We start from the raw sequence: 72,089 nt of genomic DNA, 5'->3' as shown, positions 1-72,089 counted from the left end.
GATTTATCTTGATTTTGCGGTCTCCCTAATGATTCACTTGCTCTTACAAACAACGATAGTACCCAATCGTCTGTTGGTACTGTTACATCTGTTCGTGCCAAGTTTTTTGTTCTTAATGAGAAGAGAACCATAAGAAAGGTCATTGATAGTACTCTGGTATATAAACTAAACTCTCCATTTTAGTTGACTACAATCCAGTTTTCACACTATTTCGATGATGATATGTAAATTTAATATTATTTTCTATTCAATAAAATTTAGAAATTTATAAATCTATGAAATTATTTTATTTCGTACAACTGCTTACAAAATTTAATAACTTTTTGCAGGTTTCTAATGGATTTTGCTTTCTTTATCGAAAATGCTACTTCTTAATTTATATTACTTATGGATTATATTCTGAATTTTATTATATTTTCTTTAAATATGTCATTATTTTTAAATACAATGGAAGATATATAGAGTTGGCAATCCAATCTCTTTGACAAAAATTAATATACAGAATATGTATGCACATGAAGCTCTATTTATAATAACATAGATCCATGAGAAATAGTATATAGCATCTTGAAAATATATGCTAGCTAAAATTTATAAAATTATATATCTATGAAATTATTTTATTTCGTACAACTGCTTACAAAATTTAATAATTTTTTGCAGGTTTGTTTTCTTTATTAAGAATTGTACTTCTTAATTTATATTAATTATAGATTATATTTCGACTTTTATTATATTTTCTTTAAATATGTCACTATTTTAAAACGAAAAATATAAACATAAATATATTAGTCACCTAAAATATACAGTTATAACATATATACAATACAATTCTACTTAGTGATAATATAAAATCTGTAACTTCAACAACTGTATACTATTTATTCCACATTTTAAATATTTTTATGCTCGCACATGGTGCGAACCAGTCACCTAGTAGATCTTAAACCAAAGAAATCAAAGAGGAATCGTGTACTAATGAATTTATTTCTTGCGATGAAACATAAATTGATGTAGATATGCTCTATAATTTTTCTCGGAATAAGAAGGAAAAAAGGAGTTAATTTCTATTTTCTCACGGTCCTTTAAAAGTCATGATTCCCATGCTGTTAGAAGACAAACGAAAACATAGAAATAAAAACAGTTACGGGATGTGAAGACTTTAAATCACAAAATTTTAGGAAAATCCTATTGTAGAAAAATTAATTTTGAAAGCTGTTTGAGCACTTCTAATGGAGGGAGGGGGGTCTAGTGTTGGAGTCCTAAAAATACGTATATATTATATATGTGTATATAATTACGGAATTCTATACTTTACGGAAAATCCAACCTCAAATATCCGAACTCAAATGTTCTGGGTTGGATTTTCCGTAAAATTTAGAATTTCAAAATTACATACACACATATATATATACACTTTTAGGACTTCCCCCCCCCCCCCCCCCCCCCCCAATTGGGGGAGCTCTTAAATCCTCTAAAGTTTTAAAAATATTTATTTACACTGGCATTATTACTTGATATTTTTCCTGTGATTTGGCATTAATTAGACAATAAAAAATTTCATTTTCTAATATATCATCCATTTTCCAACTACTCAAAATTAAACAATTGCAAAGTTCTCTCTAAATAGATAACCAAGATAAATACACTTTAATAATCTAAAAAATCAAATCAATATTTTTTTAAAAAATTTTCTTAGATGCAATACCATGTACCATAAATCGAGCTGTTGCTTTAACTAAATTCCAGAACAAACATTGAACAAAGTTAGTTTATGTGGCAATCTAATGGTAATGATTCGGAATAGAAGTTTAGCCGCAAGGCTTTAAGAACAGTTATCTTAAATCAATCTGGATCTTGTTAACAGTTTATCACTTTTGATCCCAATACACTTTATTCTTTTTGTTAATCAGCATTTAGTCATATATACTAAACTTTCTTTTATTTATTCATCAAATTACTCTTTATATATTATCCCCTATATATTAATCGAGAATCATTTAAAAAATTGTAACCTTAAGTTTGTACTAATTAAAAAGAGACTTTTCTTAGGTGTCACTTAATTGAATGGTAAAATTTAGCTTATGTGACGGTTTAAGAATCAATTGAAAAAATGTTAGTCAAAATCCAATTACTAGGGGACATTATATTAACCCAAAATATAAGAAGCGTATATTCTTTCTTTAAATAAAAGCTACGGAATTATCTAATATGATTAACATATATATGACAATTAATGATTATGAATAATAAAGATTTGATATCAATTTTTGCATCCTTCTTCATTTTCGTTTAATTTTATATGATTAAAAAAAATTAAACAATCACATTAACCATATAATAAAAAATTAGATTTTTTCCAATATGTTATTTTTGAATTTTTTTAAATGACTTGAAATTAGAAAAATGAGGAAACCTTATTTTAGTTATTTTAAAACGACTTTAAATTACAAAAATGAGGAAACCTTATATGTTGTATTTTTCTTATATGTTAGATTTTTTCTTATATGTTATATTTTGAATTTTTTTTGTGGCAAATTCAAAATGTAACATATAAGAAAAAATCAGACAGCGAGTCATCCCTCGTACGCTCGATTTCCTTGCAGACGAACAGTACTCAACCTGTTCCTGATAGTTTTTTCCAGAAATTTCACTAGCCTGATTGTTGGTGAAGGATCTGTTCCATTTCTTTCCCTCCATTTCGTGTGTACTGTTGTTTGGAAAGCGTACCTGAGAATAAAGAGTTGTAACCGACTGTATGGGGAGTTTTTGATAAGGGAAGTGAGCATAGTCCAACTCGTGGTGACATCTCCAAGGTGCTCTCTCATTAGAGAATTCCAAATCTGAGCCGAGTACTAGCATGTGAAGAATAAGTATGTGACAACCCGTCTCGTGGACTCCATGCTGACCTTGCAGAGCATCGATTCCAACCCTTCACTGACTCCATAATTAGGTTGTTAGTGCGCTTAGCGTTCCTCGAACCCAAGATCTCATCTTTTAACAACCCTCCCACATGACAAGTTATCACCAATTGACATGCATATCAACTGGTGACAATTGGTTAATCTGATTGTTTAATTTTTTTAATAATATAAAATTAAAAAATTAGGAAATATGCAAAATTGTTATCAAATCTTTATTATTCATAATCATTAATTATCATATATATGTTAATCATATTAGATAATTCCATAGCTTTTATTTAAGGAAACAATACACGCTTTTTATATTTTCGGATGTTCTCTGGTAATTGAATTTTGGACTAACATTTTTTTCCAATTGATTCTTAAGCTGCCACATAAGATAATTGAAATCTTAATTAAGTGACGATTCAGCAAAACTCTTTTGTAATTATTACAAACTACTTGTTATAAATTTTTAATGTTTTTCTATTGATATATAGGATATACATGAAATAAAAAAACAAATAGTTACTCTTTCGTTGAGATAGATATATCTCTTTTTTAGTTCCTCCGGTCGGCGCCGTCCGGCGAACGTCCTTTGCCTTATTAGATGAAAGTTTTGCCCCACACTTTCCACCGCTTCAATCAAGTTAACATAGACATTTTCTTCTCTGTAAAAACAGTCGGTAAAAATTGAATTTTTTTATTGATTGGGAAAGATGACGATGGTAAAATACAATTAAGATGTTGTACCGATTTATATATATATGCAACAATTGTACCAATTTTTTTGACCTTCCGTATATTAATTTTCTTTTCTACCTTTCCGTTAATTGACCTTCTTCTTTTTTTCTTCCGGCTAAAAATAGAAAATTGTATGCTTATCAAAAAGTATTATATTCCTAACTTACATAGGAAATTGTATTGTTATCACCTACTGATCTCTGTTAAATGACTAAAAAGTAATATAATTTTCCTTTCTAACTAAACAACGTAGGAAATTGTATAGTTAAATAACTAACTAACATAATTTTCCTTCTTGAAGTAGGAATTTAATTCCAGAAAATATCAAAATGGTAAACAAGGAAACTGTTAATTCTTATAAACCTTACAAACTAGTATAGTTTCTTTTTAATGAAGAAAACGAAAAATAAAAATACTAATACAGGCAATTATAACAAAAATAAACTCAGTTCATTGAAAATATCAGTGTAATAAACCATCATGAGAGGTAGCATTAGCGTGTCACATAAAAAAATGACTTCACAAATAGTGTTGTAGAGATATGTACATTGCTTGTTCAAATATTTATCTCCAGTTCAAGTGTGGAATTTCAAGCTAAATCTATTAACATATGTATTGAACTTAATAAATGGTGATTAAGAGAGATCTAAGGGTGAACAACTTTTAAGATGTGAGTTTGTTATTATTCATGAATGTCATGCTCTCCTCCTTTTGTTTATTTCCTTGGCTTTTTTTACAAAATTTCCATCTTTTTCCAACCTGGATATCACAATAGTTAATTTTATAAATATGCCAACCAATTTGGAATCAATAACTGAACATGAACCAAAAACCAAAAATTTTGGTTCGGTTCAAAACCTCATACCTCCACTTGCAAGCATACATCAAAATGAGTTCATGAAAGGATCGAGCATAGCCATTAATCCATTTGTATAACAAGAGGTACCATAGATAGATCCATGGTTTTCCCATATGGCTTAACACTAAACTAAACACTTAATGTGCCTACGTAAAAATAATAAAAGGCTTGTGAGACCCATTAATATACTGCTTAAACCTAATTAAAGTGAGTCCATAAATATTCTATCATCGCCATAATATACTTTTTTCTTTTTAGAACTCCATTGTCTAATTCGAGCTCGAAATAAATTAGTGTTGACCTGTGCATGTGAACTTAGTTTATCGTCTGTGGAAGGTAATCGATTTCTTGATTGATATGCATGAACCATAAATAGCAGAGTCGAATCTTGTAAATTTTATTAAAAATTCTAATTTATTGTAAATTTTAGGAATAAAAATAACTAAATTTTGGCTGAATTTTAATTTTTATAAAAAATATTTTGAATGATAAATAAATAAACTGGTATTAAGTTTCAGAAACTAAATTAAATTTTATATTGAATATAAACCTAAAAATTAGAAAGTATAAGGTTATCCATAATCTTGTTTCTTTTATTCCTAGAACTCAAAACAACATTAGAAATTTTTAAGATTTGTTTTTAAATTTAAAAGATCTTTTAAATTTTGTTTGAAATTTATCAAGATTTTTGATGAAAATAAACATAGTTTTAATATTAAAATAAGCAAGATTTAAAAGTTAGTGCGTTAAAATGGGAAAATAACTGGTTCAAGTATTAAGCTGTGAAATAATAAAATTTATGTATTAAAATGTTTAGCGAAATTTAATTGAAATGTTATTATGGATTTTTTCTTTCAAAGGGGAAAGAAGCAAGGAAAATATATTCATGGGCTTTTAACTATACAGATTTACAATGCACGAAATACCGATTAGGACATTGGGCCTATTAAAAACGAAAGGTGGGTTTATGAGCCCCATTAAGTTTCTGTTTAACCCTAGTTTCGAGAGTGTGAGGCATATATATCGTCCCTCGTAGCCGCAGTGATCTTCCTCTCTTTCTTTGATCTGCAAGAATCTGGAAAATGGCAGAGTCGAAGGTTGCAGTTCCAGAGTCAGTGCTGAAGAAGAGGAAGAGAGAGGAGGAGTGGGCTCTAGCGAAGAAGCAGAGCGCTGAAGCTGCCAAGAAGACGAACGCCGCCAACAGGAAGCTTATCTACAAAAGAGCTGAGCAGTACGCCAAGGAGTACGCCGAGAAGGTAAACTTTTTTGCTTCTCTGATATATATCGTGCTAGCTTTAGTCTGGTTCTGTGTAAATAAACGAACATTGTTATTCTTTTATAGGAGAAGGAGTTGATCTCGTTGAAACGTGAGGCCAAGCTTAAAGGTGGTTTCTATGTTGACCCTGAAGCTAAGCTCTTGTTCATCATCCGTATTCGTGGGTATGTTTTGTGTTAGATTTTTAGCATTTCGTTAGAGATATTAAATGTTTTGTTTCTTATCTTTTGTTACCTTGAATTTTTTGCAGTATTAATGCTATTGACCCAAAGACAAAGAAGATTCTTCAGCTCTTGCGTCTCAGACAGGTTTGTCTGCGTTTTAATCATCTTCTGTCTTTGTCGCTAATTGCTGTTTTATGTAGTAACCATACCGTGTCATCGTTGTTTGGTCCTAGATTAGTGTTCTTTTGACAATTGTGATGTTAACTTCCATGAAAAAGACCTGAGCTTTTCTTATTTGTGTTACCATTATGCTGAAATAATTGCTTTGGTTTTGAATATGTAAATGCAGATCTTCAATGGTGTATTTCTGAAAGTCAACAAGGCAACAATGAACATGCTTCGTCGTGTTGAGCCTTATGTGACCTACGGGTATATACATCGTATCCTTTCTTGCCATGTTAAGAATTTTTGGTGAACAGAGTTAGTGACCTGACCCTTTCTCTCCTTTAATTCAGATTCCCTAACTTGAAGAGTGTTAAGGAATTGATCTACAAGAGGGGATATGGAAAGCTTAACCACCAGAGGGTGGCTTTGACTGATAACTCCATCGTTGAGCAGGTTCTTTATCTCTCTCTCTTTGGTCCTCCCTAGCTTCTTTGAATATTGTTATTCTGGATTGAAGTAAAGTGATTGATTTTTTTAAAAATTGGTGAAACTATCAACAGGCTCTGGGCAAACATGGGATCATCTGCACTGAGGATTTGATTCACGAGATTCTAACAGTAGGACCTCATTTCAAGGAGGCCAACAACTTCCTGTGGCCATTCCAGCTCAAGGCACCACTCGGTGGTCTTAAGAAAAAGAGGAATCACTACGTTGAAGGTGGTGATGCTGGCAACCGTGAAAACTTCATTAATGAGCTTATCAGGAGGATGAATTAGAGATGTCTTCTTTTTCAATCTCAGTCTTATTATCTATGATCTTTGTGTTTCCTTCTGGATTTTTGATATTTTCTGTCAAGTAAAAGACACTCTGAGCTTTCTCTGCTATCGTCTTTTGGTTATAGCTTGATGAGTTTTTCGACGCTTCTTTTATCGGTTCCTTAGGAAATTGTACACTTGAATCCAACAAAGTGATCACGCTATGGAAGCCAACTCGACTCGTTGTGATTCACTAAAAGGCAAATCAAAACTGTGATTCAACAAAAGACTTTGCATTTCTTCGGCACTCCTAGAGATTTACAACACATGGATCACAATCCAAATCACACAACATATAACGAAACTGAGATCGATCGCTGCGGATAAGAGTTTGCGTTTATGCTGACCGATCGATCGATCACTGTGGAAGTCCACACTTGTGTTGACCGATCGATCGCTTCCTGTGCTTTTGTGTGTTATGCGGAATGCGATCAACCGACTCGCTGCAGGGTTCAGAGAACCATCACCCTGATCTCTTTTGATGACGGGTCGATCGATTGAGAAACTTCTGGCCTTCCACATCTTGCTGAACCTTTGGAGCAAGTTCGATCTAGCGAGCGACCGAGGGGGGGGGGGAGATCGATTGATGGGTTGAATTGCTCGGCCTTTTACATCGGCATGCTGATCGATTGGGCACCTTTTTATATGATGACCGATAAATGACTTATTATAAAGAAGTCCACATTTGTGCTGGCCGATCGATCGCCAACATATGTTATCGAGAGCTTGACCGTGTTCCAGTCGATCGATCTAACGGCTGCAACTTCGATTGCCGAAAGCGGTGAAAACCCGAGTGCCTCCAGTTGTGACGTGTGAGATTGCTGAAGAAAGGAGCCCGTAATATATTGGTCGATCGATTGACGACGGATGTCAAATTCACTTCTGCATTTGACGATACTTCGATCGATCGATCGGTCAACTGGGCCCGATATCAAACGTCGAGGGCGGAGAAGAGCTGTGTGTCGCCAACCGATCGATCGTTGCTCGGAATAAAATAAGCAATCGCTCTCTCTTCTTTACACGGAAAACGAGGCTAGCTTCTAGACTCTATAGGTGTCATAATTGCTTCTACCTCGAGTTCTGTGTTTCTTTCCTATAAATAGAGAGTTCCTCTCTCATTTCCTCATTCTTTTTGGAACCCAAAAAAGTATTCTCTCTATATCTCTTCTTTTTCTCTCTTTCTCCCTTTTTTTATTCCGGTCTGCCGCCTATTTCGGGGTTTCTCCGGTCGTTTCACACCGGAGATTGTCGATCGATCGATGTTGCCTTCCGGGAAAGAGTGTTCATCGTTTGAAAAGGGGAAAGGAGTTCGGACCGCCCCAAGTCCTCCGAAGGAGCCGTCGCTCGGCCCTAAGCTGATGGAATCCGCGATTAGGGCTCACTTTGATGATCCCGATGGTGTGATTAAATCGAGCCTTAGACATTGCGATGACGATTGTGGAAGCAAGACGGGCAGGACCAAGAGCGATCCTACGATTGCTAACAGTATCGATGGTGGATCCGTCGAGCGGCACGCACATGAGGGAGATTCGAGTAGTCTCAGGATTGACGAGGAGTGTTCGAATGAACCTGGAACCGCAAAACGATTGTCTCAAGAGCTCATGGCCGCCACGAGGGGAAATATTCGATTGATTCCGTATCGCTATCATCGCAACGGGACGATCGAGCAGCTTCCTGATCTTGCTCCAGAGCTCGTTCGCTCGTACGCGTCCAAAGATCAAGATTGGGGCGACGTTTCCCCCACTCGTTCGACTTTGGGAAGCGTTTCCTCGCTGATGAAGGAATGTCGAGCATACGATGTTACTTTCATGATTCCGAGGCCTGATCAACGGCCGTGGGATCCGCCGGTTGGTTATCATTGTGTTTATGAGTCCTTTTTCGGAAAGGATTCTAAGTTGTTGTTTGAACCGAAAACGGTGTGTTTGTCGGATTCATACAATGAAGAATTTAAGAAAAATATATCTTAAATTCTTGAGGCTTAAGAGAAATCAACGTAGAAATCAAATGGAAAATGAACATCAAAAAAAGTTTATTGATCAAAGATTGTATTATATGTATGATTACAAGTGTAAATTTAATCTAGGAATCCATAAAATCTTTGTAAGAAGTGTTCCAAGTCTAGATGGAAAGGAGAGAGATCCCTTGATAAAGAGAGATATCTCTTTATTTATATAAGGAAGAACCTAGGGCTTCATAGTAAAATGTGCCTAATTTATTGTCTAATGGGCCTTGATGGAGGCTGTAAATCCACCCCCAACAGTTGTGGTTTCCGATCCCTCGCTTTCTTACCTATTATTGTTCACGCTGAGGTGTCGCTGTGGCGTTGATGGTTATGGCGGCGGAGATTGACGTCTCGATGTCGGTTCGCGTCTTCGAGGAACTGACGCAGACAATGGTCTTTTCGCGGTACAGATGCAATTGGAGCTTCAGATTTTGACTGGCCATCCTTCGAATACCAAGAATTGGCAACGTTTCTACTTCTATGTTAGGGCCGACGAAGCAGCTTTCGAAGAACCGCCGGGCGACGATTTTCGTGCCCTATGGAGTCCTCGCCTTGGTAGACAATCTATATCTAGTGGTTTCACATTATCATGGTTTTGACTTGTCTCTTTTTGTTGTTTTCTAATTTTGCAGTTGTTCACCCAAACACCATCGGGTACCGGGAGACCTTTTGGTTCGACATACCGAAGATCACTACACTTAGCCAACAGAAGTGGGGAGAGTTCTATAGTAAAAGGATTCACCGTCAGCGGGAGCGAATTGCCAAAGGTTTAGCCATTTTATTTTTGTCTTAGTTTTGTGGACAACCAATCGCTCGGTCTTTTGGCTTCCCTTCCGTATGTTTAGCCATTTTATTTTTGTCTCAGTTGATTGGTCGTCGTGCATTTCTTGTGAGGAAACTAAGGTAAGAGATCTGCGCTTCCATTCATGGGGAGAATTCCGAAGGCATATCCAAGTTACAGCGACATTCTCGGTGCTCAGCTTGGCGGAGAAAGCTTCGGTTCCATGGCCGCATCCGAAATGAAGAAGGTTGAGGGCCAAGTTTTGACAAACGAGGCGATCGATACTCCGATGGATAACGTTTCAGCAGATGGGCCGATCGATCAGGATCCCGACATTTGCTCGTCAAAAAAGAAACAAAAAAGGAGCAAATCTTCCAAGAAAGCGCGAGTCGATTCCGACGTCATGGGAGGAACTGAGACCGAGAATGATTAAGCGGTAGACGATCCTTTGGCTGATAAAGTCGGGCAGACTCACGAGAGCGTTCAGACTGATAGTTACAAAGACTTGACTGAGAAGGATAAGGTTGAATCTCCGAGAGCGAAGAGACAGAAGCCGACCGACGGGGGCTCCTACGGGTCAGACGAGATGAAGCAGAGAGTTGCTATCGATCGCTCGTTGACTTCTCCTCGCGAGATGGCTCCGCCTATCCTCCGTACTCTACCTTGGGGTGGTACAGGTCCTCCTTCCAAAAGGCTTTTGTTGGCTTCATCGAAACATGTGGAATTTTGTTATGACAAAGATGTGCCACTTGTCAACGATTTTGCTGCCTGCGCGGAGCTATCGCGCCTGCTTAGGAGAGGATCGCGAATTATGCCGGAGGTATCTGAACTCGCGTTCCCGGATAAGTTTGCGTACTCGGCTCGCGCGGACGCTGTGGTAAGTGTTTGACTGATGAGACGTGTAGACTTTTGTCGGCTTTACGTGTGCGATTGATCACTTTTTCTTTCCATTTTTGTTGCAGGCGGGGGCTCGTAAGAATCTTCTCATCTTGGAGTACGAAATGGCCTTTTGAAACGATCAAAGCTAGAGATGCTGAGTTCGGGAAAGCCAAGAAAGATGTCCTTGATAAGGCTAAGGAGTTAGTTGCTGAGCGAAACCGTTACCGCCGTGAACGCAAGCAGGCGATTCAGACGGCTGAGGGCCTCGAGGAGGATTTGGAGACTGCTCAAACTAAAATTGTGCGATTGGAGCAGGAGAAGGTTGACGAAGCTGAGAAGATGGAGCAGGAGATGGATCGCCTTCGTCAATCGCACCTTCATGAAGTTATGTGTGTGAGAGATCGCGCTACGGCTGCGGCAGCAAAGTGCTTCAAGAAGTTTCGAAAGTACATGGCTGATCGAGATAAGCTGGAAGCAAAGCTGTTCCTGCACAGCCAAGCTTTCGGGACTCTCGAATCGATGGATATACTTGAAAGTTGGGGTTTGCAGGTTCCAAAGAAACTAAGAGATCTCCTGGCCGCTAATGAGGCGCAGTTTAAGGAAGAGGTTGACGAAATCGATGTCGAGGATATCACGGAGCAAGATCTCACTCTGTCTCTCCCTCGTTCCGAGTTGCTTTGGAATCTAGATCAGTTTGGGTCGAAGTTAGGGACTGTCGACTCAGCGACTGCATCTGCCCTTCGATCTCCTATTCTTGACGGTGAGAAACCTATCGTCACTTGTGAAGATCATGAAGGATCCCAGATAAAGTGTTGGAACCGGTTATCGAAGCTCCGACTGAAGGTGGCGAGGCTCCGATCTCGGATCCGAAGGAGGCAGGGGCCGAAGGGTTCGGGGACGCTGTGCTCTAGGATCCACCTGCCGAAGATCGGTCTTGAGGGACTGTCTGGGTCTTATGTTGTTGTTGTTCCTATTATATAAGTTTTTTTCTCTTTTCTCTTTTATCTTGGCGCCCACCGTGGGGCTTTACAGAGTAACATTCACGAATTCAGTATGAGTCCCGACGATACACCCGCTGACAGCAACCGACCGTCGGCCTCTCTGAACCCGTCCGTTCCCGAGATGCTGCAGGCCATCATGGCACGTTTAATTCAACAAGAAGAAACCAACAAAGCTACAAGCGACCGTCTGGCCGCACTTGCCGCCGCTCTCGGAACCCTAGATGGCGAAAACTACAGAGCGGAAACGGCAAGAAAAAGGTTGTTCGCAACCACAAACCCTAACCTTGAAATCAAACAACCAACCGACGAAGCAAACCCTATGAACTGCAAGATTGCACAAACGACTGACGGTTCAGATTCTCTGACTAGCCACCAAATCGCCGATCTGCAACTCTCACTGTGGGACATCCACTCTAAGATACATCATGTCAAGGCATCCGCACCAGAGATCGAACGTGTTCTTGCCGCCACCCGGCAAAACCCTTTCCCCAAGCGGATAACGAAAGTCAAGATCAAGCAGACGAAGAAACTCCGTATCCCTCCATACAAAGGAGATTCAGATCCGACCGATCACATGACCGCTTTCAACATTGCTATGGGTCGAAATCACTTCTCCGACGAAGAGAGACACGCGGGTCTCGGCCAACTCTTCGTCGAGAGCCTCTCAGGATCGGCCTTAAGTTGGTTTTCCCATTTAAAAGAAGGTTCGATCGATAGCTTCGACGACATGTCTACATCTTTCCTCAAAAACTACATCATGTGGTCCCGTCAAGGAGCATCAATGGCCGACCTATGGAAGCTATCCCAGTCGCAAAACGAGAGTCTCAAGGACTTTATAGAAAAATTCAAGCAAGTACTATCAAATGTACCTATCCCGGATCACACCAACGTCGAAGCCTTGACCAACGCGCTTTGGATTTACTCCAAGTTTCGAGACTACCTCGGAATTAACCCGACTATATTCATCGAAGAAGCTCTGCACGATTCAAAGAACTTTATCAAGATGGATGAAGACAGGCGAGCTTACAACGCCAAGCAATAGGCTCTAAAGCCAACAGCATCGAAGACATCAGACGCCCAAGAGCCACGACAACACGCCCCTTACAAAAAGAATGGACCCGTCTATGCCATCTCCGAGTACGATCAATCTGGTGTAGTTGCTGCAGTACGTGAACCAGGGTGGAACGTATGGGAACGCGATACCGAAGTAAAAACGCAGCAGTCCCGCAAGTCCGCATCCGCTAGCCCTAAGAGCTCATACGACCAGAACAAGTTCTGCATGTACCATGATATGAAAGGTCATGACACCAAAGAATGCAGACACCTCAACGAAGCATGGCTCGCCTCCACCAGCGACGGTCGCACCGAGGTCGAACCACTGAAACCAAAAACGGTAAAAGTTGGAGTAAGAGTAAGGACGAGAAGAAAAATTCCAATGAAAAGAAGGAAGAAGACTACCCTCCGGCAGATGATGGCGACCAATCGCATCACGACGAGGAATCAATCTCCGACGAAGAAAAACCAAAATCTCGGCGAAAGATTTTTACAATCCGAGCCACTCCATCCCATGCTCCATCCACAACGGCAAAGCCGGAGGACGATCTACGTCAATCACTCAACCAAAAATCAATGCAGACGATCGAAAGCCTCACTTCCATCGACAATACGCTTATGGAAGTCGATGGTGCACCGCCTAGGATCAGTTGCTCCGTAGGAAAGCTCAATGCTTCCGACGCTCGACACATCCTAGACTCCAAGCGAAAGGACCCATTCCACCGACAAGTAGAACTTAAACGGGAGATGTGGTCAAACAATCAGTCTGATGGTATCGAGACGACTGATCTCCGAGTTAAGCTCAACTCGAAGATCCCGGATCTTCGCGAAAAACTCAAACGATGCAAGACCGACCGTTCCAAAGCGGAGCCAGAGCCGATCGTCCCGTATCAACGCAAGACTCAAGACCTGCGTATGTGTCTCGACTCCCTCAGGGCCGAGCAAATGACGCGATCCGAGAAAGAGCATCAAGAGAAATTTCAGCACTTGAACGTGTTCATGGGAGGATCCCCCTGGAAACGATTCCATTAGATATGTGAAAGGTTTCCTCCGGAAGGCAATCACAGCTAAGCACTGGCCCACCATACCAGAGGCTAGCCCTAAAATCACCTTTTCTGCCGAAGACGCGGCAGGCGTCTACATGCCGCACAATGATTATTTCCTCGTCAACATCGGAATTAGTGACTGCACGGTCACCAAAGTTCTCGTGGATACTGACAGTACGGTCGACCTCATCTTTAAAAGCACACTTGACGAGTATTAAATTCCATGAAGGCTATCCCTTCCACCTATCACCAATGTATTAAATTCCCCGGAAACGACGGACATATCATCACTCTTCGGGGCGACCAAGCAGCTGCTCGAGATCTCCTTGTCGCCGAGGTAAAAACCAAAAGGCGACTTCCTACGTTAACACAGTCGCCAAACCAATCCAGAAGATCTACCCTTTTAAGGAAGAAATTCTCGAGGTAGCCATCGACGAGAACGACCAAGCCAAAACTGTCCGAGTCGGCGCCCACCTTCCCGATGACACAAAAGACAAGATCATTCCATTTCTTAGGGATAACGTCTCTACGTTCGCTTGGTCTACCTACGACATGAAAGGGATCGACCCCAACGTCACTACACACGAGCTCAATGTCGACCCAACATTCAAACCAATTCGCCAAAAAGGCACAAGCTCGGCCACGAACGACCGAAGGCTGTCAATGAAGTATCCCGGGATACTTCACTTCTGTGATGGAGCCTGCGTTTAGCAATCGATCGAACTCTTCATTGATGGCCTTCGATCGTTCGGGGCCGAGCTTGCGCCTTTGTTGGCGAATTGGTTTGAATGTTGGGTCGACGTTGAGCTCGTGTGTAGTGTCGTTGGGGTCGATCCCTTTCATGTCGAAGGTAGACCATGCAAACGTAGAGATGTTATCCCTACGAAATGAAACAATCTTGTCTTTCGTGTCATCGGGAAGGTGGGCGCCGACTCGTACAGTTTTGGCGTGGTCGCTGTCGTCGATGGCTACCTCGAGAATTTCTTCCTTTAAAGGTAGGTCTTATGGATTGGTTTGGCGACTGCGTTAACGTGGGAAGTCGCCTTTTGGTTTTTTACCTCGGCGATGAGGAGATCTTGAGCATCTGCTTGGTCACCCCGAAGAGTGATGATCCGTCCGTCGTTACCAGGGAATTTAATACATTGGTGATAGGTGGAACGGATAGCCTTCATGGCATGGATCCATGGCGTGCCTAGGATTGCGTTATAAGGAGCTCGGACATCGATGACAGAGAACTTGAAGTTTTTGGCGATGCCTTCGGCGTATACGCGCAAGCGTATCGTTCCGAGCATGGTTTCGATTGACCCGTTAAAGGCTGTTAGCGATCGCACGGAAGGTTTCATGTCGTCAAGGCTTATCCCCATCTTGACGAGGGTGCTTTTAAAGATGAGGTCGACCGAACTGCCAGTATCCACGAGAACTTTGGTGACCGTGCAGTCACTAATTCCGATGTCAACGAGGAGTGAATTGTTGTGCGGCATGTGGACGCCTGCCGCGTCTTCGGCAGAAAAGGTGATTTGAGGGCTAGCCTCTGGGGTGGTGGGCCAGGGCTTAGCTGTGAATGCCTTCTGGCGGAAAGCTTTAACAGATCTGACGAAATCGTTTCCAGGGGGGGATCCTCCCATGATCACATTCAAGCGCTGAAATTGCTCTTGATGCTCTTTCTCGGATCGCGTCGTTCGGTCGGCCCTGAGGGAGTCAAGACGCGTACGCAGGTCTTGAGTCTTGCGTTGATACAGGACGATCGGCTTTGGCTCCACTTTGGAGCGGTCAGTCTTGCATTGTTTGAGTTTTTTGCGAAGATCCAAGATCTTCGAGGTGAGCTTAACTCGGAGATCAGTCGTCTCGATACCATCAGACTGATTGTTTGACCACAGCTCCCATTTAAGTTCGTATTGTCGGTGGAAGGGGTCCTTTCGCTTGGCGTCTAGGATGTGTCGAGCGTCGGAAGCATTGAGCTTTCCTACGTAGCAACTGATCCTAAGCGGTGCGCCATCGACTTCCATAAGCGTGCTGTCGGTAGAAGTGAGGCTTTCGATCGTCTGCACTGATTTTTGGTTGAGTGATTGACGTAGATCGTCCTCCGGCTTTCCCGTTGTGGATGGAGCAGGGGATGGCGTGGCTCGGATTGTGAAAATCTTTTGCCGAGATTTTGATTTTTCTTCGTCGGAGGTTGATTCCTCGTCGTGATGCGATTGGTCGCCATCATCTGCCGGAGGGGAGTCTTCTTCCTCCTTTTCATTGGAGTTTTTCTTCTTGTCCTTACTCTTACTCCAACTTTTACCGTTTTTGGTTGTTTTTTGTTTCAGTTGTTCGATCTCGGTGCGACCAGTGCTGGTGGAGGCGAGCCATGCTTCGTAGAGGTGTCTGCATTCTTTGGTGTCATGACCTTTCATATCATGGTACTTGCAGAACTTGTTCTGGTCGTATGAGCTCTTAGGGCTAGCGGATGCGGACTTGCGGGACTGCTGCGTTTTTCCTTCGGTATCGCGTTCCCTTACGTTCCACCCTGGTTCACGTACCGCAGCAACTACACCAGATTGGTCGTCCTCGGAGATGGCATAGATAGGTCCTTTCTTTTTGTAAGGGGCGTGCTGTCGTGGCTCTTGGGCGTCTGATGTCTTCGATGCCGTTGGCTTTAGACCCTGATTCTTGGCGTTGTAAACTCGCCTGTCTTCATCCATCTTGATAAAGTTCTTTGAATCGTTCAGATCATCTTCGATGGTTATAGTCGGGTTAATCCCGAGGTAGCTCGAAACTTGGAGTTAATCCAAAGCGCGTTGGTAAAGGCTTCGACGGTGGTGTGATCCGGGATAGGTTCCTTTGATAGTACTTGCTTGAATTTTTCCATAAAGTCCTTGAGACTCTCATTTTACGACTGGGATAGGTTCCATATGTCGGCCATGGATGCTCCTTGACGGGACCACATGATGTAGTTTTTGTGGAAAGATGCGGACAGGTCGTCGAAGCTATCGATCGAACCTTCTTTTAAATGGGAAAACCAACTTAGGGCCGGTCCGGAGAGGCTCTCGACGAAGAGTTGGCGGAGACCCGCGTCTCTCTCTTCGTCGGAGAAGTGATTTCGACCCATAGCGATGTTGAAAGCGGTCATGTGGTTGGTCGGATCTGAATCTCCCTTGTATAGAGGGATACAAAGTTTCTCCGTCTGCTTGATCTTGACTTTTGTTATCCGCTTGGTGAAAGGGTTTTCGCCGGGTGGCGGCGAGAACGCGTTCAATCTCTGGTGCGGATGCCTTGACATGATGTATCTTAGAGTGGATGTCCCGCAGTGAGAGTTGCAGATCGGCGATTTGGCGGCTAGTCAGAGAATCCGAGCCGTCAGTCGTTTGTGCAATCTCGCCGTTTGTAGGGTTTACTTCGTCGGTTGGTTGTTCGATTCCAAGGTTAGGGCTTGTGGTTGCGAACAACCTTCTTCTTGCCGTTTCCGCTCTGTCGTTTTCACCATCTAGGGTTCCGAGAGCGGCAGCGAGTGCGGCCAGACGGTCGCTCGTAGCTTTGTTGGTTTCTTCTTGTTGAATGAAACGTGCCATGATGGCCTGCAGCATCTCGGGAACGGACGGGTTCGGAGCGGTCGGCGTATCGGAAGCCGGCGTAACAGAGGCCGACGGTCGGTTGCCGTCAGCGGGTGTATCGCCGGGACTCATACTGAATTCGTGAACGTTACTCTGTAAAGCCCCACGGTAGGCGCCAAATGTTCATTCTGAGTTTGGTTAGGTCGAACGAAACGAAACTAAACTCGATGGTGGGTCTTTCAAAGACGTTTTATTGATCAGTATGTGATAACGAACGAGATTACAAAGAGATTAGTGAAAAGAAAGAAAGGTCGGAGCTTTGTAGAAAGACTCCGACAAAAACACCGAAGAGATCGATTGGTCGTAAAACCCTAGATCTTGCCGTCAAGTGTTTGTGTATGTTTTCGGATCCCTTTCTCTTTCTCCTTAAATGTCCTTTTATAGCTCTCGTTTGTTTCTCCTTCCTTCGCCCTAAGACTTGTTCGCCCTAGAGGCAAAGGCATGGGCCTTCGCTCGATGGGCCTTTCAGTCGGAAGAAAGCCTATTGCGTTGCTATTAAGCCGATCGTTTGATCAGTTATGAAGTTCAGCCGATCGAATGACCGTCAAAGCCGATCGAATGACCGTCAATGCCGATCGATCCGATAGCCAAGCTGATCTTCATTGTACTCTTGGCGCTGATGGGCCGAATCCTTGTTATTTGATGGGCCTTGTGGAGGAGTGCTAAATTTCTCTCCAACACCGACGATGCCTCATGTAGAGTGATGTAATGAAGAAGTGAGAATGGTGAAAAATAAACGACATAGTTCTAAGAAAGAGGCGTGAGCTTTGATCTCAGAGATCCTTTTACAACGAAGATATACTTTATATATATAAAAATAAATCTACCTTTTATTTTTTTTTCTATTTGACAGCAGAAAAATTGCCAAAACGTAAGGTAGTTGAGTAGATTAAGGAAATATTCTCTTTTAAGTTAGAAACTTAGAATCAGTGTTATAAAATACGGTTTACGCGCCCGCCTAGACCGCGTTTAGGCGCTATACTGTAGCCAAATAAAAAAAAGTAATAACGTTTTATACGGATTTATGTTATATAGTGTTTTATGCGGATTTATATCATTCGGGCGCATTATGCGGTCTACGGAGACGCCTTGGCGGATTTTAAGCATTAATGTTTTAAAAAATAAACTATTAATATTATTATTATTATTTTTTTTTTTGTCATCAACTTTACAGACTCATATTGACTCTGTGAACCAAACTGAGAGATCTTGATCCATGTGAACTACAAAAGACGTTTCTTTCCTACCACTGCGAGCTAAGCTATCCGCCTTCTTATTATGCGTTGTTGGTACATAGATAATCTCTGCTCTGGAATAACTCTCATTCAGGCTGTTTATATCCTACAAATAACTTGCAAATGCTGACTATTCTTCTGGTGCTGAAACCATCATCAACAATTAAGAACAATCCGTTGCAAACATCCTGAAGTTGTCGTAATTTTTTCATACATTCCATTGCCCATAAAAAGCTTCCATTTCTGCATGAAGGGGAGAAAGGGACGCCCGAACATTACTTGCACCCATCAAACCCACAAATCCTTTTAGAGTACTATACCATCCTTGTCCTGAAAAAATATCATTCTCTTTCCAGGAACCATCCGCATCCGTGATCTTCCTGGAATTGACGGAAGAATCGTTGCCTCTACCTGTGGGATCCTCTTGTTATCATTCAATATTTGTGCCTCAGCCCAGATTTTTGATTCCGTTTCAGCCAGTTTAAGGGTGTCCAACGGATCCACATCCATATTGCTAAAGACTTTATTATTTCTTCCCTTCCATATATACCATAGTATCCATGCAAACTGATGATCTTTCATCTGTGGAACAACTCTCCAAAAAAGATGATCCATGTTCACAAAGAGAGAATTTGTTGGAAACATAGCTGGATTTGTTGGAATCTTTGAAAGAGCCCATGTCTGAAGTGCAGGAGGACATTCAAAAAAGCATGGTTGATCGATTCCTCCTCAGCACCACATCTTGCACAAACGATATCGCCGGGTATCCCTCGCTTATGCAGATATTTCTTGACTGTTATACACTATGTCACCAATTGCCATAGAAAATGCTTAATCTTAGGTGGGCACCGTAATTTCCAGCAATATGCCTTCAAAATATCCACCGTGGGTATTGCTTAATCTTAGGTGGATATTTTGAAGGCATATTGCTGGAAATTACGGTGCCCATCTAAGATTAAGCATTTTCTATGGCAATTGGTGACATGGTGTATAGCAGTCAAGAAAAATCTGCATAAACTATCATTTAAACTATTAATATTATTATTATATTTTATAAATGTTATTATTTATATTACTTTTACTTATTTTAAGTATTTATATGATTGTAGATATTATTATAATTGTTGCAAAATCATTTTAAATTTATCATCTTTGTATATTTAAAAGGACTTTAATTTTTATAATTTAAAACTATTTATATATGTTAAACTATATACTTATACATAAAATTAGATTTAAAATATATTTATGTTCAGTTTTTTTCAAAAATAATGTATATATATTAATCTTATAATTATATTTCGTGTAAAAGTATATATCCGTATATACCCCGTTTAGGCGTCCGCCTATACGGTTAGGCGTTATACAGTCATATAACGTATAATGAACGCCTAGCGCGTTCTAAGTTAGAATAAAAATATTAATATTTAAACTAAAGAGTAGTGGTATGTCTATAAATATATTCAAAAAACAAAGGGTACCTATAAAAATGTACTTCAATTTTAATATTATAGATAAATAGTTTAAATGAAAGATTTTTAAAAATAAAATAATATCATTTATAAATTTACTATAATTTTTATATTTAATTCATATAGTACTTTTATTTTAATATAATATAGACTATAATTAGAACGTTTATGAAAATAGCACACAAATTTTATTTATTATTTTATAATTAAATATTAATTAACATTAATTTGTAATAATATTACACTACTAATTAATAAATTAATTAATGCATTATTTTATTAAAAAATTTAAAAATTTTAACAAGATTTTGTTAGATTTGTTTTGTCAACAAAATTTTATAATTAAAAAATATGACAATTTTATAGGTGAAGTTGTTATATGTGACAATTATATAAGATTTGATATCTTAATGATGCCAAAATGTTAATTAGATATAAAAGAAATATAATTTTTATTTTATATAAATATTTAAAAATTTTAATAAGATTTTGATAGATTTTTTTTGTCAGCAGATTTTTATAATTAAAAATATAAGACAATTTTATAGGTGAATTTGTTATATGTGTCAATTATATAAGATATGATATCTTAATGATTTCAATATGTTAATTATAAATAAATGAAATATGATTTTTTTTAGGAATGTTCATTTTTAAAAAATCACACAAGAAGAGAAATTGTGACCAAAATTAAGAGATGCATATTTTAGTTTAAAATGGAAAGAAATCAACTGAGAAAGGTAACAAACTATTATTTACAAACTAAATAACAAAATAGATAATGAATATTAACAGATTTTTAACATAAATATCAACAAAGTTGTCAGATTTTTGCATGCAATTGTTGTGTATATAATCCATTTTTTACATGTATTGTGTATATGCATGCTATGCTATTTCAGCAAATTAACGAATATAGTAAGTTCATATTTACAAGACGTGAGTACGTATGTGTCTGTATAAGTCTACGTTTGCTGTTTTGTTTTTTTTCTTTTTGGTGTTGCTTATGATTACCTTTTTTTTGGCGATGCTTATGATTACTTATACATTATAAATTGTTTTTGATTATATATATATTTATCACGTGTATGGGCATACATTTCATGTGTAGATTATAAATTTCGGATCTAATTGTATAGCATGTTTCTTGTTTACAGTTTTGAAGCATCGCCATGTTTTTTTTTCAAAATATTTACAGGCAGAAGTACCCTAAACATTATTTGTGAACTGATTTGCATATATGTGTCATCACCCTATTTAATTTTTTTTTAAGAATATGGCATGTCTTTGGGAAAATGTGACATGTCACTAACCTTATTATGATAGTACAATTTTTCTTATAAAAATTTATATTCTTCTAAAGTTTTTTAAATATGGCAATAACTATTAATTCATATATCATCATTAATGTAAAATATATATATAAATATTTATTTTGGCAAGAATATTAAAATATATTGTCAAAAAAAACAAAATTAAAATATATTAATAATTGATAACTGATATATCACAATTAAATTAAATTAATATATATATATATAATTAATAAGTAAGCTAAATATACTTACAAATATAATTTTTAACATCAACTTATATATCATAAAAAATGCAAAACTAAAATAACACTAATCAAAATTTTTTTTGATAGTCAAATGATTAAAATTTTATTTACCGGTTCATTAGGTTAGCTAAAAATTGATTTTCTCAATTTAACATATATTAACTAGAACAAACAAACATCCAAAATTTATTAGAATATATATATATATATATATATATATATATATATATATTTGATTTTTTCTTCAAATCGTTGAAGTTAAAATATAAAAATAATGATGTCCAAGTCTAAATTAATTATTATTTTTAAATACAAGAATGTTATATTTAAAATTATTATTTTAAGCAAAAAATGTTATATTTAAAATTATTATTTATGCGCATGGTCCAAGAAAACTCTTAGTAGTTTGTATATAATGAGTAATTTCAGTTTTATCTTTCAATCAAAATATATATTATCTTAAGATTAGTTTTCTAACAACGAAATGAATTAGTTGGTTAAAAATAGAATATTATATGTTTGATAAACATGTTAATTATAGGAGAAAACTATCCCCATGCGTTTGGAACAATTAATAAAAGCTACATTAATATTTAGTGATGATAATAGCTTAATTAACTTCCTTTTTTTTTTATTTTTTTATTTTTTCAAAAAAAAAATAGCTTAATTAAGATTTAAAAGCATGCCAAAGAAAGCCAACATGCATGAGAGAATAAATGGTAATTTTTCTTATATAATCCTCATTGAATATGTTTTATGGGATTGCAGGTCTCCTTAATATCAAAGATTCAAAGTCACAACAAAAAGCAATGTCTCTCGTTAATCAAATAGTTGGCGAAGGAGCAGGTGACATCATAACTTAGCATGTTCTCAATTAATAAATATTTTCTTCTCTTCTACTTACTAGGACTTTGAATATGAATCGACCTGTCCTAGTTTCAAAAAGTGTTAGAAATATGAGTAAGACCGGACATTGATTTTAGGGGGAATATAATTTGATTTCTTACATTTAATGTTGTTGCAGTGGCGGATTTATGTGTGTGGAAAAACAAGATAAAATCAGGCATCACACTTGTAATGGCCACACTTATTTGGTTCCTACTGGAGATCATGGAGACTCGATTTTTACCCTTTCTATGTTCAATCTTATTACTCTTGATGCTTCTTTTGTTCCTCTGGGTCAAGTTTGGACAACTATTTTTCATTAGGTACTTACACACACACTCTTCTTTTTTAACGTAGGTGATCTGATCTAGCCCTTCTTATAACAAATATAACGCTATAACCTTAACGATATACATGCTGTAACATCTCAAATAGGAGACCTCTCACTCCCCAAGAAATTAGACAAGAAGATTCCCCCGTTAGAGCCTTATTTTCAAAGATCGAAAGCCTTCTCTTGATGCTTTACGAGATTGCATACGGGGAAGACATCAAAACCTTTCTCTCGGTGAATCTTCTTTACCACTCTATTTTTTCTAGTTTCCATAAAAGAAGCATTTGTTAATTTATTAAACGTATACAGGCCATCCTTTATGTGGCCATCGTAGACACTGTTGGGAGCTACATCAACCTCCTTACAATTTTGTATATATGTAAGAAAATGTCAAAATGACCGGACAACCTTTCATCTCATTCTCTCTCTTTTATTCTTAAAATTGTTTCAATACACACGCCTTTCAGGCTTAGTCTGCGCAATGACGATTCCAGTTTTGTACCTGCAATTTCAAGAGGTTATTGACAATTTCATTAGGGAGGTATCAGAAGAGAAGAACAAGTTACTTGAAGTACTCAAATCTAATGTTCTCAATAAAATTCCCAGGGCCACCAAGGAGGAATAGTACAAGGTCAATGGAGTTTACCCAAAGCAAGCCACATATTCTTTTTATATCTTCTCTCTGTGTCACTAACTGCTGGTTTATGTAGTAGTAAGTAGTGAAATTGGTAATGTTTGATATTGCAAGTCTAGCAATAAACTACTCAACAGTCTTATGGGTATGTTTGTGGTTGTATATTCGATTAAGATGTAGCTTCCATAAAAAAGACTTGAGTTTTGCTGATTTATGTTGCCAATTGCCATTGTGCTGAAATAATGATTTGGTTTTGAATAAGTGACATGTCATCATTTTATAGGTTTCCACAATGATATGTCATACTTTTAGAACCTTTATATTATGTTTCGAATAGTTTTTAGAGTCTTTACATGTTTAGGTACACTTTGGACGAATTTGGAGATTATGGAGTAAATTGGAGCTTAAAGAGAGGTGAAGCCGAAAAGATCAACTTGGTGTTGAACTATGAAGATGGTGTAGATTTTTACCAGCCTTGGTGTCGATCAACACCCATGTGTAGCAAACCGACATGATTTATCAATTTTCAAGAATTACAAAAAGGCCCAGAAGTTTTCAGTATTACAGAAGAATCCATGAACGTGTTTTACCTATATTAACTTATCTTAAACCATTTTTTAGGATACACTTTAATTATCTTAGAGATATTTTGTAGAGACAAGTCAAACCCCATTCAAATATTGATTTCGAACTTCTATATCTCTTACAAGTATCTTAATGCAATTTATTTAGGGTTTTCAAAGGATTTATAAATTGCTAGAATTAATTGATAGGGTTATTTTATATTCTTCATCTTGATTGTTCTTAGTGCTAGATCTGGATTGACAACCTAAAATCTAGATCATAGGATAATTGATAGATGCGAAAGCATTATTGATTGTCTGAATTAATCTTGATGAACTAAATAACTATATTGTTTAAAGATTTATTGAACTTGTCAAACCTGATCTTAATGCTTGTATGAACTGATTGATAGATGCGAAAGCATTATTGATTGTCTGAATTAATCTTGATGAACTAAATAACTATATTGTTTAAAGATTTATTGAACTTGTCAAACCTGATCTTAATGCTTGTATGAACTGATTGAATCTACAACTAAAATTGAATGAATTGATTGTTGTGATTTGAGTTCTAGAACTTTCTTCTCTTGTTTTTCTAGTGAACAAACATAGCGGATTCAAGTGATTGAAACAAATGTGATAACATATATAAGGTTTGTCGAGCATTCACGAGTAGTAGAATGGTGTTGGGACTATGGAGACTGTCGATCTCCAACTTGAATTGGGAGAGAATTCTCTTACCCGTGATTATTTTCTAGTGGATACTTCTCTCTAGTGGTGAAACTGGTATCGGCACTTTGGTTGCTGCCAGCCCAGTCATTTCCTAGAATAAGGGTTAGTATAGAGTAGAATATGTAAGTATTTTCTATAAGTAAAAAAACTATCACTGTTAGAAAAATAAAATTTTAGAAAATATATATTTCGGGAATGGATGGAGTATGATCTTTTGGTATTGAAAAACATATTATGTAGATGCGTAGTAGTTTCTTAAGCAATTAAATTAATTTGTAAGGTTATGGTCTTTTTAGCATGTTACACATGCATGACATGTTGAAAAGCTTATAAATGACAATTTAGCAAATGTTAGCATTTACATAGGGGTGTGAAAATGTATAAACACTACTAAAAAACTACCGCATAGTCACTACAACTTCGTGGCTATAGAGGAGAAATTCGTGGCTAGGGAGAAAAGAGCCACATTTTTGGAAAGGAAAATTACCGTGGCTATAGTCTCGTGGCTGGAATAAAAACGTGGCTTATCGTGGCTAGTAGCCACGCTTTTCCCACGCTTCTTTTCGTGGCTTTAATAGCCCTGGTAATAACTTCTTTAGCGTTGCTACTTTTAGTGGCTATAAAAGCCACGGTTATACCACTAATTTAAAGGGGCTGTGTTTGCCACGGTATTGCCACTATGTATTCGTGGCTTTACAAAGCCACAGTTTTGTTTTTTATTCACGTGGTATTGGTTAGCCACGTTAAAGCCACTTTCTATATTGTGGCTATTATATAACCATTTTCGTAAATGGTTTTCCTCTTTGATTTGTTTTAATTTGCCAAATTCAACAATTTATATTTCCATTCAAATATTAAAACATTGCACATATAATTAAAACATAAATTGCATATATATAAAAGAGTAGGTTCAATATTACACAAACATAGATAATTATACAAGGGAGAAGAGTTTTAAAGAGTCTAAGAAGACTCTACAAAAGATGAGCTAGAGTTTGATGAGCTTTGTTACAAAAGAGAAGACAGGAACCTACTTAAGGCTGAGGAGTTGGGGCTTTGGGCTGAGTAGAAGTATGTTCAGTAGGTGCTTGTGGGGGACGAAGCATTTGGAGGAGCTGATTGATTGCATCTCTTGTTGATGCAAACTCCTGCTTCATCTCGGACACATCCTGCTTCACCTCAGACACGTCCTCCCTCACACTTTGGAGGATTGTCTCAAGACCTCCCACACGCATCTCCAGCTCCAGGTTGCGGGCAAGACCATTAGGGACGTGTGAAGAAGGTGCTTGCTCCCTGTATTGGGCACTGCCGAGTCCATAAACATGCCCCCTCTTACCCTTAGCATTCTGTTGAACATAACAGAAATTTTTTTTTATAAAAGCTTTCTTCACTGTAAATAAACAGAACATGCACAGCTCTAAGTCATATCTAATTCTACCCGCAAATAACCAACCACATTCTTAAGCAGCTCTAAGTCATCCAATTCCACATACAAATCAGAACATAAAACAACTGAAACCTAGTGTATGAAAGATACCTTTAGATAAGCTTTGTTTATCTTGAGGCGAGAAGGAGTTGATGATGCACTTGGACTCCCGGGTGATCGGTCAGTGTTAGAGAGCTGTGTGGCTTCCAGCTCGGCTTGAGTAACCAGCTCTTCAGCACGGTAGTCCACAAAAGTCCCATCTGGTCTGGTGTGTGTCACCCTGACTAGGTCGGTGAATGATGGCCTCTCATTAGTACCAGAAGCCACCATCTGCAAAAAAGGAAAATAATTACAGTAGATTAGAAAAAAAAAGAAGAACAGTATTAAGAGTATAGACATGGAAAGATACCATGTTATACTCAATCCTTGCAAAAGACCGAGGTCCTGCATTATGCTTGTGGCAGCCTTTACCCACAGGATCAAACTTGCGAGATTTTGCAGCCTTCTTGCTCTTCTTTTAGCTGCATCGGTCGCCCAATGCTCCAACAGGAGTGTCCAGTCAGCTTCATTGATGTACTTTGGCTTCTTATGTTGCCTCTTCTTCTTGCTTATCCTTTCACCAATGGTTGTCCATGTTTCCTTCTTCCAAAGACCGTAGACTAAGTCATTAAACTCAGGGTCCCAATAGAAATTTTGCTACAAAAGAAAACAAAACAGTAAGCGATTTTAAAACATGTTAACGGCCTATACAATGTATACTAGTCACTTACCACAAACGTTTGCCACCATGATTCCCTCCTTTCATCAGGAACCTTCCTTCAACTCTTTCAAGGCCCCATGTAGTATGCTTGCCAAGTTGCCCGAATGAAAGAGTTGACACATGGGTCAATACCAAACCTAAAACGATAACCAACATCAGTAACAGAAACAATACATCACAAAAAATCCTAAAAAATAAACAATCATCGCTAACAATCCTAAACATAAACTATCCTAAGAAGTCACAGCCATAAAACAAATAACAGAAACTATTTTAGTCTAAGAAAGAGATGGAGACCAAATGTAATCTTACCATAAAGCTCCATTGATTTTATCTGGATGGAGATGAGGCTGTGCTAGCCTAGCAGGTGAATTGAGCATGGCATTGAGAGTCATCTGCGGGTAGCTATTGGAACGAGAAGAGGAAGCAGCATGGTTTGAAGCCGGTCCAGTAGCACCAGGAGGCATAGAAGCCAGTCCAGTAGCACCAGGAGGCATAGGAGGAGGTACTCTTGGTGAGTTCATCTGTTCACAACCAATGAAAAAGAAACATTAGTATACAAGCAAATATAAACAGAGACAAAGCGAAATAAAAGAGACAGAGAGAATAACATGAGAAATTTAAACACTTTTTGGTCACAAGAACACTAACTAGACAGAGAGAAAACCCCTAATCGAAACCTTAGATTGCATGTGAAAGCGAAACCCTAGATTGGAACGAAATCGAAACCTTAGATTGCATGTGAAATCAAAACCCTAGATTGGAAAGAAATCGAAACACACACACAAGTAAAAAATTAAAAAGCCCCATAAAATAAAGAAATTGAAACCCTAGAACATCTAATCGATTCGGGATCCTAAGGTTTCTGATTTAGCGGAGGAGAGAAAGGGGTTACCTTGAGAGATGAGAGACGAGAGACAGGAGACGGTGAGGCTTGGAATGGGAGACGGCGAGACTTGAACCAGAGAAGACGACGCGTTTCGTCAGTCGCGAGTCGAGAGAGAGTTTCGGTTTCTTTTTTGTGCCAAGTGTTGGAAGAAAGAGGAAAACCGATATAAAACCCTTTCAGCAAAGCCACGAAAACAGCGTGGCCAATTGTGGCTCGGTTTTAGCAATAACCGCGAAATGTCAAATAATTGGAGCCACAACCGAATAAATTGGAGGCAAACCAATTGGCAAACCAAAATTTCAACATAGCCACGATATTGCCATGAAAATTCAGAGGCTGTTCTTTAATATAAACCGCGAAACCAAAAATAATTGGAGCCAAAACCAAATACATTGGAGGCAAACCAATTGGTTTTTTCCAATTTTCACATAGCCACTGTACAGCCACGAAATAAGCGTGGCTATTTTCAAAACCCGAAGCCACAAACATCTAACCCCTAAACTATAATCCCTAAACCCTCTTCCTTCAACCTTATACTCACACAACAACTTACATACATATTCCAAAAATCTTACAATCTATTTTAAAACCTTACAATATTTTTTAAAACCATATATTTTACAACCTTACCATTTATTTTACATCTCACAATATATTTTACAACAATATATTTTATAACCTTCCAACTTATTTTACAACCTTACAACTTATTTTTCAACCTTAAAACATATCTTACTACCTTAAACACATATTTTACAATCTTGGAATATATTTTTCTATTCTGAATCATCATCTGAATCACGGTCTGCTTCTACATCACCATCAGATACATATTCATCGTTTGGAGGATTCACCGGAGCAATATCATAATCAGACACATCATCAACAACATGTGTCTCCACCCATAACAATGAACTTTCAGCAACCTGATCACATTTATCATCTTGCCATGCCGTTAACGCAATTTCTTATGTTTCATGGATTCCTCGGGGAATAATTTTTGCGCATGCCCACCAGTCATCGATTGATTGTCGACGTACCCGTGGATAAGGAATAAAACATGCTTGATCACAATTACTTGTTTATAGTACAATAACATCATAGTTTCATCAATAATATCAAATCCCAAAGAAATAATTATATGTTTTTCACTTACCTGGTAATACAAAAGGATCATATTTTGCATATTGTCTTCGTGGTGAGACATCAACAAGACCAAAAGGATGTATTCTCTCATACCGCGATTTGCTGTGTTGTCAAACCACAAACATTTAAAAACCATTACTTTCAAGCCAACATCACCATGATACTCCACCATCATGATCTCTTGTACAAGGCCATAGTAGTCTGTCTCGTTGGTTCCAGGTACACATACACTATAATGTTGAGTTCTCTTATTTTGACCATGGTTATGAGTGTGAAAAGTGTATCCACGTGTGTGGTATATTGGCCAAGACCTGTAACTACGCCTAGGACCTTGTACAAAATCCAACATCCACATAGGAAATGTGTAAAACTGAGTCGCATCATTAATCTGTAATACAATAACATTGTTATAAAATACAAATTTAATTAAAAAAATTGTGAAACTTTATAATACAAAACAATAACTCACATAGTCTTTGCACCAATCAGCAAATTTGGCGTCTTTCGCTTTTTGCATTGCAGCTGGAGTAATATCATGAACATTTAACGTCATATATTCTTCAAACATCCTGCACATATTAAAATCATAATTATGTAACTAGAAATATGTATTTATATTATATTTTCCATAATATTAAATTACCTTTCATATGGAGCAAATGTTTCACAGTTGAGCATCATAAATGTCTGAAGAACGATGTTATCTCCATCATTCAACCAACCAGTTGAGCATTGACCACTAATTCTCCCTTCATGGTAAAACAAGGGTGGTACATCCGGATAATTATATGTGAAATGAATATCATTCGGACCTTATGGAATGCTCATGATTTCAGGATGCCCAAAAAAATTTGAGGAAGCATTAAAAATCTCTTCATTTATCCATTGTGCAACTATTGAACCTGCAATGCGTGCTTTGTTTTTGACCATCTGCTTCAAATGATACATGTATCTTTCAAATACATACATCCACCTAAAATGGACAGGACCACCTAAGGCTACCTCATCTGGGAGGTGCACAAGAAGATGTTCCATAACATCGAAGAACGATGGAGGAAATATTTTTTCCAAGTTACAAAGCTTCACACCGATATTTGCCTTTAATAGGCCAACATCTGACTCTTTCAAAATCTTCGAAGAGATATCTCGGAAGAAGAGGGCAATATCTGTAAACAAAATATTTAAGTTAATTATAGCATCAATTATAGTAAATTATAAAATGATACAAACAAATAAATACCTGTGATCGCTGTGTTAAAATTTTTGGGAAGGAGTTCAGCGAAAGCAAATGGATATAGTCGTTCCATTATGACATGACAATCATGACTTTTTAGTTCATGTAGCTTTAAATTGTTTTCGTCAATACATCGACTAAATTTCGAGGCGTATCCATCGGGAAATTTTATGTCATTTTTCAACCAGAGAAGAAATTCTCGTTTTCCCGCATTAGGCAGCCTGAATATTGGCACATGCATCGTTCCATCCTCTTTCATCTCTAAATCCCGCCTTTTGCATAGTCCTGGAAGATCCAATCTGCTTTTGATGTTCTCTTTCGTCTTTCCAGGAGCATTTAACAATGTGTTCGTCAGGTTGTCGAAGAAGTTTTTCTCAATATGCATGAAATCAAGGCTATGCCGAAGAAGATGATTTTCCCAATACGGTAACTCCCAGAAGATACTCTTCTTTACCCAATTGTGAGTAACTCCGTATCCAGATATTGTCCATTCCCTCCACATTTCACAGATGTTGATAAACCTTCGATATTATTTATCCTTTCATGCAATATTTCTTCTCCGGTCAACCACGGTGGAGGAGGATCTAAAACTGTTTTTCCCCGTCTAAATGCTTGAGTGTTTTTCCAGTAAGGATGATCTGCATCTAAGAACCTTCTGTGGCAATCAAACCAACTATGTTTCCTTCCTTTAGATAACCAGAATGCACCAGTCTCATCTTGACAATATGGACACGCCAACCGACCATGAGTCGTCCAACATCAAAGCATTCCATAAGCTGGAAAATCGCTTATCGTCCACATCAAAACTGCTCGCATTTTGAATCTTTCTTTCATTAAAATATCATATGCCTCCACACCATCCCTCCATAACATCTGTAATTCTTCAATCAATGGTTGAAGGTAAATATCTAAGCTTTTACTTGGATGTTTGGGCCCCGGAATTAGCACCGAAAGGTAACGGAATTCTCTTTTCATACACATTCCCGGCGGCAAATTGTATGGAGTTACAATAATGGGCCAAAGGGAATGTGCTTCCCCATTCATACCAATCGGATTAAATCCATCTGTTCATAAGCATAGATAAATATTCCGGCTTTCATCAGCAAATCCAGGATATACCTCATTAAAATGTTTCCACGCTATAGCATCAGATGGGTGATGCATTTCGCCTTCCGGAGTCACATGTTCCTTATGCCACCGCATATTGGAAGCTGTCACCTCAAGTTGGTATAGACGTTTCTGACGATCTGCAATAGGCATGTAAAACATTTTCTGCTTTGGCTTGTTTTTTTCCTTTTCCATTGTTCGGATGGTAGCGATCTTCTCCACAAAACCTACAACTAATCACATCTTCCTTCCAAAATAGCATACAATTCTTCACACAAACATCAATCTTCTGAACGGGTAAACCAAGCCCTCGTGTCAGTTTCTTTGTCTCGTAATATGTTGCTGGAGCATTATTCGGCTGCGGAAGCATTTTTTAAAATACTTCAGATATCTCATCTACACAAGTTTCCGCCAAATTATAATCCGTCTTCATTTTCAACATCCGCGAAGCAAGAGACAACTGAGTTATTCCGTCTGCACACCCTTCGTAGAGAGGTTGACTGGCAGCTTCAAATGCTTCAAAAACATTATCACGATATGGCTCTGCCACGTCCATCTCTGCTATAGGTTTCGATATGTATGGTGGCGCAATGTCCGCTGGTACTTCTAAATTATCTTGGTAGTGATCTTCATGAGCATTCCAAGTAGGATTTTCCCACATTTCTTCTTCACCCGTTGAATGATTCGCTCCAGAACTCTCACCAACAGTGTGGAATTTCTCTCCATGACTCGTCCAAACATAATAATTTCCCTTAAAACCGTATAAGAATAGATATCTTGAAACAACTTGTGCATCTTGTTGCTTCACATTTTTTCATCGACCACACGGACACAATAATGTTTGTCGCTCTTCATAATCGGCTTGATTACACGCAAATTGAAGAAATGCATTAATGCCTCCAAGAAATACTTCTGAAACAGAATTACTCTGAGGATCAATCCTTTGATCCATCCACTCTCTTGAATAAAAGTAGAAAGACATTTTAGAAAATTTGGTTGAAGAACAAAAGTTCTAAATGTCTCATACGGGAAGAGTATATATGTTCGAAATTAGCCACGCCACAGCCACCTAAAATTCGTGACTTTCTAAAAAATATCACTACCAAACGAATCTTTCTCTGTTTTGGTCTGCATAGAGTTAATATAGTCACGGCATAGCCATGACAAAAGCGTGGCTTTGTACACTGTTGCATAAAACACTGGCGTTTTGATGTCGGCACAAAAAAACAAGACATAGCCACGACGTTTTAAAGTGGTTAGTTCGTTGCTGTGTTGCTTGCCACGTTATATTCGTTGCTAAACCGTGGCTATGATAGCCTCGTTTTTTTTTCGTGACTACTTCATGGCTTTATTTTGGGTTTACCGTGGCTATATCATTTCGTGGCCTTAACGTAGCATTTTCGTAGCTTTTTTTTATAGCCACGGTTTTGTAGTGGCACTTCCGTGGTTATGCGGTAGATTTCTACTAGTGAAATTTAATAGATCAAACTAACACAATCCAAACCATAGATTTTAATAGGCAGAAAATTGGGTGTAAATAGATTAATAGATAAAACGGGTTAATGTATCTTGTTTGGATTGAATAGATAATGAGTTATTTAAAACCAAACCAATAAAGTTTATAACCCGCATAAACAATTAAATATATAACCAAAAAAATTACCAAACCAAATTTCTATCAATTTCACTAAACCAAGCTTTATCTTTTTTTTTAGACAAACATTCTTTTATATTGATATAAACCAATGTGATCCTCATGGAGGAAGTTAACAATAGAATTCGGTACATAATAATGAAATATGTAACCATCATCAATAGACGTTACTGTTCTGCAACCTTGTTGTTGTTCCGTGAAGTCCAAGTAAACACCCAATCTTTAAACCGATCCCGCCATACAAGGATTTCTCTTATCTAATTGCTGTTTCTGAAGCTTCGTTTGCGACCCATCACTAAATCATGGAGCTGTTGACATCACCTTCAAATATTATTTTGTAAAACCTTTTGCCCAAGCACCTTCCATTGCTAATAACAACGCTTGCAAGGTGCAACTCCGCTTCCAAATCCATGAGCCACTTGACCCGCACCTTGATAACTTCCAAAAGAATCCCTAATGATCCAACCTGCTCGTGCTCGAGTATTAATAGATGACCATCCTCCATCATAGTTGCACTTCACGTAGCCATCCATCCGCCGGTGTTCTCCAACGTGAAAATACCGTACCTTGATTGTTGACACGACGACCCATTGTTTGTTTTTGCAGTGCCATACTCCACTCACTAACCAAGCTTTATCTATTTTTCTCATATATCTAGATAAATTTTAACCAACAATCTAAACCTAAATTTCTCAAATGTATATATATATATATATATATATTATATTTGGTTATTTATATATTGGTTGTTCTATATAAACATTATATTTGGTTGTTTTAGATAACCAAATCTAAACATGTTTTTTCGCCAACCGTTAAATTGAGTTTTTTGTTAAAACAGTAAATCATATTTTCACCAAAATCACAAATCATGTTTTCTCGACAAAAACACAAAATTATGTTTTTCGCCAAAATAGCAAAATCGAGTTTTTTTTCAACCAAAATCGCAAAAAAAAAAAAAAACGATTTTCCCACCAAAATCACAAAATCGTGTTTTCTAGCATCAAAAATTATGTTTTCTCTCAAAAAAAAAAAAAAAAAATCAATTTCCCACAAAAATATCAAAATCATGTTTTCTTGCCAAAATGCAACATAGATGAATGAGAAATAATGAAGCATTGAAAAAGATGAATGGGAAATAAAATATTAGTTTGAAAATTAAGAAGGAAACGAATCTGTATATGAAACTTTACAGTTGTATTCATACTTTGTATATAGATACATATAATGTATATACTGTTATGGAAAGAAATCAGCTGAGAAAGGTATACTGTTGACCAAAAAAAGATAATGAATTTCAACTTAAGAATATACCGAGTAATCAGATTTTTGCATTCCAATGTTGGGTATATATGCATGCTATTCTCAACAACTTAAGAATACACTGAGTTCATATTTACATAACGTGAGTACGCATGTCTGTATATGTCTATGCTTGCTGTTTTGTTTGTTTCACTTTTAACGTTGCTTGTGATTTCTCATCACTCTAGAATTTGTTTGTTTTCTAGTTATATTTTGTATTCATGTGTAGCTTGTAAATATGTAATATGTTTAGAATGTTTCTTCTTCACAGATTTGAAGCGACTATATTTTGTTGAAGGACAATATAGGTGTAAATCGTTCGTATATAAGGAGTAAAGTTCAACTTTCAGCCACTCAATAAAATTGTCTTTTAAGATTAGTTATCTAACAACGAAATGAATTGGTTGGTTGAACAAAATTGAATTTTATATGTTTCTATGACAATTTAATTAGGAGGGAATGAGATCCATGCATTTGCAACAATTAATTAGAGATGCCATAAGTTTTAGCCATTATAATAGCTTAATTAAGAGTTATAGCATGCCAAAGAAATCCGACATCCATGAGAGACTAAATGGCAATTACACTTACAACATCCTGATTGACGATGTTTTATGGAGATGCAGGTCCCCTTAATACTATAATCACGACAAAAAGCAATGTCTCTCGTGGATCAAATGCTTGGCGAAGGTGCAGGTGACATTATAATAATCTACTTATCATGTTTTTAATTAAAATATCGCTTTCTTCTCTTCTACTTACAAGGAATTTGAATATGAATGAACATGACAAGTTTCACATATGTAAGAATATGAGTAAGACCTGACATTGAGTTTACGGGGAATATAAATTGGATTTTTACATTTAGATTGACACATTTGGAATATTGTTTCAGTAGCGGATTTATCTGTGTGGAAAAACAAGATAACATCAGGAATCACACTTGTAATGGCCACACTTATCTGGTTCCAGTTTGAGATCATGGAGACTGAACCTGTACCCTTTCTATGTTCGATCTTGTTACTCCTGACGCTGCTTCTCTTCATCTGGGTCAAGTATGGACATCACCTTTTCACTTGGTATTTACCCCTTATACACTCTCTCGTCTTATTTTTTCTTTATAACATAAGTGATCCGGATCTAGCGCTTATAAGAAAAAAACCATAAGCTTAATTATATATACGCTATGATATCTCAAACAGGATACCTCCCACTCCCGAAGAGCTCCAACAAGAAGATTCCCCAGTTAGAGCCTTACTTTCAGAGATCGAAGGTCTTCTCTTGATGCTGTACGAGATTGCATATGGGGAAGACATCAAAACCTTTATATGGGTTAATCTTTGCTACCATTAACAATATCTATTTTCTAGCTTCCATAAAAGAATCCTTTGTTTATTTATTAAACTTTCAATGTATGGCAGGCCATCCTTTATGTGGCCATCATATACACCATTGGGAGCTACATCAACCTCCTCACAATTTTTTATATATGTAAGTAGATCTCCCTATTACCTTACAACCTGCCATCTAATTCTCTCTCTTTTATTTCCTAATATTGATTCGATAAACACACCTTCCAGGCTTGGTCTGCTTGCTAACGATTCCAGTTATGTACCTGCAATATCAAGAGGTCGTTGACGATTTCATTGGAGAGGTATCAGAAATGAAGAACAAGACACTTCAATTATTAAACTGTAGGGCCACCAAGAAGAAGAAGAAGTTGTACTAGGTCATGTGATTTTGCGGTATACTAAAGCAAACCGTATATGCTTTATTATCATTGTTGAGCTAATTTGATTTAGTAGGGATAATTGGACACTGTATCATTTTAGTATTTAAAAATCCGTAGATGATTATAAAAGGCTTAAATCTGAAACTTGCAATGCTAATATTAAGGAAACAATCTAGATAATGAACCAGCTCACTAGAATGAAAATCTTATTATATAAAGTTTGGTTCTTCAAAGTTGCTAATTAACATGACGATGACACATGTCAATTAAAAATTTAAGATGATGACATGTGTTAAAATATATCATAATTAATAATATAAATATAATAAGATAATAACACAAAAAATTATTTAATGCTAATTTTCCTTTTTATAAATACTAAACAAAGATAATAATAGCAAAAGGTTATTTGATGGTTTTTAGTTGACAATAATTTTTTTTTCTAATTTTTTTTTCCTTTTTACAATTACTAAACAAAAAATATGTATAATAATTTACTTAATACTAATTTCCGTTTTGTAAAATCGTCTTTTAAAATACTAAATAAAGATAACAGAAAAAGATTATTTGATAGTTTTTTTAGTTGACAGTAATTTCATTTTTATTTTTTTTTCCTTTTTACAATTCCTAAAAAAATATGTATAATAATTTACTTAATACTAATTTTCGTTCTCTAAAATAAAAAAAAAATATAATTTTGAAAATTTGTTTGAAAGTAATTATTCGTTTATAAAATCTTCTACAAAAAAGAACTGTTAAAGAGTGTTTAATTGTAGTTTTTTTTTCAAATCTAAAAAAAGTAAAATAAGTATTTCAAATATTTTCATATAATAATAGACTCCATTATTTAAATAGTAAATTTTCTGTTTAAGAAATCATAATCCAATTGGATTACAATTTTTTTTTGTAACTGAAAGGATTACAATTATTCACATCTATATATAAGATTAAAATCTCCTATATTTTGTCACCAAACATAATTGCTTAATATATCATAATTAATAATATAAGTATAATAAGATAATAACACAAGAATTATTTAATAGTAATTTTCCTTTTTTAAAATCATAAACAAAGATAATAGCAAAAGATTATTTGATAGTTTTTAGTTCACAATAATTTCCTTTTTCTAATTTTTTTTCCTTTTTTTTTTTGATGAAATTTTCAATTTATTGATCAACGTTGGAAAAGTGCTAACATGACTGTGTTTTCTTTAAAACTAATGTAATAAAAGGGTACGCTACGCTATCGCAGCTCTGTTGGCTTCCTATGCCATGTGAGCTTCCTTTTTAATAGTAATTTTCCTTTTTTAATAGTAATTTTCCTTTTTTAAAATCATAAACAAAGATAATAGCAAAAGATTATTTGATAGTTTTTAGTTCACAATAATTTTCCTTTTTCTAATTTTTTTTCCTTTTTACAATTCTTAAACAAAAAAAAATTATAATAATTTACTTAATACTAATTTTCGTTTTCTAAAATCATAAAGAAAATATAATTGTAAAAATTTGTTTGATAGTAATTATCTTTTTATAAAATCTTCTACAAAATAAAATTGTTAAAGGCTGTTTAATTGTAGTTTTCTTTTTTCTTCAAATCTAAACAAAAAATGTAAAACAAGTATTTCAAATATTTTCAAATAATAATAAACTTTCTTATTAAAATAGTAAATTTTATGTTTAAGAAATCATAATCCAAAAAGGATTACAATTATTCTTTTTTTTTGTAACTGAAAGGATTACAGTAAGAACTATAAAGTCTCCGATCATAAATTTCAGATAAGAGTAATTGAGAGAACAACAACTGCATATGTGTGAAACAACCATTACCTCAAATACTTTGTGAAATTTTTTTGATTTCAACTACAAAGATTTTGCTCAACTTAAAGATACAAGAAACTATTAATTTGATGATAACATTCATGCATTTATATACATATATATATATATATATATAAGCTTTTTTTGTTACAGATGTGTAATTAGTATATCGATAATATGGAAAAGCTGATGTTCAAATAATTACTCTAACTTAATTATGAAGGAGGTATTTTTCTATAAATAACTGTAGCACTTTTTCTTTATGAATTATTAGTCCAATTCCTTTAAGCAATTTCAGTTTTTTTTTTTTTTTTTCTACAAAAACTCTATTCTATATAGTGAAATTGAAATACAAGCAACATTATGAACCAGACAAGTATAACTATTTGAAGATATATATCGCGCTGTGAAATGTGATAATATTGTTATTATCATGAAAGTCTTTTAGCAAGAGATATCAAAGTGTAATTTTTTAATTAGCATCTTCTGAACTAAATTCTAATAAAAAAATTTGGATGTTTATTTTATTAGTTAACTCTAATTAGTTGAAGAAAATTTAATATACTAATTTTTATTATTTCTATTAGTTTCAGCTATTATGATGGTTGCTTGGTTAATCTTGGCCATATGATTGAAAATTCTTAAATGAATAATGAAGTTTATGAAGCTCGGTATTAGTTAACATATATATATTTATGTTAACTTATATGAGTTAACTATATTTAGTTAACACAAAAAAAATTAATCATTTATTTATATATTTATTAGAATTCTAAATTCCATATTCCTAAAACCTACCCCACCCCTCAATTCTAAACCCTTAGTCTAGATTAGTTAACCTTAGGATTATAAGTATTTTTTTTTCTTTTAAAAGTGAGAATAAAAGTGGTATTAAGAATGTAGTATTTTTGGTAATTTCCCGTATAATATTGTCACTAACTAGATTGACCTTATTTAGCTTTCAATTTTTTTCATTTTAATTTGTACTTTGGTTGAGTTTGGTTTAAATTTTTAGGTATGAGTGTTTTTTCTAACCTTAAATACAAAGTTGATAACAATTTACCTATACACCATGATTATAAATACAAATACTAATTGAGATTTATGTGTGTAAATGAGTTTGTAATCATAAATAAATATCTCACAGCTTATGCAAACAAAAAAAAATCCTCAATCTATAATAAAATGATTTATTATTTTTATATTTTTACTAAAACATCAAACAAAACTCGTTGCAACGCACGAGCCTTATCTAGTCATTAATAAAGACTTCTTTGCAGAACCTCTCAAGAATGTATGTGGAAAATCCACTTTAACACACTAGTTGAGATTTTTTTTTGTTTGCATAACCAACATTCAAGCCGAAAGAAAGTGATCAAATTGCAAGAAAAAAACATAAACCTCAAACCGAAACAAAGAAACAAAGTGTTCACATAGCCATGATCTTCTTAAGCAACAATAAAGCCTTAGTCTTCTTCTGGAACTATTGTGTCTCCACACTCTGAAAACACAAAGTTCAAAACCGATTACTAATTTAAAACTGAACATTCATATGATAAGAAAAGAAGATTGAAAGTATATGATATTATTACCTCTTTCAAGCATGTCCACTTCTTCAAGATCAGCTAGTATCTGAGCATTTGAAAGCACTCTTGACTCCATCTTTATGTCTTGCTTCGGCCACTGCTCTGTGCACATTAAAACCTCCACCATGTAATGGGTTAGAGAGCTCCGGTGTGGTTCGAGAAGCCGACCAGATGTACTAAAGGCACTCTCAGAAGCAATTGACGAGACTTGTAAAGCCAAGACATCCCGAGCAACCGAAGACAAGATAGGATACTTAGCTGAGTTCTTTCTTCACCATGAGAGCACATCATACTCCATTCCAATCATCAGGTCAGGGTGTTCCACAGACTCTTTAAGGTATGTTTTTAGCTCACCCTTCTTCTCTAACCCCTATTTCGTTGAGCTTCTGCTTGTACCTGACATCCATTCTTTTGTAACCCACACAGTCGTCCACAAGCTCCATCCTTTCACTTTCAATACATTGGTCTCTAGACTGACTTGAGTTGTTAGAGTGGGAAAATTTGTCACTTGGATCAAGCGCGGCTCCATGTCTTGAACTGTACTCTCTGAACAAACTCCTCAAGACACAAATCAAGGAGTCATGCATCTCCTTATACTCAGTAGTCTCTAGCCCATATAACTCTTCAAAACACATCTTGGCAAGCTCCAACTTGTTGCTGGGGTCGAAAACAGTGGCCACAATTAACATCATGTTAATATTCTTCATGTCATCCCAATACTTCTCAAACTTCTTGAGCATATCTGACGCCTTAGACCTCATCTCAGAATCAGGGCTGCTGGAGAGTCCTACCAGATTAGTCGCAATGGTTACAATCTTACCATAGCACTTATGTGAATTGAGTGAAGTTGAAGCCGAGACCACCAGTGTCGAGTTGTAGAAGATGATAAGAAGTCGACATAACTTCTCAACAACACTCCAATCCCTTTGCTGAGGAGGCCCAACCCTTGATGCTCCATTTTCAAACTCAGAGAAATGATCATTGTAGAGCTTGTCTTCTGCTTCCATCTTATCGAAAGCCACCTTGAACTTTTGAGCTGTTGTCAACATTAGATAAGTTGAATTCCACCTTGTCTTCACATCAACGGAAGACTTCCCCTTGTAATCTTACCGGAGTCAACTTTTAGCTCAAAAGATCTCAACTTGTTAGTATGTGATCTAACATAGGAGACAACATTACGGATAGCAACAACACTCTGATCTATTTCAGCCATTCCATCTCTAACTATCAAGTTAATGATATGGGCACTGCATCTCATGTGTAAAAACTCTCCATCTAACACGAAAGCCTGATCAGAACCTAAAGCAAAACTACTTTGAAACTTCCTCAACGCTGAACTATTGGCAATTGCATTATCAACGGTTATGCAGAAAACATTTATTATTCCCCAGTCAGACAAGCACTCGAGTAAAACATTTGCTATAGTCTGACCTTTTTGATCTGTGATGTGTTTGAACCCAATGATCAGCTTCTTCAACCGCCAAGAAGCATCAATATAGTGCACTGTGATGACCATGTAACTCGCACCTGTATACAATGAACAGTAAGAACTCCATGATGTATAAACGAATCAAAAATGTGTATAAAGGGTCAGAAAATGTGTAAAGGATTACCTGTAGTTGGGGAGACCCAAGTATCTGTTGTCAAAGATACTCGTTGATTGTTAGACAAGAACCATTTCTTGAGTGTTCTTTCCTTTCCACATACATCTTGATAATGACTTTAGTCTCAGTTCTTCTTGAATGAGGAGTGTATCCAAAGTTAACCTACAAACATAGAAAAGATAAGATATTAGTTACAATTCAACATGAAAATAAAAATAATTGACGGACAAAGAACATGAAAAAATAACACAAGTACCTTGTTACAGAAATGTCTCCAAGCTACACTTTCAACAAATGACAACGGCAATTGTCCTAAGACAATCATCTGATTTGTGGCTTCTCTCAACTGAGCTTCAGTCAACTTTGCCTTCGTAAGTTTCCCTTCATCGTCAATGGTTGGCTGCTTATCTTCTTGTCCATCCGACCAAGCAAGATGACTCTTACATTCTCAAGATGGCTCTTATGATTTGAGGTCCCTGAGCTTGTGAGACACGAAAATGTGTTATGGCAGTAGTTGCATACACACTTGTTTCGATCTTCCTTCATCCTTGTGTAGTGTTCCCACACTTTGTACCTTGTTGGGAGAATACACTTCACATTGTTTGTCGCTCCACTAGATTCCTCGGTTTCTTTCCTCTTGCCGCTAGTACTATCCGGTGTTTGAATGTTGCCTGCATCATCCATGTTGTCGGTTTCTCGGTTAAAAGATGATGTAGAGTCCATCTGCAAAACGAAAGAAAGCAAAACATCAAAATCAATTAGAGTAGACACAAACACAAAAATCAATTAAGTAGACATGCAAAACCAAACACAAAAACATATGTTCCATAACGATTACGAACCAAAATTATAACCGATTTGACTTAATTCAACAAGGAATCGAAGAAAGAAACAGACAGTAATCAAAGAGAGACAATACCTGTGACTGAATTCTCGAATGCTCGGATGAAGAAGAAGATGGAGAGGCTAACTGATTTATAGTGGCCAGTTTGAGTTTTTGAATGATGATAATCAATAATCAAGAGAAATTTTTATTGGGAATTAGGGTTCGTCGGCTCACGCGTTCAAGAAATGAAGAGACAGTATCCTTTCGCGTGTATATGTGTAAATGAATGTATATATACATGAGACAGTGTTATAAATGCTCGGTATTGTTCGGTTACTTGTTTTGATTTCGGTTTTCAACCGAACCAGACCATAACCGAAATTCGTGGGCTACAAAATCCATTCGGTTTTTTTCTTAGGCCCGTTACCGGTCCAATACTGAGACTTCGGTTCGGGTTCCACTTTGGGCTTCGGTTGCAGTATAAAACGCCCAGGCCTATAACACACAATAAAAGAAGCTCATGTTCTGTCTTTTCTTCTTTTTCTGAAACATATAAATATTGTTACCATGCAGTATAAAAAGAAGATACCGCAACATATTTAAAACTAGGGTCGGTCCGCGCTACGCGCGGGATGTCTATATATTTGTGTTATAAATATTTGTTTTTTTTTTTTGATTTTGTAGTTTTAATATACGGTGGTATAGTTATTTAATTAAATTTTGGAGCACTTTATTTAATTTTTGATGTCTTGCTATATTATTCAACGAAAGTTTACTTTCAAGCAACACTATATATGGGTCACGGACGTAATTTCAGATGCTAGCAAATCTTAATATGGTTAATAACAGTTCATCATCTGCTCTGTTTCTGGCACAAAGTCTTTTTTATTAAACTGTCACAGTTTCAAAGTTTTAGTCGGACTTAGAGTTATGCTTTGTTCGTCTCATTAACACATACTTGGCAAAGATTCAAAAGCAATCTCAATATTTTAAAAGACATACTAAAAAGACGCAATTACCGTGGCTCTCACCGTCTCAACTTTCTTCCCATCATGGTTTGAATCAGCTTCCAAACGCAACTAACGTGGTTCGTAACGTCTTAAATTTCTTCCCTAGACGCAACTACGTGGTTCCTCCTATGCCAAAGATTGCCCATAAAAGATTTTCAAATATGGACTTCCGGTCTAAAAAATAAATACCATTTACGGCTACGATAGTCCCAAAGTTATCGACTGATAATCCAAATTCTCTTAAGATATTACCGTACCCACCACCGATACCAACCGTCAGATACACTCCGGCGGGGAATCCTTAGGTTTTGCTTCTCTCCACTGTCACAAACCTTGCAGAGAGTCATACCGGCAGTGATCGAAGCCAGATTAGCAGCAATGTCAACGGATACATAACGGAGATTTAACATGTCGGGAATTAAAAAGGATTGGTCGGAGACATAGGAATGACCATGTAGTCGTGGCGGTAGCTCTCGATTACGAAAACAAATTTAGAGGCTTTGAGCGAAGAGTGACTGATGATTCTATGTTTGGGAGTAGGAGAAGTTTTGAACCTCGCATTCTGGATGTTACCACAGAGGACCGAGGATTAAGAATTAGGAATGAGGAGGAGGGATGTGAAACAGTAAAATAAGATATCGCTATTTATAGATTAGATTTGGAGAGTAACAATGGTGGAGAGAGAGGAGAATTGAATGAGAAGTCATGGAAGGTATAGTTTAAATGTCGTTAATGGTGATCACAATTACGTCGATTGAATGTTGATCTTTAACGTTACATAGGCGTATTTTGGGAGGCTGTGGGATTTAGGTTGAAGCTGACGGCGTCGATTTGCACGGTTAATGGAGGTGTATAAGAGAAAGAAGTTATGGGCCTCAAGCTTCTAATGGGCTCTTATAAAAGAAATATCCAAGGAAAGATACAATACGAAGTTCGTCCGACAAACTTTTAAGAGAATTGGACACGTGGCGTGTTCTCCTCCCTCTACTTAATGACGTGGTAGCACTAGGAGGAAGAAAACACTATTTTATATATATATATATATATAGATATAGATTAAATAAAAGATAATCCAGACTCGACCCACCCGAGAAAGTAGAGAGAGAGGTAAAAATAATCATGATTTTGTCTTTGTGTTTTGGCTTCTATTAGAAATCTAATTCAGTTTGTGTATTATTCTGTCTCAGAGAGACCAGATGGTCAAACCAGTGTCTGATGGACAACATTGATATGGTTCTGCACAGAAGATCGACAAAGAAGTAAAAAAGGAATGTTGATTTTGTCTTCGTGTTTTGGCTTCTTTTAGAAATCTGATTCAGTTTGTGGTTTACTTTGGCTCAGAGAGACAAGATGGTCAAACCATACGACATGGATATATATGGCTCTGCAAAGAAGTTTGACAGACAAGTAAAAACTCACAAGATATAGAATCATACGTTTTGCCAAAATCACACAATCTGTGTTTTATTGCTAAAACAGTAAAATTGTTTTCAGACAAAATAACAAAGTTGAGTTCTTTCCACAAAAATCACAAAATCAAGTTTTATGACAAAAACCACAAATCATGTTTTCCGCCAGAATTATGTTTTCTCTCCAAAAACCACAAATTTTATTTTCCCATCAAAACAAAAAACATTTTTTCTAACCAAAATGCAAAATAGAGTTTTTCCATCAAAATAGAAAAATCATGTTTTTTCACCAAAACCGTAAACATGTGTGTTTTCCATCAAAATCACAAAATTTTGTTTCCTGCCAAAACATTGTTATTATTTTTTAAGTCAAAACCAAAAAATTATATTTTTGATAAAATTGCAAATTATGTTTTCTGACAAAACTGCAAAATTAAGTTTTTTTTGCCAAAATCGCAAATCATATTTTCAAGCCAAACAAAAAAAAAATCAAATTTTCCTCCCAAAAATGCAAAATTATATTTTTCCTCCAAAATAGCAAATAGAGTGTTCCCATCAAAATTACAAATTTGTCTTCCTAAATAGCAAAATTGTACTTTCCCACAAAAACCATAAAACAGTGTTAGTCCAAAATTAAAGAATAATTTTATGCTTAAGCCCAAAAATTAATATTTGTTACTTAACTATTTAAATTAAAATATATTATTCATAGTTTTACCATTAAAAACCATTACTCATTAACTTAAATGAGTTACTGATTGATCCAATTCATTTGTCAAATGGGTTGGATTAAGGGAAAATTAGAAAAATGAGACACTTTGAACTTTTATTTGTCACAATCGGACTTCTGATATTTTGGGCAATTTTGGACATATTTTACCTTTTTTTATGGGAAAAATAGTAAACTGAATTTTAAAAATGTTAAAAAATATGAAAACTATTGGAAACATAAGTATGACAATATATATGTTTAAAAGTTTTTTTTAAAAAAAGTGGAATCATATTTTATTTTATCTTTAAGCTATAGTTAGAATATTCATTCTGGTCATCTACTTAGTCTAGAAATCGGATACTAAGTTTTATACATATATATATCTTGGGTATACAACGTAAACTAGCATTTCTTATATATTCTAACAAAGCTATATTTCGAAACGTTATAATCAAGAAAGATGTCTTCAGTATACCTAAAGCGTGATAACGACATATAACCACAACACAATGATATACCTTATCTATATTTTGTGCCATAACATGTTCTGTCTTTTACCTTATGTGGCGCTTAAGGAAGAATATGTTTCACATCTACTATATTGTGTTCTGAGTTAGCTAGGATATATATTCTACGGGAAATCCGGAAAATATGGAAACTTCCATATTCGGTTAAAGATGTTTCCTTAATCTAAACTAAATCTTCCCTAAATATCTCATAGAATATTTTCTCCCACGTTTTTCTCCTTCTCCCAAGATCTTTTTCTCTTTGTTTTTTGTGTGTTCTCTCTTCTTCATCCACATAATCATCTCTTCTCTCTATCAATACAACATGGTTCTAGTCTATGTTAAATCTGGTGAATGAATGTCTAGTTGCAGTGAAGAGTGGAGTTTCGTAGTAGACAAAAAAAGGCGTGGTCGAATGGTAACATAAGAAACTACTAGTCCATTAGAAACTACTACTCTATCTGCAGAGGGCAACAAAATAGAGACGCACTCTTTTGAACAGTGTGGAAGGCTTTCATTTATTAGATTGGGAAAGATGATGAATGTAATTTCAGATATTTTTGTCAAAAAAAGTAATAATAATCAATGTTGTTGAGATCAATTCACAATGTAAGATGAGATCACCGAATAATATCTTCATTATATTCTGCTTCATCTTGATTTTCATATTCAAGATCAGATCCGCCATAGAATTCGTCCTCTCCTCCATTAGCTTCTTCAATACTATAATCCTTGTTCCAGACTGGTTTATCTTCTTCTGGTGCATCTTCTTCAGAGCCCTCAGGTTCTAAAAGGCATTCTTCTTCGCTGCTTTGCTGTGAATTTTTCACTTGGTCACCAACAACAACTGGTTCTCCAACTTAGTCATCTTTGGAGAGTTCTCCTACACAGAAGTGAATACACATAAGAGATTACACAAAAAAACAAGAGGCTAGATAATGTGACAGATAATGCTAGAGAGACGGGTGTAAGCTTACATCATCAAATAGCTTATCCAAGATATCCAAATTGATATATGCACTAAGTCTCTGTACACAAGAAGATACAAGAAATTTAGCTACATATGAAAAACTAAAGAAGATCCAAAGATATATCAAACTATAACAGGAAACGAGCTGGAGGAAGAGTAGCACTGACCTTTTTCTTTTCGCTTTCTGCATTGCTTAGCGTTGTGGTTGCAGAAGTTTTCTTACTAGGAGGAGCAGCAGTCTTACTAATAGGATCTTTTTTTTTCACTGCTGTACTCTACATTCCCTGATAATCGATAGAAAATGTAAGTATGATTAACAAGAACGTCAACATAACAGTTAGCAGAAATCAAGAAGATCAAAGACAGGATGAAAGCAAAAATACCTTTTTGTACTCAGGGTTCATCATCTCCCACGCCATCTTCATCAGAAGGGATTCTTTTGTAGTATTCAGATAATCAGCAACCTGATGAGCAACAATAAACCATAAAAAGTCAGAACAACAAATATATAAACCAGGTTTTATCATGCATAAAACCGAACAATAGACACAGCAGAAAGAAAGCAGAAGACAAAACACAAGAGAATCAGTTTTGACTACGTTTATATGGTCGGAGAACCAACGCGTGATGGGACTTACATGTGTAACAATAGGCGTGGTTTACCACATTTCAGGAACCAATTGTTGTGTTTACAGAGACGAGATTAGAGATTACGGGCAGATGAAACACCGACGAAGAACATGGCTTCTCTCCGTTGAACCCTAAATCGCCATGGAAGAGAGCCACGACTTTGCGGCGGAGAAGACAAGAAGAAAAATAAATTAGGGTATAGGGATGGCCACGTCTCCCTTTTGTCTATTTTAAATTTTTGTTATTTTTAACTTTTTAATATTTTAACATTTAAAATCAATTACGAAAATTACAATTATAATAATAATTCAAAATTAAGGGTAGTATGGTATTTACAGGAATTAAAATCCTAAATTCTTAAAACATCTTCTACAAATCCTATTGTGACAAATCAAAGTTCAAAGTGTCTCATTTTTCCAATTTTCCCTTGGATTAATCCATAATCCATATAAGTTTAAAACCATGTGATATTGTTTAGTCAGGGCGGCCCAAAGGGAATATTTTTATTTATTTTTATATTAAGAATTTTATATATTAGTGTTTGTATGTAAATATAATCAATAATTATTTTGATAATAATAATAACAAATATATTTTTAAGAATTTGTATCCTTGTTTATAGAACTTTTATATAAATATATTGAATAAGTCTATTGTAAATAATAATTAGTTTAAAGTGAGAAATACAATAGATGATAACAGTGTCGATTCAATGTGAAAGAGTGGGAAGAGTTGAGAAAAAAAATACATAAATTCTTTGATTAATGTAGGTTAAAGGCAACAAATCACGCTGTTATGCATACGAAAGTTGGAGGAGGTGATATCCTAAACACCATACTGATTTCGCCAACCAGGAAGATGAGCGAAAACCTATTACTAAATGGACCGAGAAGGAAAAAAAAATTAAAAGCCCATTCCATCTGCGATTATAACTTTTAGCCCAGTAAAATTCACTTACACAAGAAACATTTTAAGTTGTTTGTGAATGAGGACATGTGGCGTAAAACATCTCATCTTCCTAATGACGTGGCGCATTGTGGAAAGACTCAAGTCAACATTATTATTATAAATAGATATGTAGCAACGTAAAAACTCAACAACACTAAAATGTAATTAATACAAAATAGAAGATTACATCGTTTTAAATGATTCTCAAATAATATAAATGAGATATTGCTTTTCCTATAATGTATAGGGACAATAATGAAGCACTGAAAAGGATAAATGGGAAATAAAATATTTGTTTGAAACTTAAAATGGAAACGAATCTTTATATGAAACTTTACTTTTGTATTCATAATTTGTATTTAGTTGCATATGGTGTATGTACTGATACGGAAAAAATCAACTGACAAAGGTAACATACTGTTGACCAAAAAAAAAGAATATACTGTTGACCAAAGAAAAAAGATGAATATCAACAAAGTTATCACATGGAGGAAAAAAGGTTATCAGATTTTTGCTTGCCAATGTTGTGTATATAATTCATGCTATGCTCAACAAGTTAAGAATATACTGAGTTAATATTTACACAACGTGAGTACGCATGTGCTTGTATATGTCTATGCATACTGTTTTGTTTGTTTCTCTTTTAACGATGCTTGCGATTTCTCATAATTCTAGAAATTTTTGTTTTCTAATTATATTTTTTATTTATAGCGTGTATGTGCATATATATATATATTCATGTGTAGCTTATAAATATCTAATATGTATTGTTTCTTCTTTACAGTTTTGAAGCGTTTAGATATTTTGTTCAACGAGATAAAATCGTTCGAATTAAGCAGTAAGTTCAACTTCAATCACTCAATAGAATTTTCTTTTAAGATTCTAACAACGAAATTAATTGGTTGGTTGAAAATAATTGAATATCATGTGTTTGGAACAATTAATTAAAGGTGCCATAAGTTTTAGCCATGATAACAGTTTAAGAGTTAAAGCATGCCAAAGAAAGCTGACATCCATGAGCGACTAAATGGTAAATACACTTACAAAATCCTGATGGACTATGTTTTATGGAGATCGCAGGTCACCTTAATATTATAATCACACCAAAAAACAATGTCTCTCGTAGATCAATTGCTTGGCGAAGGAGCAGGTGACATAATAATCTACTTATAAGATTCAAGATTCATGTTCTTAATTACAGTATCTCTTTCTTCTCTTCTACTTACTAGCTACTTTGAATATGAATCAACATGTCCAGTTTCACAGAATATGAGGAAGATCTAACATTTATTTTAGGGGGAATACGATTTGAATTTTAAATTTGGAATAACGCATTGGAAATGTTGTTGCAGTGGCGGATTTATGTGTGTGGAAAAACAAGATAAAATCAGGCATCACATTTGCAATTGCCACACATAGCTGGTACCAATTGGTGATCATGGAGACTCGACTTGTACCATTTCTATGTTCAATCTTGTTAGTCCTGATGCTGCTTCTCTTCATCTGGGTCAAGTTTGGAGAACCCCTTTTCATTTGGTACTTACCACTTATACACACTCTCTCGTCTTCTTTTTTTTGTAACATAGGTGATCCGGATCTAGCCCTAATAAGAACAAATAACACTATAAGCTTAATTATATATATATATGCTATGGTATATAATTATATATATGGTATGGTATCTCAAATAGGAGAGCTCCCACTCCTGAAGAATTCAAACAAAAAGATTCTCCAGTTAGAGCCTTATTTTCAGAGATCGAAGGTCTTCTCTTGATGCTGTATGAGATTGCATACGAAGAAGACATGAAAACCTTACTCTGGGTGAATCTTTCCTACCACTCAACAATATATATTTTCCAGTTTCCATACAAGAATCATTTGTTCATTCATTGAACTTTCAATGTGTGGCAGGCCATCCTTTTTGTGGCCATCATATACACTCTTGGGAGCTACATTAGCCTCCTCACAATTATATATATATGTAAGTAAATCACCTGTTACCTTACAACCTGTCATCTCATTCTCTGTCTTTTACTTCTTAATATAATTTCGATACACACACATTCCAGGTCTTGTCTGCTTGATGACGATTCCAGTTTTGTACCTACTATGTCAAGAGGTTGTTGACAATTTCATTGAGGATGTATCAGAAGTGAAGAACAAGATACACGAAATATTCAAACCAAGCAGAAGAAGTTGTGCTAGGTCATGTGAGTGTGCCGTATACTAAAGCAAACCATATATGCTATAATATCATTGTTGAGCTTATTTGATTGAGAAGGGATACTTGGACACTGTATCTTTTAATTTAGTATTTAAAAATTCGTAGATGATCATAGAAAGCCAGTTAAATCTGAAACTTGCAGTGATAATATTAAGGAAACTATCTAGACAATGAACCAACTCATGAGAATGTAAAATCTTTAATTATAAACAAAGAAGGACAATTACTTCTTTGCAGAACCTCCCAAGAACGTATGTGGAAAATCCACTTTAACACACAATAAAAGAAGCTCATGTTCTGTCTTTTTCTGAAGCACATAAACATTGTTACCATGCAGTAAAGAGGAAAAACAGTTACATATTTAATAAAAAAATAATAATAATCGACAATGGATAGTCTAAACTCTTAGACCACCTCTCCTAAGGGGAGTTTCAAGCAAAATAAAAAAAAATGAAAACGGCAAAAAAAGAAAGAACAGGGTCTTAAATTGGGCTTTCTACGACTGGTAAGGAACCCTTACGTGTCAGTATCCTATTCGACCACCCCTTAATGTCTCTCTCTCCTTCGTCTCGCGAAATCAGTTTGGCTTCCTCCTCCATTCTCGATCAATCCATCTCCTCTCTCGAATCTCATCCCATCGTTCTTGGTTAGGCAAAATCTCGTTCTGAGGGTATGATGAAGATCAGAAGAGAAGAAGGCTTGAAGAGAAAGCAAGGATCGAGGGAAGGATGAAACTCAGACAAGAGGCAAGGCTTGCGGTAATGAAGGTGGAAGAAGAAGAAGAAGCAAGATCAGACTGTAAGTACGAACATCCATTGTCTTTTAGAGTTGTATTAGACTGTTTGACTGTTGAAAAGATCGAATCTTTTGCATAGAAAAAGAGTGGGTTGGTTTGTTATAACAAGTGATGATGATGAATTTGAGGATAAAAACTCTCTATTAATCTGGAAACGACATGCTTAAGCTATGTGTGAATGATTTCGTCAGTTTTGTATAAGGTTGGCGATGGTGGGAATGATTGTTTCTGGAAAATCGATATGCTTAAGTTCTTAGTTTTTCGTCTTAACAAGGAGATAAAATTGGTTAAGGCTCTGTGGTAGTATCTGAATTTAGGTAGACATGATCACACCAAGCTATTGTTCTCTTTATTTTCATATCTTTTAGTGTTCGTCTGTTTTCTTTTGGATTTTGATTTCGTTTATTTCTTCACAGTCCATGGTTTAGTTCCATTTAATCTAACTTTCTTTGTTGTTTGTGTAACAGGCTCGTCTGAGTTTGCTTTTGATGCATTACGGAATCAACACAAACGTCAGAAACGGATTCACCATCATCAAAGCATCCGTCTTTCATTCCAGAAAGCAAGAGGTTAGTATACTTTTCCTTTAAGAGAAGTTAGATATCGAGTAGGTTGGGAATTAAATGGACATTAGTATTATGGTTTGTGTTAGTTGCGGTGAGGTAATTTGCATTTAGTTTTCCTGCTTGTTTTAGTTTTAGATGTAGACATTGATTGGCATTAACTTCTAAAAACAATACTTACAGTGTAATTATTTAAAATATGAAACGATGAAATCGTTTCTCTAATGTGTACTTAAAATATGAAACTATGAAATCGTTTCTCTAAGGTGTAGTTGAAACCTAAATGGTGAAGTGATTGGCATTAACTTCAACTACTTAAAAGTTTAACAACTTTTAACTTGCCTTTAAAATCTGAACAACAGCCCTTTCTCCGTTGCAATCTCCTTTGTTATTTCCTTCTTCTTTCCTATTTCCTTCAATCTTCTACATTTTATGGATTCTTATAGTCAGTCTTCTAGCTTTTTAGAGCTCTTAAACAACCAACAACCAAACACTCAACCCTCTGCATCGAATGTCGTCTTCGGTACACAATGGGGTGAAGTTGCAGACTTATAAGCTCACAGTGTGGACGACCTTAAGGAGAGAAGGAAATGGTCACCAACAGAGGACGTTGTGCTCATCAGTGCTTGGTTGAACACCTCCAAAGACCCAGTGGTTGGGAATGAGCAGAAAGCAATTGCGTTTTGGAAACGAATTGCAGCTTATTTTGGTTCAAGTCCAAAGCTTGCTGATTTGCAAAAGAGAGAGCCAAGTCACGGTAAATAAAGGTGGGGGAAGATCAATGAGGGCGTGTGTAATTTTTTTGGGTGTTATGATGCTGCAACGAAACAGAAATCAAGTGGCCAGAACGACGATGATGTGTTGAAGATAGCTCATGAAATATTCTTCAATGATTACAAGAGCAAGTTCACACTTGAGCATGCATGGTTAGAACTTAGGCATGATCAGAAATGGTGTGGTGCTTCCTCTACTAAAGAAAATGTGAACTCAAAAAGAAGAAAGCTTGATGACCAATCCGCACAGTCATCAACGTAAGTGCCAGTTAGCCATGGCGAGGATGAAGCAATGGCTCCCTGTTGGTGTTAAAGCCGCAAAGGCCAAAGGTAAAAAGTCTTTGGAAGGGGAAGGGAAGAAGCTTGTGGAGTTGCAGAGCATGTGGGAGATAAGGCAAAAGGACTTTGCCTTGAAGGAGAAGCATAACAAGCAAAAAATTGCTTGACAGCCTAATTGCCAAGATAGAGCCTCTTACTGAACTGGAAACAGCTTTGAAAATAAGCTTATTAATGACATGTTGGCTACTTAGTTTCAGTTTGAGCTTGTTTCGTGTCTAAGATTATGTGTCTCTGTTTGTTTCTCTTAATGCTTTTGAGCTTGCTTCGTGTCTGAGTTTGTTTCTCGTTATGTTTTTTCTTTGTGTCGAGTCTGTAACATTGTGGTCTTTCGGTTGTTGTGTCGAGTCTGTAACACTATGATTCAGTTTATGCTATTTTCCTTTTGAAATCTTAAGAGAAACACTATGATTCGGCTTATGCTATTGTCTTTATTGTATCTTGTCTCGCTTGTTTATTGTATCTTGTTTATTGTATCTTGATTGTATCTTATGTGTGAGTTTGTCTAATGTTTCGTAAGCAGGTGACACAAAAAGCCGAGTACATGTGACACAAGAATCCAAGAGAGGGGGTTGCCAACATGTGACATAAGAAGACAGAAGTTGATGTGCGGGTTTAGATTCACTGCTTTGCTTGCTTTTCATAGATGTCTTTATTCGTTATGGTGTCTCTTTTCAGGTTGAGCCAAGACCAAAAGAAGAAACAGAGCACGTGACACAAAAAAAAACAGAACCATGTAATCAGTTTTCTCGTGAGTGATCAGTACCAAAAGTTAAAGAAGAGGACAAGAAGGAACATAGCCATTACATGTGACCAAGCAGAAGCCATTACGTATGGGTGTCAAATGTGTCTCCTTTTATCTCTATAAGTATAAAAATTTGAGTTTGTAAGTTACAAGCTTATCATTTCTCTCCCTATTGTATTGTCTTTACCATTTCCTTATTAAAGATCTTGTTACTTCTTGTGTTTCTCTCCCTATTGTATTCTCTTACCATTTCACCGAACACTTTGTTTCTCTTAACATTTTCCCATTCAAAATTTCTCTTAACATTTTTCAATTCAAAATTTCTCTTCAAAATGGCCTCTTCTTCTTCTAATAATATTGAATACATGATGGATGACAAATTTGATCAAATTTTTGATCAACAATTCGGAAAACTTTTCATTCATAATGATGATCGTCATGAAGCATCAAGGTCAAAAAAGAAACGAGCCTACATTGAAAGACAACGAGAACAAAGACACTTGCAGTTATGGAACGATTATTTTAGTGAAGATGAAACATATCCTTCTCACATGTTTCGACGCCGTTTTCGAATGAACAAGTCCTTGTTCATGCGTATTGTTGATCGACTCTCCGCTGACATCTCATACATTCAACAAAGAAGATATGCTATTGGAAGGTTCGGTCACTCTCCGTTACAAAAGGCAACACCAGCAATTCGTATGATGGCATATGGTTGCCCAGCTGATGCGGTCGACGAATACCTCCGACTTGGTGAGACCACCGCGCTTTTATGCTTGGAACATTTTGTTCAAAGGATCATAAATTTATTTGGAGATGAGTATCTAAGAAGACCCACGCCAGAAGATCTTCAACGACTACTCGATATTGGAGAGATACGCGGATTTTCCGGGATGATAGGAAGCATTGATTGTATGCATTGGGAGTGAAAGAATTGTCCGACCGCATGGAAATGTCAATATACACATGGATCAGGGAAGCCAACAATTATTTTAGAGGTTGTAGCTTCACAAGATCTCTAGATATGTCATGCGTTTTTCGGACCTCCAGGTACATTAAATGATATCAATATTCTTGATCGATCACCAGTTTTTGATGATATATCACAAGGTCGAGCTCCAAAAGTGAATTACATTGTCAACGGACACGAGTACCATCTGGCTTACTATCTCACAGATGGTATTTATCCAAAATTGGCTACTTTTGTCCAATCTATTCCACTTCTACAAGGTCCGAAAGCATCCTTATTCGCTACACATCAAGAAGTTGTACGTAAAGATGTCGAGCGTGCTTTTGGAGTCTTGCAAGCTCGATTTGCCATAGTCAAAAATCCAGCTCTTTTGTGGGATAAAATCAAAATTGGAAAGATAATGAGAGCATGTATCATTTTGCATAATATGATACTAGAAGACGAACGAGAAGGGTACACTTAATTTGATGTATCAGTTTTCGCAAACCCAAAGTTCACAGGTGTATTTCACGTATTCTACAGATATGCCTTCAAATCTCAGCAATATGATGAGCATTCGGAATCGAGTTAGTGATAAAACAATACATAAACAATTGAAAGCTGATTTGGTTGAGGATATATGGCAAAAATTTGGAACAAATCAAGATTTCAACTAATCGGCTTTTTCTCGTTTACGATTTGTATTTGTATTTTTAATATGCTTTTATGTCATTTTTATTTTAATTTTTATGTATGCTTTTCTTTCATCTTATAAAATCCAATCATTCAACTTTAGAAAAAAAAAAAATTAAGAACTTCAATGAGGTTCTCCCATTGGAGGAGGAGAAATTTAATTAGACTAACAAGGGTTCTTAACTTTTCAAATCACAAAATTAACTACTAAATTAATCATTAGAACCCTTAATAGCCTCTTACCAATGGACATGCTCTTAAATAATGAATGAATATAGAGCTACGACGAACAGAAAAAAAACCTTTGAAAGGTAAAATTTAAATAAAACAAAGGTTAAAGGTCCTTGTAAAGTATACCCAATGTATATATGTGTATTGATGTTAACTTGATGATCACACAAGTGTCTGAATCCTAGAGGCTAACGGTGACTCAAGACTTACCGCAGTAGAACTAAATCAAGACTAAAGTAAGCCTGCTTTATTGGACCACTTGAATGGCTGTTTCACTTTTGGCAAAACGATGAAGAGGAGCCAGCTATTCAGCGTACAAGGCTTTGTCCGTTTATGGTCAATAAAGCAAGAGTCCTTGCAATGAGGATAAGATCACGGAGCATCTCCAACGGCTTGATACACGTCACCATGGAGGCGCTGCAGAACGAGTAACGTAATGGTTACCTCTATATATTAAGGCATTGAGGTAATGAGAGAGAGTAGGATAGATAGAGTGATAAGAGAAAAGATTGTCATTAGCATAAACTTGTTACAATCGTTTTCTCTAGATACAGGGAGAATTACAGAGTGAGTCTAAGTACTAGTGAAGAGTATTAGGCGGGTCACTTGTATCTCCTTGTTGTAATCACCGATTCTAGTGGATTCCGAGCAAAGTCTCGGCCAGACGTAGCTAACCTAGTTAACAGGAGTGAACTGGTTAAAGTTGTGTGTGTGCTCCTGTCTTTTCATTTCTTCAAACCGCTAAACACTTCTCCCCTTCCTCTGTTCTTGTTATCTTTCTTCACAGCTCAAACCATTTGTTCTTAGTCTTGTGTTTGTTGTGTCTTGTTGTACAAGGGAAGTCGACACTCTTGAGTTGCAGTAGACTTAAAAGAGTGGTATCAAAGCGTAGGTTCGTTGCTTTTGTGGTTTTATTCATCATTGAATCATGTCTTCGGCAAGAATAGAGGTGGAAAAATTTGATGGTCGTGGATACTACACCATGTGGAAGGAGAAGCTTATGGCTCACTTAGACATTCTTGGTCTAAGTGCAGCCCTGAAAGAGGAAGAAGATACGCAACCTGCTGTCTCAGATCCTAAAGCAACTGTAGAAGATAGTAAAGACGTTAAAGAGAAGCGAGAAGCTTTGGAGGAGAAACAACGGAAGGCAAGAAGTACCATTGTCTTGAGTGTTTCAGATATGGTGTTAAGGAAGATCAAGAAAGAGAAGACTGCAGCTTCTATGTTGAATGCTTTGGACCAGCTGTACATGTCCAAGGCTCTTCCCAACCGGATCTATCTGAAGCAGAAGCTATACAGCTTCAAGATGTCTGAGAATCTGTCTATTGAAGGAAACATCGACGAGTTTCTTCACATCATAGCAGATATTGAGAACACAAGTGTTCTGGTGTCTGATGAAGATCAGGCTATCCTGTTACTGATGTCACTACCAAAGCCGTCTGACCAGTTAAGAGATACTCTGAAGTATGGTTCAGGAAGAGTAACTCTGAGCCTAGACGAAGTCATTTCTGCTATCTACTCAAAGGAACTTGAGTTTGGGTCGCATAAGAAGAGTATTAAAGGTCAAGCAGAAGGTCTCTATGTCAAGGACAAGAACGAGACAAGGGGTATAGGGGATCATCGAGAGAAAGGTAACAAGGGAAACCGCTCAAGGTCCAAATCTAAGTCTAAGCGAGGATGCTGGATCTGTAGGGAAGACGGCCACTTCAAGAACTCATGTCCTAACAAAGGAAAAGGGTCTATGAAGAACCGTGATCAGTCAAACAACAAATCAGAGCCATCAGGAGGTAGAGGAAACCTTGCAGAAGCCTCAGGTCTTTCCGTAACAGAGGCACTCTCATCTACAGACACACGTCTTGAAGATGAGTGGATCATGGACACTGGCACTACAAGAAAAATGAATTTTATTAGCGGACGAAAAACGCTATATAACGATAGTATAGCGGTTTTTTAAGCGATGTATCATCGTCCGTCATAGTAGGTAAAGGACTACATAGCGGAATTTAGCGGTGCTATCTTTTCGTCCATTAAGATAGCGCTTTTTATTCTGCAATTAAATATGTTTTAATAGCGAGTCATTAATGCTATTACTTCTTTTATTAACAGTGTTTTCCTATTGTTATGGTTAAAACTATTATAGCAGTTAGATAGGTGCTATATATTTTATATATATGTTTATATTAATAGCATTTTCCGTTTAGTATGGTTAAAACTACTATAACAGTTACGAATTTGCTATATATATTATTTATATTTTTATATATTATTATTTTACATTTTCATATATATATATATATATATTTATTTATTTATTTTTATATGCTCGAATTACTGAATTTTAAAACAGAAAATAAATTTCATTTAACCTTCAAAGATTCCACAAACATCCAAACTCTACATAAGTTTCATACTACATACTTCACACAAAAGCTAAAGAAGGGTCTTAGATATAAACTATCTTATCATTTGGCCAAGCCACAGTGCTTCCTACTGCATCACCTATATATTCGATTTCAGAGTTTGGCCTCCACACTCGTGCCGCATCGAACTCGGAAACCTCTACCCAGACCTTCGTAGCATTAGGACCTAAAGGGACGAAATGCACCTTCTCTGCTGGACTAGTTGAGAACACCTGACCTAAAGCAATCCTTTGTCCTAAGCCATGACAGTCCAAGAGAGCGCACTTCTGTTTACCACCTTTGTTGCTGCTACCAGTGCTTTGACTACCACTCTAAAACCAAAAATGACAAACAATTTAATCACATTATCATCACCGGCAACCTACCAATTTGACGATATTACAATATCTAAATTCTCAGATTTCACAAACTAACCTGATTGGATTTCCTGTTTGATTCAGCAGGTGATTGTGGTTGAGAAAGTTTTAGCTTATCTAGAGGCCAAGCAATTGTCCCATGTACTGCATCACCCATCTTTATCATTTCAGGTGTTGGTCTCCATAAAAATGCATCAGGCTTAAAAACCATTTCCACTCTAAGAACTCCAGCATTCGGGCCAAGGGAATTTTGTTGACCAGTTGACTAGGTTCAGTAGTCAACAATACACCCTCAGCAATCAACTCTTCTTCTATTTTCCAGTAATCAAATATTTGAACTTTCTCTAAAGATGCAGCTATAGCCTGAATCATGCATAGTATATATACAAATTTCATCAGTATATAAAGTTATTATCAAAGAACAGAAAACGGATAATGTTTACCTCTGATCCGTCGGTGTTACTCTTTTTTGATAAGTCAATAGCATCGTCCAAGATGAGCTTCTCAGATGGCCATGCAATTTTGACTCCAACAGCCTGACTAAGCGATACACAAGTTGTAGTTGGTCTCCATATAGGTGCTGTTACGACTGAAACAAACTTCACTACAACAGCAGCCGCATTAGGACCCAGTGGAATTCGACCAATCTTATATGTGGGTTCATCAAAGTATAATTCTCTTTCAGCAACAACCAAATCATCATTCGAGATCCAATCCAGTATCTAGCACCATATTCCTCCCTTGCTCACATCGCTTAACTCAGAAGTAGAATAATATCCGCATTTTTGCTAACCCAATAAGGAAACAAAACTTTTAAAATCTTAAAGACCACAAAATCTATAATAATTATCAACAGCAATAAGGAGTTACCTTTTTACCAGCTAAGTCCTTAACCACATTTTGCAAATCTTCAACCTTGTTGATTAGATCTGCTTGAGTAGCTTCAAGCTTCTGGACATGTGAATCTCTAGCATGTAAGAATGCTAACTCCTCGTCCCATCCCCCTAACTCTTCCTGGTTTATCTTTTCCTAGAACCTGGGAGACAGCATCTTCACCAATATTATCTGCTGAACTTGAGTCCATTTCACTGTCAATTCTCTTTATCTTCTCCTACATTCATAAATTCAACAATATATGTAAAATTAACTTTAGAAGGCATCATAATATGACTGTTGACATTTAATCTTACTATGGTATCTGCGAATTCTTCACGCACTGGTCTTCCATCAGAATGCGTATGACCCGCAACCCAAACCTTAGTTCTAGTTACTTGCTTAGGATCTGAAGTGTTTTTTTTTCTACAAGTTAAATTATAATCTTGTCAAGAGATTTGTTTCTAATTAACACATATCTTGCGTTTGAATACGAAAAACATACCATCTCATCTGCAAGCCGAATCATGCCTTTACGGCTAGTGGTATGAGGAATTTGACCCTTCCTGAGTTCCCTGTACTTATCACTTTGTTCCTACCAATAACCAAGAACAATTACAAATTAATCCTACTTACATACCCAAATGTATTCTACGTAAGACACAGATGATATTACCTGAAAAGCTGAAATACATCTTTCTTTCACCCAATTGTTCCAAGATGTAGCAGATTGTATGTTGCTGGGTTTCATCTTCTGTAGTTGAGCCTTGTTTTTTGTAGCTCTAACCATGGAAGAAAGTCTAGATTTAGAGGCCCTCCACAAACAACCCATCTGCTTGAACACTACATCCTTTTGCCATTCTTCTGTCAAGTTGAATCTTCCCTGCAACACATATCAAAATTCAATGCGTATTCATTTATCTCACTATAAGATAGAGTTGACAAAATCACCTGTATTTCCTCCCACAAAGCATCTTGTTGTTGCTAGGTGCGGTTGGACCAGGTATCAACATTGTCAACATGATGTTCTCGGACCTCATACACTTTGTTGGAGCCATATTGTAGTTGAATAATAGAACATGCCATGTGCTATGCTTCGTGCTCTGGATAAATAACGGATTCATGCCATCTGTTGAAATAACTAGTCTTAGGTTTCTTGCTTCAGCAGCGAACTCTGGCCATTTGTTGTTTATCTGAGACCAAGTCAATGAATCTATTGGATGATGCATAGTTCCATCTTCAGAAGCATTAGTGGAGTGCCAACACAAGTCCTCTGCCAACCGCATTGATCTAAACATTCTCCTGAACCTGTCTTTAATCGGAAAATACCTAAGCACCTTAACAGGAATCCCTTTCTTCTCCTCACCAGTCTGCTTATCCTTCTCCCATCTCTATTCACTACATCTTGGACAGCTGACTGCATCCTCAAACTCTTTTCTATACAAAATGCAGTCATTCTTGCAGACGCGGATGACATCATACCCAAAACCAAACTGTTTCAGAAACTTTTTCATCTCATCTGTAGACTTAGGTAGAACGTTTTCACCGGGAAGCAGATCATGAACTAGGGACAGAAGCTGATCGAAATAGTTCTCAGACATCCCACTCTTCACCTTTATCCTGTAAAGTCCCATGATTGCAGCAACCTTCGTAAATTTCAGACAGTTTGGGTACAACGGAGTTTCTGCATCCTTTAACTTCTTTCTAAACTCAACTTCTTCTGGCCCTAAAACACTCCAGCATTCTCCTCTGCGTATCCTTCGCTGCCTTGACTTCGCATGAAGGTTGTTTTGAACAAGTCGTAAGCCTCATTTTCAGACCAGATCACATTAGCTGACTTATCAGGTCTTGTCTCCCCGTGTTTAGACCAAAACTTACAGCTCTTGTACTTCTCATCCATTCCTCTAATCACCAGGTGCTCGAAAACTTTCTCACTAGATTGGTGGCAGACATTGCGACAATCAACACAAGGGCAGAACATTTCATCTGGATCACCTAAACGTTTTGATGAAGAAGACACGAACTCACTAGCTCCTTTCTCATACTCAAGGCTATTCCTGTATGGTTAAAACAAGCGAGAACTAAACACTGAGACTTAAAAAATTTTAAAAGAACAAGTGAAGTTAATACCTTTGTAACCAGACCCAAGATTTATCCATGATACAGCTCTGACGAAATGAACATACAAGAGTCTCACTTTATCAAGCCAGAACAACAAAACAATAAGAGATTTAACAGCAAAACAGAACGGAATTTCTCACCTTAAAAAAATATCTTCGGATTTAAATTAGAGTCTCCTACAAAAGGAGAAAATGTTGTTAAGTAAGATACAAGATTTTACAAAAATGAACAAGTAAAAGAGAAACCCAGAAATTGAAAAGAACAAATACCTTAAGCCAAAGCTGTCGGAAAATAAAGGTTCCTACAAACGAGTATGCAAAACCGATTCAATTAAACATGCAATAACCTTAAATCAGTTATAGAGAAGAGATAAATCGATTTTCAATCGATTAGGATAGAAAAGAGATGAAACCGAGTTCACCTTCGATGGAATCGGAAAGGATTTCAATCAAAGGGGATTTCAATAAGAGTTAATCCACGTTGAGTGTTGGGGTCGAAAACGGTTGCAACGAAGTTAATGTCAAAATCCCCGAAGAAGAAAACGTAGAAACCTTCTTCGACAAATATTTTTTCGAAATAGATTCTTCTTTACGAAAAGCTTTGCGGAAGAAACGCGAGTCATCGGACAAGAGCTCGAAGAGGGTCGCTACGCAGCAACCGAACACATGTTCCGCTCGGTCGCTACGTAGCGACCGAGCTCGAGCCAAAAGCTCAGTCGCTACGTAGCGACCGAGCTCGACCCATAAGCTCGGTCGCTACGTAGCGACCGAGCTCGAGCCAAAGCTCGGTCGCTATGTAGCGACCGAGCTCAAGCCAAAGCTCGGTCACTACGTAGCGACTGAGCTCGGGCCAAAGCTCGCTACGTAGCGACCGAGCTCGAGCCGGAGCTCGGTCGCTACGTAGCGACCGAGCTCGAACAAAAGTTCGGTCGCTACGTAGCGACCGAGCTCTTCCGAAACGTCGATACGACATTAGTCCATGCGTTCTCGTCTACCCTTCGATGCTTTCTCCCGAAGACCGTAGCGAACCCATTTCACGATTCCCCGCCATTCTAAGTTATTGATCAAACTTTACCGAAAAAACCGAGGAAAGTTCGTTCTTTATCGAAAGAAGCCGTAATAAACGCTTTGAGTCGGAAGACGGCCCAAAGGGACCTAAGACATGACTCGAAGCCCAACTTACGATTTCATAACCAACAGCCCGTAAGCTGTATGACGGTTTACGCTTGGTTCGCAAGAAAAGATAAATGTCAAGTTTCCGCGGATAAATACGAAATTTTGAAGATAATTGCGAATCAATCTAACCCGCAAAATCCACTCAACGATCAGGAATGATATGCAAGACTCAACATGCGCGAACGTCATCTCGTTCAAAGGGGGAGCAACGGTCGATCGAGCCAAACCTCGAAACGGTCTCCTTGTTATCGAACTGACGATCCGAGATATCGACGTCGCTAGGGTGCTAATCGACACCGGAAGTTCGGCCGATATCATCTTCAAAGATACTCTCGAGAAAATAGGGATCGATCAATCCGAAATCGTGAAATACCCTAGCCCACTACTGGGACTTTCGGGAGAAACGACCATGGCCTACGGGTCGATTAATCTCGCAGTCAAAGCCGGAACCGTGACAAGAGTCACAGAGTTTCTAGTCGTTGACCGTCCTGCATCTTACAACGTTATCATGGAACGCCATGGTTGAACACCATGCGTGCCATCCCATCAGCGTACCATATTTGCCTCACGTTTCCAACCCCTAAAGGAATCGAGGTAATATGGGGAAACCCAAGAGTATCACAGGTGTGTTACGCCGCAGAACAAAAATGAAAAAGACCAGACCTCGAGACCACTCCTAGAAAAACGGAGAAAAAGGTCTCCGACCAAGGTTCGCGAAGTCAAGATTCGGCTGAACTCTTCTGGCAGTTTCGTAACATCACGGCCCTAGAGGAAAAACGCGAACCAACTTGCGAACATGTGGTCACAGTCTGTCTCGACGAAGCATCTCCGGAATGATGCGTCGAGATCAGAGCCAATCTCCGCGAGCCTTTGAGGACAGAGCTCGTAACCTGTCTTAAAAAGAACCTCAATACTTTCGCATGGGCCGCGGAAGATATGCCAGGGATTGACATTAACATAACGTGTCACGAATTAAATATCGATCCGACTTTCAAACCCGTCAAACAAAAAAGGCGGAACTAGGACCTGAACGAGCTTCCGCGGTCAACGACGAGGTCGAAAAATTGCTTAAAGTCGGGTCAACAACGGAAGTGAGGTATCCAGACTGGCTCGCCAACCCCGTAGTAGTCAAAAAAAAAAACGGAAAATGGCGAGTTTGCGTGGATTTTACCGACCTAAACAAGGCCTGTCCAAAAGATAGTTTCCCCCTGCCTCACATCGATAGATTAGTAGAAGCAACGGCTGGAAACGAACTTCTGTCTTTCATGGACGCCTTCTCAGGTTACAACCAAATTATGATGAACCCTGACGATCGCGAAAATACTGCGTTCATTACCGATCGTGGAACCTATTGCTACAGGGTAATGCCCTTCGGCCTCAAAAACGCCGGCGCAACTTACCAACGACTCGTGAACCGTATGTTCTCGCAACAACTCGGTAAAATGATGGAGGTTTATATCGACGACATGCTCGTCAAATCCCTCCAAGCAAAGGATCACGTATCACATCTCGAGGAATGTTTCGCGCAGTTAAATTCCCATAACATGAAGCTCAACCCGACAAAATGCAGATTCACCGTGGCATCAGGGGAATTCCTCGACTACCTAGTTAATCCAAAACAGATCAACGCACTGATCGAGATGGCTTCGCCGAAGAATAAGCGGGAAGTCCAAAGGCTGACCGGCAGAGTCGCGGCACTTAACCGGTTTATTTCACGATCAACAGACAAGTGCCTACCTTTCTATGATGTCTTACGGGGAAATAAAAAATTCGAATGGTCAGAAGAATGCGAAAACGCTTTCCAACAGCTGAAGCGGTATTTGGCTTCCCCCCAGTCCTCACAAAACCAGTGGAGGGGGAACCTTTGTTCTTGTACATCACTGTATCAGCAACAGTTGTGAGCAGCGTGCTAATCAGGGAAGAACGCGGCGAACATAAACCTATTTTCTATATAAGCAAAACCTTGCTGGATGCCGAATACAGATACCCGCTAATGGAAAAATTAGCATGCGCGGTCGTAACACCGGCCCGAAAACTAAGACCATATTTCCAATCCCACACGATCGTTGTCCTCACGACTTTTCCCCTACGAACGATCCTGCATAGCCCGAGTCAATCGGGCCGATTAGCCAAATGGGCGGTAGAACTAAGCGAATACGATATCGAGTACCGACCGAGAACAAGCGCAAAGTCACAAGTGCTTGCGGACTTCTTGGTCGAATTACCGACAGAGACCATAACCAACGAGGAACCAAATTCCACTTGGCTCCTTCACGTCGACGGATCCTCGTCCAAGCAGGGATCAAGCGTCGGAATTCGCCTCATATCTCCAACGAGCGAGATCTTAGTGCAATCATTTAGGCTGGAATTCCACGCCTTAAACAACGAAGCCGAATACGAAGCACTCGTCGCAGGACTGCGGTTGGCTCACGGCTTGAAGATATGGAACATCCACGCTTACGGCGATTCCCAGTTAGTGGCAAGTCAGTACAGCGGAGAGTATGAAGCCAGGGACGAACGGATGGGCGCGTACCTCAAACTGGTCCGAAAACTAGCTCAAAAGTTTGACTGTTTTGCCCTTACGCGAATTCCCCGTTCCGAAAACATCCAGGCAGATGCTCTCGCGGCCTTAGCATCAAGTTCTGATCCAGGACTTAAAAGGGTAATTCCAGTCGAGTTCATCGAACACCCGAGCATCGGACCACCAATTGTCGTCAACCTTATAGAAGGTCAAGATGACGAAGAAGAAGAAGTTACAATACAACCGCAATTAGAGCAATCTGATTACGGCTGCGATACCCATGGCTGCAGAAAATTCGAGACTACATTATCGACGGACGCCTGCCCACCGAGAAATGGGGAGCCCGCAAAGTCCGAACACAGGCTGCGCGCTACGTAACAGTAGACGGCGAAATTTACAAGTGGAGATTCTCCGGACCACTCATGACGTGCCTGGAAGGGGAAGAAGCGAAAAAGTGATGGACGAAGTACATTCTGGGTCCTGTGGCAATCATTCCGGCGGAAGATCACTGGCAGTGAAAATCAAGCGCCATGGTTACTACTGGCCAACGATGATCGGAGATTGCCAGAAGTTCGCACGAAAATGCGAAAAATGCCAGAGGCATGCTCCAACCATCCGACAACCAGCCGAAGTTCTCTCCTCCATCACATCGCCCTATCCTTTTATGCGCTGGGCCATGGACATCGTCGGTCCCCTTCATAATTCAAAGCAAAAGCGTTTCCATTTAGTCCTCACCGATTTCTTTTCAAAATGGGTAGAGGCAGATTCGTACGCAAGTATAAAAGATGTCCAAGTCGAAAGTTTCGTATGGAGAAACATCATCTGTAGGCATGGAGTTCCTTACGAAATCGTAACTGATAACGGATCTCAGTTTATCTCCACCCGGTTCGAGGCGTTCTGCGAAAAATGGAAGATACGACTTAACAAATCAACGCCCAGGTATCCGCAGTGTAGCGGACAAGCTGAAACGATTAATAAAACCATTCTCGACGGACTGAAGAAACGCTTAGAAGCCAAAAAAGGCAGGTGGGCCGACGAACTCGAGGGAGTCCTCTGGTCCCACCGTACCACCCCGAGGCGAGAAACAGGAGAAACCCCTTTCGCTCTGGTGTACGTTACGGAATGCATGATTCCCGCAGAAGTAGAGTTCCCCGGTGTTCGAAGAAGATTACTTCCCAAACGAGAGGAGCTAAACAACGCAATGCTCCTCGACGATCTCGATCTCATTAACGAGCGCCGAGATCGAGCGCTCATCCGAATCCAAAATTACCAACACGCAGCCGCAAAGTACTACAATTCCAACGTACGGAATCGCAGATTTAATCATGGAGATCTAGTCCTTCGCAAAGTCTTCCAAAACACCGCTGAACGAAACGCGGGAAAACTCGGAGCAAACTGGGAAGGACCATATAAAATCGAAAAATTCATCCGACCGGGCTCCTACGAAATAGCCAACATGCAAGGCATAAAAATTCCAAGGACCTAGAACGCGATGCATCTCAAAAAATACTATCACTAAACAAACCAACTCACAATGACCGAACTACGAGACAGCTTGATCTCTATAAGGAGTACGTAGGCAGTTTGTCGAAAGGCAAATTCAGCTGTCCCCCCTCATCAAAAAGGGGGGGGGGAGTGGATATGTATACTCGTATACTCTCAAACTCGAAAATATCCGACCACGCCTTCGATGTTTCCGACATATCTTAACGAAGCAAATTATCTTTTATCCGCGAAACATTTTCGATATTCGAAAATAAATCAGCCGTTAGGGAGAAGCAGCCATTGGCATCGCGAGACGTCGCGAGAGATGCCTCGAGGGTTACTTCTTCCGAACAACGAAAACGGACACTCCGTCAAAAAATTTTGAACATTTTAACACATATCTTGCGCAAAAACTCTAAACGACGGCATTTGCCGCCAAGTTCGGTGCTGATCACATCGAACTCTTGAACGTCCTAAACAGACATAGCCATCTCACGAAGATGACTCTCGTACATACCACACAAGGATAATAGCGCTATAAAAGAAACCCGGAATTTTGGTCCAGCACTTCCGGTTGGCTTAAAAATTGTCTCCGGAGAGATGCTCGATTTGTATCTAACAAGTCATATAAGCCCAGAACCTATCGCGGACTTTAAATCGGTACGAATCAGGTTAAAATCGCGATAGATAAATCGATTGCCGGCTAGTCACCGCATAAAATCTTAAATCGAAAGTAAACCTAGGTCTTGCCCTAAACCCAGCGCACTGGTCTCTAACATCTCAAGGCATGATATCCAAAAGATACGAGATCCCAAAACCATGCCTATATGTTTATATTTGACATCTTCAGATATCCCGCGAAGTCGATATCTTGCGGAAAAACTCTTGAAACAGATCTCGAACAAAACATTTCACATCAAAAAAGGATACGAGACGACAACTCATCACCCTTCTTCCACGCCATACGTAAGCTTATGAAAAATGCAACTAGACCATCTTGTCATAAAAAGCCGCAGAGCGGCGGGGATTCAAAGCCACATACGGCCAGTCCCGAAACACGAAATGAGGCCATTTAAGGCCGAAACATCAAACATAAAAAAAAAAAATCTCCCGCAAGAGATCTAACCAAAGTCATCCTCAGAGCTCACGCTCCCTCTTCACCCGTCGCTTCACCTAAACCTAGAGCCGCGTCACCTCCGAGCACCGGATCCTTCACCTCTGGGCCTTCTGAACACGTCGGAAGGAAGCACGCGGAATTCAGGTCAGCTAGGATGAGATCGAAATCTCCATCCACGACTGCCAAATCTCCCTTGCAGCCGGACAGTCGGGACTCTTCGGCCTCTAAGGTCGGAGGAGTCTCACTTCGGAATGACTGAACCACGGTCATCCCGCCCTCGATCGTCGCCAAGGCTAAATCCTTGTTCCGAATGCATTCGAAAGAGCCCAGAAAGGCGGAGATCTTCGCCAAGCAAGCTTGGAACTCAGAACGAAGAGCGTCCTTGGCCTCTCGAATCCCGCGGCTCACTAATCCTGCATCGCCCTCGATCTGACGCTGAAGACGACGCACCTCCGAAGATTTGGCCTTCCTGGCTTTCTTTTCCTTAAGCAATGAACTCGCCGTCTTCCCGAGGTCCCTCTCGAGCTCCCCTATCGCGACCTCAAGTTTCGACACTTTCACGGAGTGAGAATCCTTGACAGCCGTCAGCATGGCCTCGGTTTCGGACCATCTACCCTGAAGTTCCAACAACTCCCCGGCAAGACGACTGGTCTCACAACCACACTCGCTGATCATCCCGTCGATCAACGACATGAACTGCGAAACGAGAAGAAAGATAGAGATTCTTTGTCTTTTAGAAAAATATATAACAATCAAGAAAGTAAGTGAGCGACAAACCTTTCCGCGAAGCCCCGACGCTATGCTCGAGCCTCCTTGCTGCGAAGATTCCCCGTCACCGCCCTTGGTAAACTTCCTCTTCCGGCCCTTAGGCTGAGTAACCGGAACAACACTAGGAGCGTGCAGCGCTAGAAAAATCTCCTTCCTGGCCGGAGGAGGCGGCATAGAGTCAGCAGCCCTCTCCTTATCTTCGACGAGAATCGGAGTCGTGGACGATCCAGCAGGTAAAGCCGAAGCATCCGGAACGACTGAGCCTGCGAGAGTTCCCGTATCTCGCGGAGTTACGCCCTCGGTCCCATGACCCGGAGCAACGGCCAGTGCAGAAGAGGACGGTAACTCGGCGCCGGCTCGAACCTGTTCTTTCTCGGCTTGGCGACGAACTAATTTCTCTCGAAAAGAGAGATGATCGGCAACGCAAGCCGGCGCTTCGACCGGAGAAGTCGGAATCGGCGCCGGAGATGTAGCCTCGCCCATCTCCACATCGGAACTTCGCTTGTCACCATGGGAAGAAGACATGTTAAAAACAAGAGATTTGGAGCTAGAGAGGTTTTGAAGGTTTGAAGAAGGGAAGGTGTGAAGCAAATGAATGACAAGAGCTCACTACTTATAGAAGTATGGGCTCGGAATTTTATATTTTTTAATAAACATTTTCTCTAGAATTCTCTCCCGCGGAGTTTGAAGTAAACTTCGTTCAATACGCCTAACTTCGCCGAAATTGTCAAACCGCCCGCAAGAGTCTCGACTCTAACGAGCTGGGGGGCTAACTGTTGGGGTCGAAAACGGTTGCAACGAAGTTAACGTCAAAATCCCTGAAGAAGAAAACGTAGAAAACTTCTTCCACAAATACTTTTTCGAAATAGATTCTTCTTTACGAAAAGCTTTGCGGAAGAAACACGAGTCATTGGACAAGAGCTCGAAGAGGGTCGCTACACAGCAACCGAACACATGTTCCGCTCGGTCGCTATGTAGGGACCGAGCTTGAGTCAAAGCTCGGTCGCTACATAGCGATCACTTGGTCGCTACGTAGCGACCGAGCTTGAGCCAAAGCTCGGTCACTACGTAGCGACCGAGCTTGAGCCAAAGCTCGGTCGCTACGTAGCGACCGAGCTCGAACCAAAGTTCGGTCGCTACGTAGCGCTCGGTCGCTACGTAGCGACCGAGCTCTTCCGAAACGTCGATACGACATTAGTCTATGCGTTCTCGTCTACCCTTCGATGCTATCTCCCGAAGACCATAGCGAACCCATTTCACAATTCCCCGCCATTCTAAGTTATCAATCAAACTTTACCGAAAAAAAGCTGCGGAAAGTTCGTTCTTTATCGAAAGAAGCCGTAATAAACGCTTCGAGTCGGAAGACGGCCCAAAGGGACCTAAGACATGACTCGAAGCCCAACTTACGATTTCTTAACCAACAGCCCGTAAGCCGTTTGACGGTTTACGCTTGGTTCGCAAGAACAAATAAATGTCAAGTTTCCGCGGATAAATACGAAATTTTGAAGATAATTGCAAAGATCGGAAAAATGGAATATCTCCATTTTTATGCTATGGCGGCTTAAGGGCAGAAGGGGAAAAGCGTAAACCGACCTTGGAGCCAGTATATAAGGAATCCTAGGCGAGACGCATGGAGGGGGACTTTTTGACAGCAAACTTTGAACTTAGAGCGATTTTAGGCAATTTTCCGTTTTTGTTTTTCGAGCTGCGACTCAATTAGGTTTTTGCCATCTTAGGGTTTTAGAACTAGGAATCTCGCCAACAACTCTCGTAGCCCAGGCACTTACCTTGTTGTAAACGCTCAAACGCAGATTCGGAATAAGAACTATCTTGCTCTCTTTTTCGATTTCTTATTTTATTACTGTTCTCGTTTCGTGTTCTGATTACTTGGCGTGTGGTATTAGCAGATATCCGGGACCTCTGGGAAACTAGGGTTCTCCTACTTTCCTAATTTAAACGGAAATCGACAGTGCGAATTTTGGTTCCCACATTGAGTAATCGTTGGAGCTGAGGAATTGAGAATGAAAATTCGAGTGAAAGAGACTGAGGTCGAGTCTATCGAGCAAATGGAGGCAAAGTGTTCGATGGAGAGTGAAGAACAAAGAGAGAGAGAGAGAGGGAAGAACGAAACCCTACTAATTTGGGATTAATTTTGGATTCTAATTGGGTTTTAGGAGCCAAATTATTTCTAAGTGTCGCGGTCATTACCGCGTAATCAAGCATAACACTTTTATTTTTAATCTGCTATATTAATTAAGCGTCTTCTTTCAAACCATACGCTCAATTATGATTTTTCAACTCGAAACTGTAACATAACGTTTGGAAATATACAACCGCTATCTTTAAAACACGAGTATAACTACCATAGCACAATCGAAAAAAACGCTATTCCGGTCTGCTATTAAAACCCATTTTTCTTGTAGTGTGGTTGCAGCTACCACATGACCTATAGAAGAGATTTGTTTGAAAGCTTGGATGAAGAAGCTGGAGGTACATTCAGAATGGGAAACAAAACCATGTCAAAGGTCAAAGGTGTTGGTAATATTAGAGTTCAGAATGAAGATGGTCTGAATGTGGTGCTCTCAAACGTGAGATTCATTCCAGAGATGGATAGAACATGTTATAACTTGGAACGTTTGAGAAAGCTGGATACAAGTTTGTGTCTGAAAATGGGAGATTGTTCATCAAAGCTGGAGATCAAGTACTACTCAGTGGAGATAGATACGATACACTCTACTTGCTCAAGTGGAGACTTGCTACTAGAGAGTCTCTAGCTGCTCAGGGAAGATCTGATGATACGGTTATGTGGCATAGGAGATTATGTCACATGAGCCAGAAGAACATGAACTTATTGGTGAAGAAGGGTCTACTAGACAAAAAGAAAGTGTCGGTCTTAGACTCTTGTGAAGACTACATCTATGGAAGAGCTAAACACGTAGGCTTTACTCTTGCGCAACATGACACAAAGGAGAAGCTTGAGTATGTCCATTCCGACTTATGGGGAGCTCAACCAGTACCAATGTCACTAAGTAGATGCCAGTACTTCATCTCATTCATAGACGGCTACACACATAAGGTATGGGTTTACTTTCTCAAAACCAAAGATGAAGTGTTTGAGAAGTTCGTTGAATGGATTAACTTGGTGGATAATCTAAGTGATAAGATCGGTGAAAACTCTGAGAACAGACAACGGTCTAGAGTTTTCTAACCGGGTGTTTGATGAGTTCTGTGGAAGAAAAGGCATCCAGAGGCATCGTACATGTGCATACACTCCGCAACAGAACGGTGTTGCAAAGCGCATGAACCGGACCATCATGGAGAAGGTCAGAATCATGCTCAGTGACTCAGGGCTTCCTAAGAGGTTTTGGGCAGAGGCTACACATACAGTGGTTGTACTCATCAACAAGACACCTTCCTCAGCTATCAACTTTGAGATTCCATACAAGAAGTGGTCAGGGTTACATACGAAGGCTTGGTTGTGTTTCATTTATTCATGTTGATGACGGCAAGCTAAATCCAAGAGCCAAGAAAGGGGTTCTACTTGGTTATCCCAGTGGATTTAAAGGGTACAAAATATGGCTCACTGAAGAGAGAAAGTGTGTGGTGAGCAGAAATGTGATCTTTCAAGAGAATGCAGTTTACAAAGACTTGATACAGAGGAAAGAAAACTTTCAAGAAGAACAAAATGAGCTTTCCTACTCATATATCGACCTAGATCTTGAAGCAGAACATGATACTAGCTCAGGTGGAGATTGTGGGAAAGCTCAAAGACCTACTGCCCCTAACAGTCCAGTAGCTCTTTCACCACACAACATAGACTTCAATGATGAATCAGAGATGTATGAAGAGGACTCACCCTTGAGTTATCATCTCGTAAGAGATAGAGACAGAAGAGAAGTTAGAGCTCCGAGAAGGTTTGATGATGAGGACTACTTCTCGAAAGCACTCTACACTACAGAGGGTGGAGACTCAGCTGAA

The 72,089-nt window shown here is 38.0% G+C and overlaps 4 protein-coding genes, 1 long non-coding RNA gene and 1 pseudogene across 6 annotated transcripts; 4 read left to right on the top strand and 2 right to left on the bottom strand.

The window, feature by feature from the left end:
- Positions 1–5,487: 5,487 nt before the first annotated feature.
- On the top strand, positions 5,488–6,995 carry LOC106381922 (60S ribosomal protein L7-2). Its single transcript, XM_013821859.3, has 6 exons — positions 5,488–5,762; positions 5,849–5,946; positions 6,033–6,090; positions 6,296–6,375; positions 6,462–6,564; positions 6,672–6,995. The coding sequence occupies exons 1-6, from the start codon at positions 5,589–5,591 to the stop codon at positions 6,885–6,887; spliced, it is 729 nt and encodes a 242-aa protein (XP_013677313.2). The 5' UTR covers positions 5,488–5,588; the 3' UTR covers positions 6,888–6,995.
- Positions 6,996–22,231: 15,236 nt separating this feature from the next.
- LOC106380307 (reticulon-like protein B15) lies at positions 22,232–24,269 on the top strand. The gene is made up of 6 exons (XM_048749160.1): positions 22,232–22,268; positions 22,318–22,395; positions 22,574–22,643; positions 22,870–22,999; positions 23,075–23,144; positions 23,233–24,269. Exons 1-6 carry the CDS (start codon positions 22,232–22,234, stop codon positions 23,388–23,390), a joined length of 543 nt encoding a protein of 180 aa, XP_048605117.1. The 3' UTR covers positions 23,391–24,269.
- Positions 24,270–34,062: 9,793 nt separating this feature from the next.
- LOC106381926 (reticulon-like protein B15) lies at positions 34,063–36,132 on the top strand. The gene is made up of 5 exons (XM_022695537.2): positions 34,063–34,908; positions 35,108–35,291; positions 35,415–35,544; positions 35,634–35,703; positions 35,793–36,132. Exons 1-5 carry the CDS (start codon positions 34,872–34,874, stop codon positions 35,939–35,941), a joined length of 570 nt encoding a protein of 189 aa, XP_022551258.1. The 5' UTR covers positions 34,063–34,871; the 3' UTR covers positions 35,942–36,132.
- Positions 36,133–38,951: 2,819 nt separating this feature from the next.
- On the bottom strand, positions 38,952–44,408 carry LOC125581963. The gene is made up of 4 exons (XR_007319782.1): positions 41,874–44,408; positions 41,211–41,677; positions 39,357–41,116; positions 38,952–39,265 (listed from the first exon to the last, which is right to left on the bottom strand). It is a non-coding gene; the product is annotated as an uncharacterized LOC125581963 (long non-coding RNA).
- An 892-nt stretch (positions 44,409–45,300) lies between these two features.
- On the bottom strand, positions 45,301–47,180 carry LOC106378535 (annotated as a pseudogene).
- A 918-nt stretch (positions 47,181–48,098) lies between these two features.
- On the top strand, positions 48,099–53,695 carry LOC106380234 (reticulon-like protein B15). Of its 2 annotated transcripts, XM_022695536.2 has the most exons (8): positions 48,101–48,803; positions 49,046–49,115; positions 49,318–49,501; positions 49,657–49,786; positions 49,877–49,946; positions 50,035–50,987; positions 51,453–51,554; positions 53,181–53,695. In XM_022695536.2, the coding sequence occupies exons 2-6, from the start codon at positions 49,079–49,081 to the stop codon at positions 50,193–50,195; spliced, it is 582 nt and encodes a 193-aa protein (XP_022551257.1). In that variant the 5' UTR covers positions 48,101–48,803; positions 49,046–49,078; the 3' UTR covers positions 50,196–50,987; positions 51,453–51,554; positions 53,181–53,695. The 2 variants fall into 2 exon arrangements, with proteins under 2 accessions (XP_048604231.1, XP_022551257.1); XM_048748274.1 differs by having other exon boundaries at positions 48,099–49,115.
- Positions 53,696–72,089: the final 18,394 nt, after the last annotated feature.

Source organism: Brassica napus, chromosome C2 (assembly GCF_020379485.1).
Source record: "Brassica napus cultivar Da-Ae chromosome C2, Da-Ae, whole genome shotgun sequence".
NCBI classification, from domain to species: domain Eukaryota; kingdom Viridiplantae; phylum Streptophyta; class Magnoliopsida; order Brassicales; family Brassicaceae; genus Brassica; species Brassica napus.
This window is presented reverse-complemented; position numbering and strand designations above follow the sequence as displayed.

Excerpts from the sequence above, each read along its gene's own strand:
- LOC106381922 (XM_013821859.3), top strand. The coding sequence starts at position 5,589 with ATGGCAGAGTCGAAGGTTGCAGTTCCAGAGTCAGTGCTGAAGAAGAGG. Across the intron at positions 5,947-6,032 it reads TTCATCATCCGTATTCGTGG|TATTAATGCTATTGACCCAA; the intron begins GTATGTTTTGTG and ends AATTTTTTGCAG. Across the intron at positions 6,376-6,461 it reads GAGCCTTATGTGACCTACGG|ATTCCCTAACTTGAAGAGTG; the intron begins GTATATACATCG and ends CCTTTAATTCAG.
- LOC106380307 (XM_048749160.1), top strand. The coding sequence starts at position 22,232 with ATGCCAAAGAAAGCCAACATGCATGAGAGAATAAATG. Across the intron at positions 22,396-22,573 it reads AATAGTTGGCGAAGGAGCAG|TGGCGGATTTATGTGTGTGG; the intron begins GTGACATCATAA and ends ATGTTGTTGCAG. Across the intron at positions 23,000-23,074 it reads ACATCAAAACCTTTCTCTCG|GCCATCCTTTATGTGGCCAT; the intron begins GTGAATCTTCTT and ends AAACGTATACAG.
- LOC106381926 (XM_022695537.2), top strand. The coding sequence starts at position 34,872 with ATGTCTCTCGTGGATCAAATGCTTGGCGAAGGTGCAG. Across the intron at positions 34,909-35,107 it reads AATGCTTGGCGAAGGTGCAG|TAGCGGATTTATCTGTGTGG; the intron begins GTGACATTATAA and ends ATATTGTTTCAG. Across the intron at positions 35,292-35,414 it reads GGACATCACCTTTTCACTTG|GATACCTCCCACTCCCGAAG; the intron begins GTATTTACCCCT and ends TATCTCAAACAG.
- LOC106380234 (XM_048748274.1), top strand. The coding sequence starts at position 49,079 with ATGTCTCTCGTAGATCAATTGCTTGGCGAAGGAGCAG. Across the intron at positions 49,116-49,317 it reads ATTGCTTGGCGAAGGAGCAG|TGGCGGATTTATGTGTGTGG; the intron begins GTGACATAATAA and ends ATGTTGTTGCAG. Across the intron at positions 49,787-49,876 it reads ACATGAAAACCTTACTCTGG|GCCATCCTTTTTGTGGCCAT; the intron begins GTGAATCTTTCC and ends AATGTGTGGCAG.